Source organism: Haliotis asinina, chromosome 6 (assembly GCF_037392515.1).
Source record: "Haliotis asinina isolate JCU_RB_2024 chromosome 6, JCU_Hal_asi_v2, whole genome shotgun sequence".
Lineage (NCBI taxonomy): Eukaryota > Metazoa > Mollusca > Gastropoda > Lepetellida > Haliotidae > Haliotis > Haliotis asinina.
In genome coordinates this window covers 58,425,556-58,484,651 of record NC_090285.1, presented here as the reverse complement: position 1 = coordinate 58,484,651, position 59,096 = coordinate 58,425,556, and the positions used below count along the sequence as shown (strand labels likewise).

Below are 59,096 nucleotides of genomic sequence, written 5' to 3'. Positions count from 1 at the left end.
TCGTCACTCATTGTGTTTCATATTTATAGATATTGTATCCACCAAGCCATGCAGTCTGGAATGTTATGGATGGTTATTTGCTAAAAGTGAAATTTTCTCATTTAGATGGTTATATTGATCCCATTCAAACATTGATTTTTTTATTGTGTACGTTGAAAATTCAGTAATACACAGAAATATATTAATGAAGAAGAAAAACCTAAATCCACAAGCCAAAATGAGCCAATTGTTATAACATTATATGAGAAAAATGCCCCGTTAATTCTGATCAGGGAACAATGTCTACTGATAATAAACACCTTTCTAAAACAGTTTCAAATAAATATTTTTGATTATTTAACCCAGATAGAACATATCGATTCTTCAGGGAATAGTGGCATGATGTGTTTACTTTTGTACGGTTTTTTGTCATATAAATGTAAAGTATTAAATTGTTTTCTACCACAGAAGAGAAATCCTACTATGGCGAAGATCCGATACACCTCATCGTAGTGTCAACGCGTTCATCTATGGTTTGTTCGTCGACTGGGGATTGGCTCATGGATAGGATGACTGGAGAATTAGCTCATGATTTTGATGAACATTACGTTGACGAAGACAAATGAATACGTTTATGAAGACGAAGGCATAGTTTAGCTGTTCAAACTTCTTTAGTTGGTTTCACAAGACATGGCAAACAAGTATACATAAATGAGATGAGCGGACTTCCAGTTTAACCCCAGGGCCTTTCCTGCGAGCGGCATAATCCTGCTCGCGGTCGCCCCTATAAAGACAATCTCCACACTCACATCTCACGTACAGTATAGATGTGAGCATACATATATATAGTTTTTAACAACAATAGACAGGCAAAGATTCAACAATGGACAGATAGAGAAACATAGCACTTCCTTCTACAGTTGATGTGATGACAGACACAGCCAAGGAGGATGACCAATAAAGGCCATAAATGTCATTTACAGTAATTGATGGAAGTGACAAAGAGGAACAAGGTAGTTGACAAAACAATGTACTTTGCGGTAGTGACAAAGACCAAGATTGCAGATTGAATAATAATAACTAAATATCATATAGTCTGGCTACATAGTTTTTGGTCTGTAGAAATATTTGGACATGGCTGTCCTGAAGTAGACACTATAACAGTAGTAACAGAACCCTTTATGCTTGGTATGGATGGCATATGGTGAATACATGAAGTGGTTTCTTACAATGCCCTTTTAATAATGATTTTGTGCCTTGACTGAATACTCTTTCATGTTGGTTTGTGCGGACTGGTGATTTTCAGAACTCGCAACAAAAGTGGAATTGATATACACTATTGAAATATGGTAGCTTTGCATTATTTGATGTTAGGCCATCTTTAATGCAAAAGGATAATAATATCATTTCTGTTGTTTTATCTTAATCGCTGTTTAACTGGTGACAGGATAATTTCGAAATCGCTATGATTTGACACGATTCATTGTGACACTCCCTTGAAGAGATGTGGTGTCAAAAGTAAGTTCACATAATCTGTATCATGTGTGTGCACCATTGCCGTTGATGCAGGCTTGACAACGACGACGCATGGACGACCCTAAGCTACTGAAGAAGGCTTCGGTGATGTTGTTTCATGTCTGAAAGAAGCTTGTCCACCTAACGTCAATGGCCGATTCTGGGCTTGACGTAAACGTCGCTTCCATTACATCCCAAGCGAGTTCGATAGGGTTCGGAGAAACAGTTCCCAGGGGCGTAGAGGTACGTTCTTCTGCCGAAGACAGTTTGTCACACCACATGCAACCAATGGGCGAGCATTATCTTGCGGAAGTGTGCAGTCACGTGTCCTTGAAGAAAACGACTGCACATGACCCCCCAACCCCAACCCTAACCCCAACCCCAACCCTCAGTCGGTTACGTACAGTCATGAAACACATTGGACGTAAGCGAGTGATGGTCCGAGCAGTCAAACTGGCAGAGTGGAATCGATTCCTTAGATGGGTCAGCCAAATGTGGTTGTTTTGCTGACGTGATGTCACGCGTGGACAGCCGGTACGAGGCAAAATGTCTTCATTCTAGGCCCCAGCGTACCAGCGGCTTAATCAACGTGTACCTGATGTTTTGTAAGCTGTAGTATGGCGTACACGCAGTTGAAATTAACGTGTTTTCCACAGCATTCATAGCCAAGAGAATAATCGACCGTTCTTCAATTTTCGACATCAGGTGTGTGAACCTCGGGTGTCAGAAAGCATGTAAAACAAAACGTTAGTTCATTGTACACAAAGTGCAAGTGGAAAGCGCAATACATGACATCAAATGCAATGCATAGTGCTTTGCAACATGCGTGCTTAGGGTTATTTTAACTTTTCAAATAACTATCATTTTCTGCAACTGTATGTTAAGCATATTAACTAGTACTTTAACCACTCTAATACTGCACTTGTATGTGGCTTTCAAGGACATCACACCAAAACAAACTATTTAGTGATGGCCACAAATAATGCGTGTTATGTGAGATATGTGAGACGACCACAAACGTTTCACGTAAACCACCCAAACTTTGAATGTCTGGCCATGTGGAATCCCCAGTCGTCGAATATATTGACGATTTGATTTTACTGACAGTGGTCTTATTAGGATCCTCTAGGAATTTTCATTGTCTAATCGTGAATGGGTGTATGAGATGAACAAAATTTTCCCATTACAAAAGAGTTTTCCTTTTCCATATTTAACAGAGACCATGAGATTACACAGTCATAGAAGATACGCTTTTGAGTACGGAAGTTCTGTGACTATGTCTAATCCTAGGCTTAGTTACACGCAGTGAAACAGGAGTTGACAATTCCATTTTCGATTATCACTATGGGCATCCCATACTCGGGCGAATCTCGTAATAATAGTCGTCAGTCCTTAAAGTCTCGTATAACTTTACAGATAAAATGTAAACGGGAAACAAACACCGAGTTTCAAGAAACGTCTTGCTCCGCTGGCTTAAAAACACAATGAAGTACTGATTGACTCTGAAAACTGTACTTAATCGTGATGGAAACGATTACATGGAAACTAAATATATATGAAATGTCTAGGACATTATTTGCTTGGGGTTAAGCATACATAACGATACCGCCGCAAATGGGGAGGAAAATGCTAGTCATCACCCACTCTAAGTGTCTACCAAACACAGAAATAAGACGAAAAGTTTGGATCAATTTAGCGAAACGACATAAAGATTGGTGACCCCCTGCTCGACGCGACTCAGGTCATATAAGTAAACAGTGCCGCCATCAGTCCATCTTTGGCGTTTTAGTCGCTGCTATATTTAGAAGAGATGTGCGATGAAATTGATAATCAATATTCTGGATGGTTTGCAAACTTGTGGCCCTTTTTATAATTACAGAAGAGATACTATCAGACCCTGCTGTTCGACTTGGGTCAATTTGGGTCCCTCTTTCAAAGACATTGATTCGATTATATCTGATTTGTTTACGAGACTTGATTCTATTCCGAGCTAGATAATCATCGTGCGGTACCGCTGTCACAACATATAGATACGCACTTGGGAAAACTTGGTGTATTTCTTATATGTCAAATGGTGATCTTGAGCTAACGGATTACACATGAAGGATGGAAAAGTAAAGATTCTGGCTGTAATATGGATTCTGTCAGTTATGAAACTTACTGAACAAACAAAAGATTGCACGAGAGTGAAGGAAACAAATATTGGATGTACGTGTTATGTAACAACCCTACGTATACCCGACGTTGTTGTATGAGCGTTTCAGTATTCTTAGGCTGATGATGATGATGATGATGATGATGGTGGTGATGATAATGATGGTGGTGATGATGATGATGATGATGATGATGATGATGATGATGATGATGATGATGACGATGACGATGGTGATGATGATGGTGGTGATGATGATGATGATGGTGGTGATGATGATGACGACGACTATGCTGATTATGATGATGATGAAAAAAATACAATTAAAATAAACAAATACGTAAATAAACGAATATAAGGTGATGTCCGAGAGCTGCATTGCTAAAGAAATTATCAGAAATCTTTGATTATGGGTTTGAATTTGTATGTGCTTGAAGGCTCCAGAGGTAAGCAGTCTCAGATCTGCATCATTCGTTCTGTCATCTCACATTAATAAGATACATTGTGTAACTGATCTATCCTTCAAAGGCACGTTAATTTGAACTCCCAGAGTGTTGAAATGGAAGACTGATATTTGTGTCGCGGTTTCAAACAAGTAAACAACCCAACCCAATTTGATTGTTGAAGGTTGTGGAGGCAAATATGTACAGAACGTCACCGCCAGAAAGAAACTACCTCAGATTATCTGTCGAAACAGATACCACTTGTATGTAAAAGAGCCGTGAACATGGCATAAACCACTGTCAGTTGACGACAGGTGTTCCCGAGATGCATAATCATATCTTGGTCTCCAGTGTTACGAGTGTGTATTTTCTGTATATTTTGTTATTAATTCAGTATTATTATTACTTGGTCACAATGTTTTGTGTTTTGAATAATAATTATGATGAGTCGCATTTCGTTTTAATAGCTGGTCAACACTTTTGGGATTCTGGTTTTCCGGAATTTATCTGCTCCTAGTTTTCTACGTGTTTACTTCCGGAAGACGTATTCGACGGCATTCTAGAGTGTTCACGATGTTCGTAAGTGCCCGAACTTTCGGGAAATGGCTTAGTTATATAAAAAAAAGCCGGTTGCCGTGTTGAGGGCGACACTCATTCATATTAACTGGAGGATTTTATTACTGCCAACGCTGGATCATCAAAACCCGTCAACGCCTGACCTATATTGTCTGCTGTCACACCGATCGCTGTGTTTACATTCTGCATAGCTATTCTCCCTCACACAAAGACCTTGGTGAGTTTGCTACTATATATATCCTGTGACCCATTGCCTTAGATTTTGTGTCTCTTGAATTGTATTTGTAATCAGCATTGTTATATTGACTTGTGACTTTGTATACCTTGCTCTCGTTGCATAATAATACAGAATTTGAACGTTAACGACTTGTCTTTGTTTCTGTGTTGCTGGTTCACAAGGGGATTCCTTACATCGTTTGTAACGGTAAATTCTTAACCTTAACACCAGGTAGCAACTCACACTCTACAATCTGCATGCAAAAGATTTGTGCCTTGAGCCACACAGCAGGACTTCTGTCATGCAACATTTGAACCTAACAGACTTTTTCGCGCATGCATGTACTCTTGTATGAATTACGCCCACCGCTTACGAATATAGAGATTTTCCGATCGGCAAGTAAAGAAAAACGCTCAAGAAATGTGTCTGGAAACACATGTATATCTCCCTTTCTCCTTTTCAGTACGTTACAACAAATCAGTGTGTGCCTGTATGGCAAAAGGCAATAGTATATAAGTGTTACAACGTCTTGCAAAGTTGGGTCAGACGAACAAGTGATTTCGGACAAGACTGACAACTCAAGCCATCAGGACAATGGCCAACCGATCCACATGGGCGATGTTTATAAGAAGCAATAAATCCCGGGGGCTAGTGGTACCCAGGATCACCCAAGAGGTACTGGTACACTGGTCTGCTACAGATGTAGTGAGGTATGTCTTGTGTATGAGGCAGATGACTCTAATGATTGTCATCAAACAATGTACACATGCATCATTATCTGAAGACGTTCGAATGAAAGCAGGGGCGGTGGGGTCACGCTGATGACTCGGGTTTGATTCCCCACATGGGTAAACCCATTTCCGGTGTCCCCGCCTTGATTATATAAATAGTGTCATAATAACACAGAGTTCATCTACTGTATATCCGTAGAACACTTGAAAGGGAACATTCAAGAAAAGAGCATGATTGTGACAAAGTTGTATTGGTGTGATACTGTATCACTGCACATCTTAGATACCGTCGTTCATAACCCAAACACTGAAACATCCTACTAGCCTTATTGAGCATGTCAAGTTCATTACATACAGGGGTCTTGTGCTTAAAGCATTCATCACGCCGAACGCTGAGATTCAAATCCAAACATGGACACAATGTAAGATACCCGTTTCTAATGGCACCCTAATGATAATGCTGGACTATTTTGGAAACGGCGTAATCTCATACTCAATGACTCACTCACTCTCGTTTACTTTAACAGTTTGAACTACAGTTTCCTGTGGCCTGTAAGCATCGTCTTGGGGCTGACAGTCGACCTCACGACGAGTACTACATATTTGAATGGCCTTCTTTTCCTGTATGACCTTTTAATATCCGCACCCTGTCATTCATCTGACATCTTCATTTCACGTTTCAGGTCCTTCATGAGGCACTTAAACTGAAATCATGTGAAATCTTAGATTGTCGTTTTTTCTCCACCGCAGCCCATGCGTATCTATTGGAACTCGAGTTCGAGAAACTGATTCCTTCGTTACTTTCGCTACTTCATTTAATGCCTGACCAATTCTGCGTATAAAATCCCTTCATGAACAAGCTCCTAAACATATTCTTGTTTAACAGCTTTTGCATTAAATTACTCGATTAAAATCTTATTCTCTCCTAACAATCCTTGTGTCAATATCTTTCAACGCTCTAACAAAGCAAAAGTTAATGAAGGGGATTCATATTGCCTATATATATTATTTATATATTCATTATTTGACTGACTTATAACAAAACCAACCATCGTTGTTATTCATGATTACGGTCCAACGAAGTCAATTTGATAGTCAAAATTGAAGGTTAAATAATGTTTTTCGCAACGCATTTCCTTAAGCGAGCAGAAACATTTTGAAGACAAAGATAGCTCCCAGTATATTTCCTCCTTAAAACACATACCTGTCTTTACACTTTGACAAAGCTTTCTCTTGTGGGAAATCTCTAAAATATGAGGACTTAGTCTTTGTGGTCTGTGTTTATACCGTGCTCTTTGCCCTTCTGTGATGCGTGAGAAATGTTTTGCCTGGATTAATATTTACAATACATTGTGCAAGAATCTCCACACTTCCGAATGGCCTAGATTTTCGAAGCTCTCTTAGTGCTAAGATAGTCGTAAGCGCTGTACATTAACATTAATTTAGGACTATCATAGAGCTAAAAGAGCTTCGAAAGCTGAACTTTGGAAGCTCTCTGTGCTTAGATGGTCATAAGTGCCATACACTAGTTAACATTAACTTACGACTTTCTTAGCTTTGAAGCTCTTGGCCCTGCGCTGGTAGTAATGCCGTGGTTTGAAGTTTGTAAATACATGCCACCTGGGGATTTAACAAATCTAAACACCAGAACAAAGATGAGCATGCCTGCGTGCGTGTATACGTGTGTGTGATTTTCTCTTGTTACGTCTTTCAAATACAGTAGACACGAATGACCTTCGTAGAACAATAAATATGTTTACATCAGAACAAGGAAGTGCATTCGTGCGTTTATGTGATAATTGTATCTTCAATGATTTTCCAAATGCATCAAGAATGCAAAATGTTGGTAAACTACACAACATCGTTTGCATATTATTTCATGAGCGTTCATGGATTATGTATTTATTTGGAAATGTTGATAGTTACGGACCAGACCTCTGTATGTTGGTGTATTTCAAGAGGAGAAATAGGTTCTCAAAAAGACGATGTGAGTACGAACCCGGCTATTGACTCATATTTCCTTGCAAAATCATAAATAGACACTCGTCAAAATATTACCTAGTCAGTTCCAAGTACAAATTGAATACAGCGTTGGTTTAAAATAATATGTAAAAGTAAAACAACTGACCATTGATGGATATTATAATGACGCCAATACAATATAACAGAATGACGTCAAAGATCCTTTTCATGTGTGAATTAGCCGTGCATGAGTATACATTGTTCATAATTAACGCGTAGCTCAGTGTTACTCAACAGTGTCCAGATTACGATTCTCCGCAAAATTACTCTCTTGATAAATAGTATTCATTTGTCCACGAAAAGCAACTTTTATGGATGTCAAGTTCTGTTGTGAATAGCACGACGGGCGAATGGTAGGGGGTATCGGGGAATATATGTACATACTCTATACATATATTTGTACATACTTTGAGGCACTACAAAGTAACACAAAAAGGCTAGTGATACACTGAAACAACAAGGTAGAAGATGTGATAGGATACAGAAAACAACGTCTTGTCACTCACAGTATGAAGTTGACATCCATAAATCTTGCTTTTCTGTGTATTGCACTTCTAAATGCCCATCAAAGATTTGATTCAGTTATTATCAGATAACGTGACATGTACATATTCCCCATTTAGAATTCTTTCACAAGTTAGACGCACGACACCCACACCGTTTCAAAGGCTTGTTCCACACAAAGCCAAAATAGCCCAAGGTCGTGACAATTTCACAACCGTCTGAATTATGTTGAAGCTGATCCGTACATATATATGCACTACCAAAACAACACAGAGTGATTTTGTATCTCCACAAACACCAACCCAGCATAAAACTAAATAATCATATCCGTTTTAGCTTGAAAATAGCATTCGCTAACTGATGAACGTGATGTTGTTTTCATCGGTGAATGTTCTAGGCAGCAGATATCCAAAGGGGGAAATGTCATTCGGACATTATCTTTACACAGACAGATTTAACTTCGCAAAGGCTGAAGACCGAAAGTTCATACAATCTTCAATACGTAATTCTTATGAGTCATAATCATTAAATTCCTCCCGCATTTGCACACAGAAAATAGGACCGAATATCGTTGTATGTTTATGTCTCTGAGTCACTGAGGTGACTGTCTCTGAGAAATGAATACATGTTCTGCACGGAAAGAAAGAACATTTCTACCATACTGCTTTACAGGAGACGTCTGGATTCAGCTGTGTCTGTATTCAGCTGTGTCTGGATTCAGCTGTGTCTGGATTCAGCTGTGAACAAGATGTTCCCTAACCATAGCCAATAAGGTGGACATTGTGACTACGCCAACAGACGACCCCATGGGCGTCTTTACGACTTTGGGTTTGGCTGTCTGAACCCAGTAGCTGCTCTCCAAGCTGACCTGTGGGTGTAGTGGGATGGGTCTCCGATGATATAGGATGGATAGTGGAATGGTTTGATCATTGATCGTCCTGTCAGTCACCCGTATCTGGGACTGTTGATCTTGGACGTTCGAAATTAAACTGTCGATGTCAAAGGGTAAGAGCAGAGACGCGGTTTGGAGTAAAGTTAAAGTGCCTTGTAGGAATTTAAATAACTGCCATTGGAAAGTGGTACACCTTTATTTGTGTTGGCTTTGAGTGTCTTTGCTCTGGTCTCACATTACTCAGATGAGTCCCAAACATTCAAAGTCACAAAAATGTTTGCACAGTTTCTTTTTAATGTCTAGATATATCAACACATGCACTCACTATCCTTTCCACTATCGTTATTGACCGCCGCCATATAGCTGGAATATTGATGAGTCAGGCGTAAAACAACACTAACTCACTTTACAGTGTCGTTCAGTTTGAACAATGGTGCTTCGTATATGTTAAAGAAAATGACAATAAAACTACTTTATTATTATCGTGTCAATACACAGTAATGGTAGTTAATCATGTAGGCTTCAGTCACATAGGAACGATGAAGTTTAACAATAACAATTATCTGAAGGTCTTCGGGGTGACACGATACTGGCCCTGGAGTAACCATCTAATTTCCGTAGTCGTGTGTACATCTAATACTAGTGCTGCTCATTTGGGTGACAGACATTAAACAGAGAGGTATCCCATCAGGCTCGGTCTGTGAGCGACCGGAAGTAAGGAAATGACACTTGTGTGATCGCAGTAGATCTGCACGCTGACACAGGCTCTTGTTCAGATTCGGTTAGTGAGTTCTTGAGAACAGTATAAGAAACAAAATTTATTGACAATTTGATTTTCTCAAGACTTGGCAAAAGTTTTCCAAGGATGATTTCTAGAAGAAATAGACGGACGGATAGTCAGATAGACATGTTAATAGTAATAAGACCAATAGATAGATGGACAATTTCCAATAGACTGGTAGCGTGGTAGATCGGGATATAGAGTAAACAGAAGTGTGGCTGATAGACGGACAGACAGACAGTAGGTCGATAGTCATGACTGCAGGTAGATAGGTGTCAATAAAGACTACATCAGAGACAAATACATATTTTTGAGAAAGAGGAATGCACAGTTCAGAAGGGGGTGAGAGTGTACAATTCATTTGCACCCGTCATTTAAAAGGCTTTCAGGTCAAAAGAGGGAGCGCACCCTTGCACACGCACACGCACACGCACACGCACACGCACCCACACGCACGCACGAACACACTCTCACGCACACACACGCACACACAAACACACACATACACACACATACACACAAACACACACACACACAACCCCTCTTCATCTGCCTGAGTGGAGGCAGATCAACGGTCAAAAAGGAATACGAAGATTCACCATAGCACACCTCTGAATATCTTCTTTTGATTGATTGCACTGTTTTTGTCTTTCCCGTATTTGGATATGTATCTGTTCAGCTACGTATATAATATGTGTCTATTTCTCTGCACGTGAATATGTTCATGAAGATGTGTTGATATGCATGTTGACACATTGATCTAAATCCTTACATCTATATGACATATATCACATATCAAATCACGTTTTCTGTAAAAATACTCCAACCTTAATCCACCCATTCACTAATCCCTTGTCCCCTTCCTGAACCACCATTTTCCTGCTTCCCCACGCAACCATTACTCAACCCACTCGGCCAGCCTTCACTCCTCTTCTCACCAATCCCAAGCTGTCCATTCACTCCATTTTACTTGCCCGTGACCACCCTTTGTCTTTCCCCTCACACAACCCGTGTCCTCTCCCTCTCCCACTCATAGTCCTTCTCCTCAGTCACCCCTTGCGCCCCAATACTCACCCACCCACTCCGAGCCCGAGCCCTGCCGTTCACTGTTCTCGCAGTCAACCACCCCTTGTATTCCCCCCATAAAACCTGTGTCCCCTTCCTCTCCCACCCACATTACTTCTCCTCAGCCACCCCTTGCCTCCACCCAGTCTTCAACCCACTGCCAACCCTACGTCACCCCTCACCCCCTGAGCTCGTCCCTTGTCCTTACCCCTACGCTACCTATTTAACATTTCCTGTTTATCAACCAACCCTAGTGCTCTCCCCTACCCAGCATTGCACATGAAAGAGGGTAGGGCAAGGGTACCGTTGGGTAATGTTATATATAGGCGGGATACTTTTCTGAACATACATTGTCAAGAAGGGCTGTACAATGCATCCCATTAATGTGTATCCAGGAGCAAACGAACTAGGATCGGTGCCGCGAGGTTATGATTATAGGATGGGCTAGGTTGAAAAAAAACTGGCTGAAATGCGTAACACAGAATCTGAGCACACATGGTATATTTCATAAAACAAGACACTGTGATGTAATCACTAGTGGTTGTCTACAAGATGTATGAGTCATCTTTCATACAGGCCATTTTCCAAGAATTGCTTACTGTAGAAAAAAAATGTTTCATAACATATGGTGGGTTAGTTTACATTATGCCTGGCAACTGTTTATTGAAAATAGATTTATTGTTTTACAAAGGTGATCCGTTTCTAATGCTGAGAAATGACTATCAGACTATCAGACTATCAGACCATGGAGTTGAAGGCTGAAATAACACACGCGCGCGCACGCATGCACACACACTTAAATCATGTGTTTTACAAGTATTAAGACTAACATCATACCCACAGAGCAGTAACATGCTATTAGTCGGATACAGACTAATGGTAGAACATATATGGTATTAATAATGAACTGGTAATAAGTCCTATATCCTACAAATACATATTCCACAAGGTACGTAACAAGGTATTTTAGACTAAATCACGTACTGACCTAGGACAAGACATATATCATGCATATAGACGGTGTTGGTTACGCATTTGTCATACAAAAACACCACGAATAAAACTTTTTAGCATACACACACTAACGATAAAATATATATCATAATAATCACTGGCGGTGAGACATACACCATACATACAGATTCTAGATAACACCTATATCACAATGAGAATGAGGATAAGACATTTGTTGACCAACGAAATGACATGTTTCTTACTTTTTGACTCGTGATGGGATAGTATAAGCATTATGATTGATGATAAGGCATAACTAAAAATGACGATAAGACGATATATATAAAAATGGCGATAAAAATATCATGCATTAAGACTGGTGATAACACACATAGACAGCGGATACAAAATATATCACACATGTAGACAGCGCTTAATAGATACATCACACATATACACAGCGGATAATAGATATATCGCACACATAGACAGCGGATAATAGATATATCACACATATAGACAGCGGATAATAGTCTTTAAGATATGTCACACATATAGACAGCGGATAATAGTCTTTAAGATATGTCACACATATAGACAGCGGATAATAGTCTTTAAGATATGTCACACATATAGACAGCGGATAATAGTCTTTAAGATATGTCACACATATAGACAGCGGATAATAGTCTTTAAGATATGTCACACATATAGACAGCGGATAATAGTCTTTAAGATATGTCACACATATAGACAGCTGAGAGGACAGATATACATACTGAGAGGCATGATTAGATGCACCACTTCTCGTGATGCGGTGAACAGATTAACATTTCTATTCAGCCTTTATATAGAAATGAAAAAATCATATTCCATCTATTGTATTAATGACAATAAATCTAAACGCCAGATGTAATACTGGATCCGTTCAGAATGAGTACTATAGGAACCACGCTTTCTGGGGAACACTTTATATTAGTCGGTTATGTCTTTACACTATCAATTTTCCAATTTTTGTCAAGCGATTAACACTTTGATAATAGCCTATATCCGTGATAGCCGTGACGATTTGCTAAGATAGCTGGTTACAGACTCCTAATAGCAACAGTGATGAATGCTAGTCTGTCGTGCGCTAAGTCTGTCACAGGCCCTATATCTGCAATGGGGTTATTAAGTACTGTTTAATCTGCGCTTTATGAATAGAAATGTTGTCTCTTGGAGCGTTTCAAAACAGTCCAACCCCCAAAATGTGTCTGAAAATAAAACTTCCATTAAGCAAAGGTACCAATGTTTATATAGGAAACGTGGCAAGTGTGGACCAAATTGAAAATATGTGCCATCAAAATAGACAAATGCAAGGCAACATGGTGCGGTGAGTTCCATTCATTGTCCAGAGGCATAAGCGTTTTTCAACCGGCTTGAACAACACGAAAGCTGAAACTGTATACGCCTCTTTATGGGTGCACAGGGAGATGAATACAGCGCCGGAAATACAGGACTTTGGGCGTCCCTACGGACACACTTGCAATTAGTACAACAGACACTTCGATTGACTTTGATGAACTAGTGGAGGGTCACCAGTAGGCCAGCGACGAAAGGCTTCATTAAGGAACACTGCTTGGCAAAATCGCGTGGTACGGTTAAAAGAAGAGAAGATGATGTATTGTTAATTGCTGAACAGCAAGGGCATGCTATTGAGTATTCCTGTCGTTTGCATTAACAGTAGTAAAATGAAAATAAATGAATTTAGCCGCGAAGTTAACATGAAGGTTTAGCTGCATTGACGATCTGATATCGTTCAATAACCATCAAACAAGTCAACGTGCCCTCTGTGTCGAACGATGTTACAGCTAGTAGAAGTCTTAGGTCTCTACATCTTGCATTTTGGTACGGTATGACTGAGCATGCTTTTGCTTAAAAGAATTCAAAGAAATCATACGAAGTCTATTCCCAAGTTTTCTGATCAGGATGACAGTAAACTGGTTCCCTTGACACTTTCTTCATGTTTTTAGTGGACAATCCATTTCGATATTTGATATGTCGTAAATAAAACATATGTCTTCAATTCCTTATTTTCACTTTTGCAATATGTTCCAATGTACGCTTTTTTAAAAGAATTGAGTTGACATTTTATGTGTTTGTGTCTACAAAGATGGGTTTTAAATTTATAGTCTTATCTTTTCATTACTGACGTCACTATTTGTTAGTGACTCAGAACCACACGTCAGTCGGAATCGTCGAAAGGAAGACTGCTTATTCACAGATTTCATAAAACAGGATCATGGAACGGGATCCGCGCCTTCATTATTATGACGATGACATGATTCAGTGTTTACTTTGCGAAAACGTTAGGTGGAAGATAAGAAATAAGGGAGATACTGAAAATATCACTTATATATGAAACGCATTACAGTGTATTGTGTATTGTGATGTTTCGACGCAGATGTGAAAGTACAGTTGTCCACATTTACTGGTACAGTGTAAATGCGTGAAGTGTTTTAGGACTTGGTTGAGTAGCAATTTCCGAGGGTACAAGTATATAATGACATAACGTGACAATGGAACTTGACAATGCCAGCATACTCATCACACGTTCAGTTTTCATATATATCTATTCCTTTCTCACACTCTATGAACTATACAATCATTACATACGGCTCTGTGAACCACTCTGTTATAACACCAGATTCTGTGAACTACAAGTTATTACATATGGTTCTATTAACTACACAGTTATTACACTGGTCTCTGTGAACTACACAGTTATTACATTGGTCTCTGAGAACTACAAAGGTATTACATGTGTGTGAACTACACAGTTATTGCATGCAGTTATTGCATACAAACAAACCATTTATTACACTGATCTCAATGATGTACGCACTTCTACGGTGAACTACGCAGTTATTACATTGGTCTCAGTGAACCACACAGTTATTACACTGGTCTCTGTGAACTACGCACTTATGAAACTGGTCTCTGTGAACTACACAGTTATTACACTGGTCTCTGTGAACTACGCACTTATGAAACTGGTCTCTGTGAACTACACAGTTATTACACTGGTCTCTGTGAACTACACAGTTATTACACTGGTCTCTGTGAACTACGCACTTATGAAACTGGTCTCTGTGAACTACACAGTTATTACACTGGTCTCTGTGAACAACACAGTTATTACATTGGTCTCTGAGAACAACGCACTTATGAAACTGGTCTCTGTGAACTACACAGTTATTACACTGGTCTCTGTGAACTACGCACTTATGAAACTGGTCTCTGTGAACTACACAGTTATTACACTGGTCTCTGTGAACTACACAGTTATTACATTGGTCTCTGAGAACTACAAAGGTATTACATGTGTGTGAACTACATAGTTATTGCATGCAGTTATTGCATACAAACAAACCATTTATTACACTGGTCTCAATGATGTACGCACTTCTACGGTGAACTACGCAGTTATTACATTGGTCTCAGTGAACCACACAGTTATTACACTGGTCTCTGTGAACTACGCACTTATGAAACTGGTCTCTGTGAATTACACAGTTATTACACTGGTCTCTGTGAACTACGCACTTATGAAACTGGTCTCTGTGAACTACACAGTTATTACACTGGTCTCTGAGAACTACACAGTTATTACACTGGTCTCTGTGAACTACACACTTATGAAACTGGTCTCTGTAAACTACACAGTTATTACACTGGTCTCTGTGAACTACGCACTTATGAAACTGGTCTCTGTGAACTACACAGTTATTACACTGGTCTCTGTGAACTACACAGTTATTACACTGGTCTCTGTGAACTACGCACTTATGAAACTGGTCTCTGTGAACTACACAGTTATTACACTGGTCTCTGTGAACTACGCACTTATGAAACTGGTCTCTGTGAACTACACAGTTATTACACTGGTCTCTGTGAACTACGCACTTATGAAACTGGTCTCTGTGAACTACACAGTTATTACACTGGTCTCTGTGAACTACACAGTTATTACACTGGTCTCTGTGAACTACGCACTTATGAAACTGGTCTCTGTGAACTACACAGTTATTACACTGGTCTCTGTGAACTACACAGTTATTACACTGGTCTCTGTGAACTACGCACTTATGAAACTGGTCTCTGTGAACTACACAGTTATTACACTGGTCTCTGTGAACTACACAGTTATTACACTGGTCTCTGTGAACTACACAGTTATTACACTGGTCTCTGTGAACTACACAGTTATTACATTGGTCTCTGAGAACTACAAAGGTATTACATGTGTGTGAACTACACAGTTATTGCATGCAGTTATTGCATACAAACAAACCATTTATTACACTGATCTCAATGATGTACGCACTTCTACGGTGAACTACGCAGTTATTACATTGGTCTCAGTGAACCACACAGTTATTACACTGGTCTCTGTGAACTACGCACTTATGAAACTGGTCTCTGTGAACTACACAGTTATTACACTGGTCTCTGTGAACTACACAGTTATTACACTGGTCTCTGTGAACTACACAGTTATTACACTGGTCTCTGTGAACTACACAGTTATTACACAGTTCTCAGAGAACTACACAGTAACTACATGGGCTCTGTGAAATACACACGAATTACACTCGTCTCTGTGAACTTCTGTGTCATTACCTACGGCTCTGTGAGTAACTTAGTTATTACACGTCTATGTAAGCTGAAGCTATAACTACTCGCTTACTGCATAAAGATCTGTTAACTACTCAGGAGTTACTACCATGTGGCATTGTGATTAGCACTACTCGTTTCTTGCCTAGGACATTATGTGCGACTCAGGGATGTATCACAGTTTTAAACAAAATTTTATGTTTTCAAGTACAATTAGCGATTCTTTTATTTTTCCCCTGTTAGTAAGACTCCATGTGCAAGATAGCTCTGGTTAGATTTTCTGTCTAATTAAAAACCAAGAACACAAAACAGATGTACCGGACTTTTTTAACAAAAGATGAGCAATTTTGTCAAGAGTATTCCTTATTCTTTACAAGCAGACATTTCTTCGAAAAAAAAGAAGACACATTTTGCAGAGCAAAAACCTTCTCGCATGACACACTTTGTAAAGCATGTTTTTTAACAATGTGAATCCTTGCGACGGAAAATATGTTTACACTTTGGAATCACAAAATTATCCAAAGCCGTTAAACAAACGCTCATTTTGTTTCTCAATATGTTCTGATGGTGGTTCTCAGCATGAGGCGTGTTATCTCAACAGCCCTCCTAATCGGCCCCAGTGATAGCGGCCCTTTATCACGGCTATCCACACATATAAAGCGTCGCTTCTAACTGCGACTTTATTCCCTGCGCCAGGCCTCAAGGGACTCTGTTGTAATCAACTCAAAAGAGATGTTCTGTTGAGCCTATAACGTGAGGTATTGACGCTTTCGATCTATGGTTTGGCTAAATTGATTTTTTTTACCTTATTGGTAGGGAGGACATTCAAATTTCCGGGCTTTGGATTTTTTAGATTGGCTATGCAGTTTTAAGAGTATTATATCATCCGCCGATATGCCATAAAACGTGTATTTCATTAAATTAATCACAATATTCATAGCATAGGATATATTTTCAGGACAATGTATTCAAAATGACAATAGGTTTTATTCCGGAGTTTGTTTGAAAGTTTGGACCACCACTCGATCGATTCCCATGTATGTTTGAGATACAAATATAAGAACCACAACTATTAGTCCCGTAATGACGTCTGAGGATTACGTTGCAATTATACAAACGGGCACTCTACTTTCTACTTGTTTGAGTTGCGTTGGGAATTGTTTGTTTCATCAAACAGGCAACGAAGGAGATGTAACAAAGGCTTACGTCTCTGCTCTGTGTGCCTCCTCTGTGGCATGAGGAAATTAGACGCCGGCATGTGAATGATAAATGTAGTTGACATTTGATAGATGAAGAGTAAATACATAATGGAACGTGAGAAATATGTCATAAATGGTGGCTTGTCACATCAGATTAGAGGTGCGTATATTGATTCCATCAGAGATGCGTATACATGAGTTTTGTCAGCTTGGGTCAAGAAGTTTGAGGCGCTTCTGATAGTTCTGATAATGAGTTGAAGCGATTCTGATAGTTCTGATAGTTTGAGGCGGTTCTGATAGTTCTGATAATCAGTTGAAGCGATTCTGATAGTTCTGATAGTTTCAGGCGGTTCTGATAGTTTTGATAGTTTGAGGCGGTTCTGATAGTTCTGATAGGTTGAGGCGCTTTCTGATAGTTCTGACAGTTTGGGGCGGTTCTGATAATTCTGATGGGTTGAAGCGATTCTGATAGTTCTGATAGTTTGAGGAGGTTCTGATAGTACCGATAGTTTTAGGAGGTTCTGTTTATTGCTGACATAAACTTCGTAGGCCTCATATTATAATAGAACACGAGCATTGTTGTTGATAGAGGAGTGACATTGTTGCTTAAACATTGAGTTAAAGTGACAGCATAATATAATTGGTGTTTTGCATATACTAGAAAAAGTCAGGGAAATCGGTGTTTGCATACAGCTATTTGACAATAAAACCGTTACTCTCAACTGGTACATATATGATGGTTATGAAGTCAAAGGGTTAAACCTTTTAAGACCAGAGTTCGATTGCCCTCACACATACATATGTGACGCCCATTTCTGGTGTCTTCCGGAATATTGCTAAAAAGGGCGTAACACTACACTCACTCACTCACACGTATCGTGGCAGCTCGTTTGTTCTACGTATATAATACACAAACAATGTTTGCATTACTTATTCGTATAACTGTTTTTCGTTTTGCACGTGCATAAAAGTTACCCCATTTACGTTAAAAATATAAGCGACACAGCTGTTCGTAATTTTAGGGAATATCCCAACTTCATAATGAATGCGTGTGCATCGCTACCAGTTAGTTATGATAATAGCTATTTATTATACAGCTGTCTTCACACGACAAACTAAAGTTTGACAACAAATGTTATCAAACTCGAGTTTGAGGGTGTGAACATTCCAGCAACTCGCCACATCTGCACATAGAGACCGATTAATGATGTACGTATCACACAAGTACAATATAAGTTATCACATCGTGTCAAGGGAAATACGGGGTTTTATCAGTCCCGAGTAAGGTTGTATTCCACGAGCCTGAGGCTCCGGATCCATTACGCGCCTTCTGATTGGCTTGATAACGCATTTATCTAACTGAATGTTTTCACTAAATCAAAACAGAACAACACGCATCGAATCGACTTGTGTTTACATACGTGAGATGCCACTGTTTGATCTCAATGCACCGCACGTTACTAAAGGCTTGTCTATGCACGCTTTTCTCACTTCGCGTCGTCACCGGGGCGTAGCGGGGTGATATGACTTTCGTAGCGGGATTACACGACTTTTATACTCCCGCTCGCGGATCGTGATGGATGTACATGGTATTTTATCACAGTCACCTGGACCAATCAAAACTTGGCATTCTTACATGGGGCTAGGTAATCCCTCTTGCTCTACATGAACATAAGCTTCCTTTGGCAACGTGTGGATATAAACCTCGTTATGATGCTTCTTCGATAAACCTCTTCCTGCTGCTTGTGGGTTAAATCTTTTCATGTTATCTGCGCATAGAAACCCATCGGCGATGCGTATCCATATAACCCTCCTTATGCTACGTGTGCATTAAACCTCTTAATGATATACGAATCACACAAGTACAATCCTTCTTGCTCTACATGAACATAAGCTTCCTTTGCCAACGTGTGGATATAAACCTCGTTATGATGCTTGTGCATTACACTTCTTTACGAGGGTTGGCTGAAAAGTTCTCAACCTGAGTGGTTTTTCCCCACCAGGTAGAGACAAGTGTTTGCCACCAATGAGGACAATCCTTTAGTGAATCATAGACACAATAACTACAAACGTACTAATAGTTTTATCTCAACTACAGCTCTTTTGGTAAACCTACCCTCTGAAATCATCAGAAATGGACAAAACTGAATACAGGGCAGTCACCAAGTACTTGCAAAAGAAAGGGATGTCCCCAACACAGATACATGCTGACATGGTCTCCACTCTAGGGGATGATGCTCCTTCATTTTCCACAGTAAAGAAGTGGGCTGCAGAATTTAAGCGTGGCAGACAAAGCCTTGATGATGACCCACGCTCAGGAAGGCCTTCAACAGCAACCACTCCAGAAAACATCACGCGAGTGCTCGATATGTTGATGGATGATCGACGATTGACTACTCGACATATTGCTAGTGTAGTGGGCATCTCTCATGAGAGGGTTGAGCATATTATCACCAACGAATTAGGAATGACTAAAGTTTCTGCAAGATGGGTGCCAAAGCTCTTGACAGCAGAACAGAAACGTGTCAGGTTCCCTTGACTATTTGTGTCGTTTTGAAGTAGATCCCGATGATTTTGTGGCACGATTTGTAACCATGGATGAGACCTGGATACATCACTTTCAACCAGAAACAAAACTACAGTCAAAACAGTGGAAGCATCCTGATTCACCAGCTCCAAAAGAAAGCCAAGTCTGTTCCTTCAGCTGGAAAGGTGATGGCATCACTCTTTTGGGATTCCAGGGGTATTCTGCTCATTGATTATCTTGAAAAAGGTCAAACTATCAACAACAGATACTATGCTGATCTACTGAACCAGTTGCGAGAAGCAATCAAAGCCAAACGACGAGGGATGATCGCTAAAGGTGTCCTCTTCCACCAAGACAATGCGCCTGTTCACAAATCGGTGGTGGCCATGTCAACAATCCGCGATTGTGGCTTTGAAATCATTGACCATCCTCCTTATTCACCTGATTTGGCTCCCTCTGACTTCCACCTGTTCCCAAAAATGAAAAAGGAACTCGCCGGTCGCCATTTTGCAAGTAATGATGACGTCATTTCCGCTGTGACTGATTTTTTTAGGGTAGCTGAAGAAGATTTCTTCCTGACCGGGATTCGGGCCTGTGTATCCATATAAAATTCTTTATGCTATATGTCTTTATGTGTTTGTATAATTATGCATATACACTAATCTTACCGCACACATAAATGTTTGATTGACTGAGCGCTCCTCTGTCATTTTCAATGTACGCTGCTTACAAGCGAGGTACATTGCAGTGTACCCAACTGCCAATGGCAATTCATTCGGTACACGTACTTCATGGTAGTACTTCTTTATCTCGAATAACATTGAATCACGCAATATGCACGGAAACTATCGATGTCTTGCAAAATCGGTGGAGGGGTGATAACTCTAAATTTGTTTTTCTTGTATCGTCTGCAAAATATAGCGATGGCTACGAAAAGATTTACCTCGCATTCCAATGGATAACTTTTGACAAAACTTTCAAATGTAGTCCCAGTGAATATTAAGAATGGGAATTACACCGTGGCGATTTTACCAAGACAATGCCTGCGGGAAAAATACCAAGATGCAAGATTCGAATCGTTCGATTCACTCAGGCTGGCTGAAGTGTACGATCCGATACCATACTTCAAACAGTTCCAAATAAAACATTGAGATACGGACTCAAATAACATGAACAAACGTCGAGGGTATCTCAACCCATGACCCACTCGTGACCAGTGAACAACTTATAATATACCTCTTTAAACACAGTTGGATTCCCTGTCACCACATGAAAATGGTTTCAGTTGGAAATCTTCCGGTCACTGAGTGCATACTGTGTAGCACATTGTCTGTGTTTGTTAGGCAAGCAGGGATGTCTGAACGTTCCAGGCGCTTAAGTTACACTGGTAATTGTGAGATGTTAGAGAAAGTAGCTGAACATGCCTAAAGTCACAAGCTCACAAATGTGACCAGCTCTTCATATAACAACCAACGCTGGTAGGGGTGAGGACGTTTATTTCTCGGTAGACTTTAAGTTATGAATCCACATGGATTCCACCAACAAAACCCTATTGTAACATTTGACAATATCAATATAAACATCAGAATATATCATTCTTGAAAATGTTGTATAACATTGGTTAACATGCAGGTTATATACATTGAATTGAAATAGTCATGTACTACAATACATTCGGTCACAACATTCACACAGTGCACTGAGAAAAATAAATTGTATATTTAAGAAAATAAAGACATAAACCTTACCCATCTGTGGAAAGAAATGACAGTTCAGATTCTACCCTGTTTGGCACCTGCAAATAACATTTGCCAAATTCATACAACTGCAAGGCATACACTAATGCAAATGCATCAGGTACTTGTTATGTTTAAAATAATTTGCTAATTTTTTTTAATGGTTCCTAAATTCTATTTAAACAGTGTAAATGACAATGTCTATCTTAAGTGTATTTGAATAAAAGACTATCAAACTGAAACTAACCTGTGGCAAGTAACAATGTTGTTGCTGTGCTTTTCTGTCCTGTTCAAGGGCTGGATGCTAAGTGCCATGTGCTTGGACACTCAGTGTATTAATATTCCAAAAAGAACTTGTACCCAATCAGAGACTTCATCTCTAGTCACATTACACACGATATGAAACTGAGGCCAGAATGAACCACCTCACTTCCTTAGTGATGTAAATATTCCACAAAGGGGCATAATTTTGATGCACCCCAACCACATAGAATTTTCTACCAAACCTTCAACAAAACCTCTTATGAACTTTGTACATCTGATGAAATTTCAGATAACTACGATGTTTATTAAATAACCCTTCACCAAAGAACTTTTAAAAATATTTTTGAAATTTAGCAGTTTATGCTTTTTATTTGCATGACTTTATAACTACATAAAACACCTTCACCTGACAACAATAAAATCTGCTATGTCTCAATTAACATCACTTCCTGTTACTCAAACAATATGTCTTCTCTGATATCGCTCCTGGTGACCCATTGTCATATTTACCTCCTAAAAATCCAAAATTGTGAATAAGATATTTACAAGGCTTGCATTTTTTGTAAATTTAGGGGGGATTTATCCCCACTTCCTCCAATTTCTCTTTTTTCCAAAGGACACCCATGAGTGTATATAGACGTAACTATTTGACGCATCTTTTGTTCTGTTAGAGTAATATTATCCATTCATGCGTGATGTCAATGCAGCTGCATCTGACGCGAGAAGAGATTCATATTTTTACAGTTGGGATCATGCGTAGAGTTTTCTGTTCACCGTCCTATTCTATATATTAATATACCGTGTTGTTCTAACAGTCAAAAATTGATATTGACTGTCGTTAAAGTAGGACCATGTCATCTTCCTCCATGTGCTATCCTTTAATGTGACCTTTCACGGGTCATTAAGAAACTTGTCACTGTTTTCAGTGGCAGAGAAAATACCGTACTGAATGTCCATCGATATTGCCTTCCCCAACGCAGGTCATGTAGTCATTATGAAAAACTGTTCTTTGATCCCGATGTTGAACATTGTCTTAAGTTCTTCACTTATTAGTTCTAAACTTCTTATCGTGAAAGAAGATTCATCCATTATGATGTGTCAATTTTCGATTTAAGAACGATTTCTATGAATCACCATGCTGGTTGTTCGAGATTGAGGTTCAGCCAGATGATTTCAGCCTTGTAAGACATGGATGCCACTAAATTGAACATTCTGTACCTTTCATTGCTGATTATATTTCCTACGTGTATATCCTTTACGAAATGTGTATATTTGATTTATTTGACCACTTTCTAAATGGTGTATTCATAGCTTTTGGTCATGGGGCCGTGTCAGTTTACGCTAGTCGGAGAGGTATAAATATACACAACACGTGGACAGACAGTTACCAGCTTTCATTCAACTGAACACCCGGTGGCCAAGTGCGTTCTTTCGTGGCATGAGTGAGTTCTATCACGATTTAGTACCTACTTTCTGTGGGTTAGACTCAAGTTCTACTGGTAATAAAGTTAACTTTATGCAGCATTCATTACATACCACTTTCTGGGAGGTATTATGTATCTGTATATATGTTTTGTGTCAAATATGCAACATGCGAATATAAGCATGACATTTCACATGAAAGTAACAGATAAACTAAATAGCAATTTTACTGAAGGGGCAAAACCACAAATCGCACAAAGGCGAACTCGTTGAATGATCAATTAGCTTCAAGCTCGTACAATGCAGGCTTATTTCAAGTTTCATGTATCACGTCCGATGGGGCTCCTCTTGACTATCTACACCAAATGACCACAGTAGTTTCATGCTAAAGTGTTGCTCTTCTATACGAGTGACCAAGGGACAGTAAATGTAATAGATAATTTCAACTCTCCGCTGTCCTCAGTGCCCTGCATCAGGGAACCTATGTCGTAGTTAATCTAATTCATAACGAAACTTCCAGAATCAAAGATGGCGTGATTGACATTTCTTTCATTTATCAAATCAGGAGAGTTCTGTGCCCAGGGGGAATAACCCTCCACTTGATATCGTCGATTTATTGCATCAATATCCTCCGGTAGTTTTGTAATGATCCGCCAGGGGCACACAACCTCTGCCAGCGACGATAACCTTTGCCTGTTTGTGTTGGTATTATTGCATTGGTTTGTCTGTGTGTCTTTCGGAGTGGGAAAGGAAGATTGATAAGTTTGGAGCTGATATATATTTCAAATTACAGTCTCTCCTGAAATATAACGTTACTGTTGCTAGCGGAGTTATCAGAGTTTCATATGATAGGAGTAGCTTCGTTTTTCATGGTATTATTGCTTGCAGAAGCCGAAGGCTTGTCATGAACTGCCCGAAAAGGAGAGTATTTGAACTGACCGTAGGTCTCTGAAAATAATGATATCCTTAAATACGTTTTTCATGACATAAAATGGTTATACCTGCATATCCACAAAAGATTTACTGTCTACATTTAAAAAAAACATCGGATGTCACTAGTTTACAAATAACAACGAATGTAAGACGGTTAGAACTAGGTTAGAATGACGTCACAAACATGGAATGTGACGCACATGACGTCACTCGACAATAAACAACTTTTAACAACCAAATTTTATAGTATAGAATGTTCACGTCTTCAGATTAATATAGGTAGTGAAATTATTTTCTTAAAAATACGAAACCCCCGGGAAAGTGGATTTACGGGAGTAACTGTTCTCTATAGATAGATCTCTATTGTCCAGAACCAGTGGTCCACAGGTGACTAGACACAGCAATACAATACTCTTCCTTTGTGTGTTTAAAGATGCAATCTGAGCCCTGTCTGGTTAACGTGATATTGAGAGTTTGCATGATGCTTTGGTGTTAGAGTAGTTATTTTTTAAGAATCATAGGAAGCCATCGAGAGTTTTTTTTAAAGACTGGGAGACAAAAAGCAATACGTCTGAATCGATCTGAATGGAATTGTATTGCTTCACTCTTATAAGTTCCACTTTGGCGAAGCTAAATGTACTACGATAAGGACAGATATGAAATTAAGAAACACAAAACACTAAATACCGTTAACGTTAATGACTTGATTGTGCTGATGGTGAAAGAATGGGCGATAGAACCCTTCCTCAAAAACTACTCTAAATATGAACACCGTGTCCGGTTTTATTTAGATCTACATAATTCACAATCACATTTTGTGACTTTACATTTTGACAACACCTTTGTCGTTGCCATGTGTGGACGTTTAGATGCACTCACATGAAATATATGTCCTTTTGAATAATATAACAGGCATAACAGGGACGCTCCAAAAGCGTGCTTCAAGTCAGACAGTCGGTGATAAATCAACAAAATAGATCAAGGCCTAACTTAAGTATCTCTCACTAATATATACCTGTCATAGATAGCTCAGTATTCTTTTCAAAAACAAGTGTCCGTGTATTAATGTAACGTAAGGTGGTAATCCCCCTAGCCTTTGTAAGAGTTCTGATAGGTGATTTTACTCCTTATAAATGCTGTTTTGTAACAGACTTGTGTATTTCACAATCACAGTTTCACAGTTAACATCGCACTCAGCAATATTGCAGCTATATGGTGTCGGTTTGTAAAATATACGAAACTGGGCCAGAAAGCCCAGTGATCAACAGCATGACCACCCGATCCATTCAGTCGCCTCTCTCGACAAACGTAGATTCCACGTGGTAAAATACCCAACACAGCTGGCAACATAGAGGGTGCATTTAAGCAAGATCAGTACATCATTTAGATAACATGCACTACAAAATGAACATTCCGTGGATCTATGTCCAATGTCTGTGTCCTAAGGGTACGCTGTCATCAAGAACAGCAAGCATCACCATTACTAATTACTCTTTCAATCCACCAACTTTAATTGTTCCATCAATGCGCCCAATCTCCCAATATCCAATCATTGTACATCTGGCGTGCATGTATTGAAAGTAATTACCAATATGAAGTGACATTTACTACAGCTGGAAAGGGGACGTATCGTTTGACATTACCCGTTGTTTGGAACTAACCCAATTGTATCTGTGACAATTGTTTTTGCCATCAATAGTTAAGGCAGAATTGCAGCGGCAACGGACTGCCGTACGCTGTAAGGCTGTGGGTGACCCCATACCGCTGGCGTTCTCGCGAGAAGCACGTCGACGGCACTATCTGCACCGCCCTGTGGCAGCTACGTGAGCCTTCCATCTAAACCAGCTTAGTTGTTTGTGTATAAAAAGTAAGGGTATTTAGGACAGCGTGTATGTTTCCGAAGGGAAAACCTCTGAAGCCCATCACTTGGTGAATCCGCATCAGAACGCCCTCGTCATTTAAAACACCTATGTCGGAGCTGTACATCGGGTGAGTAACCTTCTATATACAGACTAATGTGGAATGCAAGTACCTGTAAATGAAACTGTCTGATCTATATTTGAGATTTATTTTTGAAAGACGTTGAAGCAATTGTATATTTTATATGATATGCGAATTCGTGAATTCGTTTTCTTTTCGAACTTCTTGTGTGTGGTTAGTTTTCCTTTGGGAATTTGAAATATTGTCTGAAATGAGTTTAACCTGAAACAAACAAAAAGGTCAAATCAATTGGTCATTGATTGAAATGATCATGCCCAAAAGTGGTACTTCTTTAGAGTACGACGCTATCTCATACTATTAATGGTTCGAGGTTGTCTGAAAAAAATATACTTCCATGTGTCACCGAATATCATTAAGACTGTATAATGTGTATTGATTCCATCTATCATACAACAAAGTTTTATCATCTGTTTTCAACAAATCAAATTGAGCATAATGCTAATGCGGCGCTAAGCAATGTTCGCTCACTCTTGTAGAAGACAGTGCGTGGTTGTGGCACTTGCATGACAATTGTATTCGTAGTCACGTGTACATAGTGCGTTCAAACCGCGCAAATTAGAAATGTTTCTTTTATTTTAGTTTTATGAGTTTTCGCAAAATATGCCTGCAACATATCTACATATAAATGTCTCATATTCGACATTTATGACACTATTCATCATTTTTATTTTCCTTTCTCAAGAGTACCATACATATTTGTCTGTATTAACTATTGTTGAATTTTACATTTACGGTTAACACTGCTATGTCTGTGTTCCTAGACTGAGGATCACACATGAAAATATCAAGGTACTGACGCTTTTATATGTGTAAAGACAATAACTTTCACTATGAAGTAGCAGCACAGTCAGGATAAATTCATGATGCAGTCACCTGAAATATGCATGTAATTGAATTGGACGATTCATATGGTAGATACTAGACTGAATCATTGATTGTTCATAAATACATAGACAGGAAAATAATAATCTGGATGTATTGATCAATGTTTGACACAGAGTATGTGCATATAAAGATGTATAGCTAGAAACAAGTTTACTGCCACACATCATCACAGCTAACCATGATTTTCTTTAGATGAATCTGAGATACCACCCGTGCGGAAAATCGCTGAAACCTGGGGTGGGTTGGGGAATTTTCTAATATTCACACTTAAAAATATATAGGGATGCTGACATCATAATCTATAAAATAACAAGGTTCCATTTTATACAGCTAATATTCTATCGCTTCCATTGTTTCAGTTGCACTGACTGTAGGTATGACATTTTTCTGGATTTTATATATATTTGTAATAGGGGTCGAGGTGAATCTTTTAGGTGTTGATGTAGGTTGTGATATTTTTTTTGTTTGATGGTACTTGTTTTTGTTGGTGTTTATTCAGTTGTGCACTATATAGCACTAAGAATAGTACTATTTTGGACACTGGGACGGGACGAAACTGTATCCCTCAGATTTTAGCAAAGTTGGGAAACGACATCAGCTATTTTGTCAGGAACTTTGTGAAGCAAATTTGCTTTTATCAAATTGAGTTGCCGACAACGTTCCTTATTTGAAGGCAGACATTGTGGCTATTCCCCGCATATGACAAATGTGCTCTTTCTGCATGTAACAATGAAGTCTAGGTTTAGAGGTAAGTCTATTTTTCATCTAATCATTCAGTGTCCTACTTTCTGGAATTAAGAAGCTGACAAGGTCTTACTTTAGCCTTTTTGAAAATGAAAGTTGAGCAAATACTCAATCCCTTGTCACAAAGTGTTTCCAACCTGGCGTAAGGTCTCCAAAGTTGAACTGAAAGCGTTATAATACGTTATTAACCTGTTTCTAGTTTATGAAATGGTCGTTTACTTTTTGTTGGCAGATCTCAAAATGCTCATGGTAGCTATGACATGGATTAGTCAGTCATCACAAAAGAAGATGACGCTTCAGCCAGTCCGAAATTATTGCGTATTTGATTGTTTCTTTTACTGTCACTTTGCTCTGAAAACAGGTTGTCCAAGTCCGACATCTACTTTAGAAACATACAAGATACTTATCACAATGCCAGAAGTAATTTCCCGATGAAAAAGTTTATCTTTATCTGTTAGGACATGTCTGTTAGTGTATCCGACTCATAATGAAGCAAACGTTCCTAGATTTAGAAATTTTAGCCTTTGAGGGTTTGTAGACATTGAAATATGTTATTGGTTGAAATCAATACGACCAGAAGTTTTGATCGACAGACAGAAATTTGCAAAAAGATCAAAGTCAAAGACCTATGTTTGTGTGAGTTAGTCACGAGACAAGCTTCCATAGAGAAACCTAATCAGCTATCTAATCCCGGTTTTTTGTTATTTCTTACATAAATAGCGTTAACACAAAAGAATAGTTATCCAGTCTTGACCATTATCTGAACCTATTTCCATTTCGTGTAAAGTAGGGCAAAATAGCTGCGGAAATTATCACTGATAATAGCGATGATACCGGGTGTTCTTTCCAAGGAAAAGTATGTAACAATCACTCAGTCATTATAAATGTTTGCTAAGGGAAAAAGAGCAGCATACCGCCAGTACAGCATTACCTTTCATACACATTCCAGACAAGCATACTTTCGATGCAACATTACCTTTCACATTCGCTCTAGACCAGCATGCCTTCAGTACAACATTAAGTTTTACATACGTTCAAGACCAGCATACCATCAGTACAACATGACCTTTGACATACGTTCGAGACAAGCATGTCTTCACAACAACATTACGTTTCACATGCGTTGCAGATTCGAATACCTTCAGTACAACGTTACCTTTTACATACTCTCAAGACTAGATTATCATCAGTGCAACACTACCTCCCACACACCGCCACACCAGCATGCATTCAGTACAACATTATATTTCATGTACGTTCAAGGCCAGCATACCTTCCGTACAGCATTACCAATACCTTCAGTGCAACATTACCTTTTGCATACACTCTAGACCAGCATACCTTCAGTATACCATTACCGTTGACATACGTTCAAGACCAGCGTAGCATCAATACAACACTACCTTTCTCATACATTATAGACCAGCATAACTTCAGGACAACAACATCTTTCATATACGTTCCAGACAACCGTGTTTTAGACTCGCATACCTTCAGTGCAACCTAATCTTTCACATACGCTCTATACCAGCAAACCACCGGTAAATGATTACCCTCACACAACCTCCAGGGCATCATACCATCAGTGCAGCATAACCTTTGACATACACTCCAGACCAGCATATCTTCAGTACAGCATTACCTTTCACATACGCTCTAGACCAGCATACCTTCAGTACATTGCATTTCACATACACTCTAGGCCAACATACCATCAGTACAACATTAGAATTCACGTGCGTTTTAGACTCGCATACCATAAGTTCGCTACGCTCATATTATTCGTATAGAAAGAGTATGCATGCGTGCACCCAAATGTGTGCATTGTGGGCACCAAAGGTTGCAAATGGTAGTATATAACCCGACATAAAAGAAAAGATGAAAGTTGAAAATCAATCCTCGTGTCATGGAGTGTTGTGGAGAATTGTTTGATCGTCATTACAGAAGTTGGTGAGTCAGAAATCAAGTATAAAAGAAGTTGTCATCAATAAAGTTGTATGTTTCAGTCTTATGGAGTTTGTAGGGAGTTTGTGTGGCTGAATACTAATGCAAAATTGGAAACAGAAACACACCCACTATGCAAGTCTCAGATGCAGGAGTCTACCTCTGTCTAAACACACACACAAACACATACACATACGCACGCACGCACACACACTATGCAGGAGACGACCTCTATAGGCACACACACAGATACTGTGAAAGAATCATGCAGATGACAACATCACCACACACATACACACACTATATAAGCCTCACACCAAGGAGACTTTCTCTGTCAACACACACACTATGCAAGTTTGAGATGCAGAAATTTACTTCTGTCTTCACACACACACATACACACGCTATGTAAGCTTCACAAGCATGAGACTACCTCTCTCTACACACACATACATACACGCGCGCACTATGTAAGCAGCACAAGCATCAGATTACATCTTTGTACACACATATACACACTACGTAAGCCTCACAAGCAGGAGATTAAATCTGTGTGTACACACACATACACACAGTGTGTAAGCCTCACATGCAAAATACTACCCGAGTCTACACACACATACACACACACACACACACACACACACACACACACACACACACACACACTATGCCCCCACATGCCCATCCTGACCACAATCCCCCAACCCTCTCCCTCACACGCATCCTCCGCAATCAAACTCATACTGAACCTCACGTCTGTCCAGCACCTGTCTTTTCCTCACCACCCCTTTTCACCCCACCCTCATACTCACCCCTTGAGCAGTTCAGCTCTAAAGACGTCTTTGGTCGACTTCAGTAACGTCTTAGCCTCTTGCAAAACAGCCTACTTACAATCTTGACAGTGGTGTTAAAGACGAAATGTGAAATCACATAAAACTACCCTAAGATAATCTGACAGTAATTTGAAAAGCATTTCCCGTGAGTGGCTGAGTAGCCATCTGTTTGCATCAGTTACAATCAAACAGCCTGCCTTTGATCCAATTATAGTTCTGAGTTACTGATAGCAGGTGACTTTACATCATGTCTTCTGCAATTGGGTTTTTGTCGCCATGAACCAAGAACTGATGCGTTTTACTGTTCAGATTCTGGATTTCCTTGAAGTCTTAAACACGAATGAAAGGATACGTAACAAATCCCATCGACTTCTGTATGTGATCCCATTTGGATCGGGAATATTTTCTGCCGGTAAATTAAGTAAGAATGAGACGTTTTCCGTCAGGTCAATCCTTCTCCTTTTTTGTGATAGATGAATTAACAGCACAGTCCCACATACATACCTCAGACGCTACAACCGAACACTCCTAACCGTGAAAGCGCCATAACACCAGACACTATTCCACCAATACCCACACGATATCATGAAGTTTATGCCCAGCAAACAGAATCCCATTTAACAATGTGCTTAAAACCAACGACTGCAGAACATACCTCCATTCGATTTACAAATATTCCAAACACACCATACAGTAACTCGGATATTTTCACAATGGGCTCACCTTCCCTTAATTTAAAAGCCTTTAGTGATTGATTTTTAAGCGAGCATAACTTCCGGCCAGAGCAAGTTTTAGTCGGTTCAAAATGAGGCGTTACATACTGTGAGTTTGAAATTGCGGATGTCAAGCATCGTTATCCTTCCCCAAGTCATCCTCCTAAAACATTGACAACTTCACTTCTTGCATTTTTAGTTTTACAACTCCGTCCTTTTAAGCGATTACAGTTACACGACTTCTGATGTGAAGTAAAAGTTTAAACAATCTATCATTTTATCTCTCCCCTTCTTAACGCATTAGTAACAGACATGTATGTATTTTGTGAATTCAATACGTGAATACTTTAAACATATATTTTTATAGTTAGGGGGTACTTGTATTCAGCCGGAACAGAAAACAATACAATGGTTAAATCTATGGAAGCAACAAAACATCAAGAAACGTCTGCCGGAAGTAGAGTCGACTGTACTGTTTCGACTACCCAGTAACATGTTCTGGAATCAGTATGAAATAGTTATGAAACATAGTGTTCACGAAAGGAATGGATGTGAACGTACATGCATACATTATGCCTTATCATAATACACTTAACTAGTAACTATGAAAGCTGATTTTTTGTTTAGATGTGCTAAAGTTGAGTGTTGTGGGATAACGAATTCTGCCATGTTTCTGTTGCATTGCTTAAATCCGTGATGCTCATCATGACAGACCTTTAGTCATTTGGTTGCAGTCGGGTTAAGGGACGGTTAAATACAACAATTTGCGCAACTGGTCAACAGTGCTTTCATTTCATATGCATGAGGTTTTGGTTTTTTTTGTTTTGTTTTGTTGTTGTTGTTGTTGTTGTTGTTTTTGTATGTGTATTTGTATTGTCTCGGGGTTTTTGTTTTGCCTTTTTATTTGTGGGTGTTCTTTGGGTTTGCTTCGTTTTACGTTTTTTTTTCTTTTATTGTATTAGGGGGAGGCGGCACGGACGGGCTGGTCTCTGAAAATCGCATTGTTTTGAGTTGTGTCCCTAATCGCCGAGACACCCTCTTCACTCTCGTTATAAACTCGATATTTTGTCTTTCTGTCGGGTGGCGAGGGCTTTATTTTAAAATCTGGTAATGGTAGATTTACTGTCTAATTTGCGCTTCGTCTTCATCGAATGCCCATATGTAAAGATTCAAGATACTGGTTCAGTAAAAGTACACTTTGTGGACGAACCGTCGTGTTCTGTGTCAGCATTTCGGTTAGAGACACAAATGATGAACACGCTTCCACTGAGTGAGTAGGCTTTCTGCATCATTGCTTGCATTCAGGTTTCACTGGCCGCGATACCAAAACGATTCGGTTACTCGTGTTAGATTTCTGCTTCATTACACGAGTCAGCGGCTCAGAGAATTTCGGCAATAATTCATCATTGGATAGGACACATTGTGTCCACCCATACCGGAAATCGAGCCTAGTCCTTCAGCGCGACGAACAAACGCCGGAACCATTTAGCCACCCAACATCACCGTAACAGGAAGAGAAAGGTTTTAGAACTGATGTAGGTTTAGATATAAGATATGTGAGCGTGCTTTGTCATAAAACATAGCAATCGATAATCTATTTTCGCAGGCACAAAATAAAGTTAATATATACTCTGATGTTCTGATCATATTACTCTGAAACTTTACTAACTTTAAGTTTACTGGAATGTAAACAGCTGTCGATCGTATAAATGTCTAAGAAAGTATACCATTAAACTCTCTCTCTATATATATATCTCTCTCTCACACACACACACACACACAAACAAACACACGTACACACATACATACACATACACACACACTCACACACACGTACACATTCAACACTAAGCCTCTCATTCTCTCTCTCTCTCTCCCTCACACACACACACACACACACACACACACACAGGGGTGGGGGGAGAAGAGAGACGGATCTTCTCGAATTCCAAAAGCAAAGTGGATATTGAAATGCTCGGTTAAGCTGAGCGAGTACAATATCGCAGAAAGACAATTGCTGATGTTTGGCAAAACGTCCGAAGCTGTTTATTTGCCACTCATTTAACATATAAGACCATATTAATGATACAGTAACTGAAGTTAGAATATCAGTAAGGCTGGATCTGAAATTGTCAGGCACACCAAGAGTTGTTCAACTCTTCTATCCTTATAGTATTGTTCATCGATCAGTGAAGGTGTAATGCCGTTCAATATTTCAGGGTGTGCTAACAAGGCTGATCACTGGGATGGATGAAGACGTAGGTGAAGATTGCAACAAGACTCTTAGCAACATGAACTGTTCCAACTCGGATCATCACGAACTCCGACCAGAGGCTGTTGCAGTTCCACTTGTCTTTACTCTTATTTTTATCGTCGGTGTCTTTGGTAACATTCTGCTCCTGTGTTCGTTCATAAAACATAAGACCTTCGGAACCCCTCACAATATATTTGTAATCAACCTTGCAGTTGGGGACCTTGTTATTTTATCAGTGTCACTGCCTTTCAATGCGACATGGTACTACCTTCTGTCGTGGCCGTATGGTGAAGCCATTTGTAAAATCAGTCACTTTGCCGAAACACTTGGCACAGCAATATCTGTGTTGACATTGACAGTTCTTAGCATTGAAAGGTACATCATCATTTCCGGGCGCCATCGGTCTTCAAGGCGACGTTTCTCGCCTGCAGTCATTCTGGCGTTCGTGTGGATGACGTCGCTGTACATCTCCATTCCTGACCTAATTTCTGCTGTTGTGGAATCGTCCCCGTCTCGCAAGCTTAGCTATTGTCTCGCGTACACCACTTCGTGGGGACAAATGTACCCAAAGGTCAATACTGCAGTGAGATTTGTTTTGTTGTTTGTTATTCCACTCGCTGTCATACTTACTTTCTATGTTCTCATATTCTTTAATGTAATCTCAAAAGCAGCCCCAAACCAACCTACGTCATCAACACCGTTAAAGGGAGATAATTTTCAGTTCCCAAATGACGAAAAAGAGGACAAAAAATACCGTAAAAGAAAATCATTTGCCATTACTGTCTTTTGCCTCGTTTTGGTGTTCATCCTCTGTTGGCTACCTCGACATACCTTCCTAATATGGTACCATTTTGATCCTGGCCTTTTCAACGAATTTTGGCATAATTTCAAAATCGTTGGATTCTGTCTTGTGTTTGCCAATTCTGCCATCAACCCTCTGATATTCCTCATACTTGACAGTCGCTATAAAAGATTTGTAAGACGCATTATCACCTGCAAAGGTTCGACATCTCGTATTCTACGTCACGACCGAACCTCCATGGATGAGCAGCAGACAGTTGTGATGGCTGATTTAGGCGGCAATGTGTCGCAGACTGACAATGTGTAGGCACACGTTTCAAAGAGTTTCAGTTGCGTTCTTGCAGAACTCTTACCATTTTGAAGGAATGTTTATATTCGAACAAGGAGACAAATAATTACTCTTGTTTCTGTGCCATTTGTTGTTCGGCTTACGAAACAATGCCCTTTAGATCCGTCATAATGTCGATGGGGTACATGCCAGTTCTGATAGAAACTGAGTGGCAAAAGAAAATATTCACTTATAAATTGGGCTTGACCAAAATATACTTGGCGAAGATCTTTTGTCTATTGTCGAAAAAAGACTTTCTCGGTCATATACACTACCATTGAATAACAAAGTCCTGTTTGTGTCATATGTAACTATCGCGTAGCCAGGCTTCGTTTAAGACTGATGGGTTGCAAAGCTTTTATGTTAAGGTAGTACTGACAGCTTGCCTAATCTTTTTAGAAACAGTCATGTGTATGCCCGGGCTTTTCATTTTGGTAGCTACGCCCCTGTTTCGACGCCATCAAACATTTACTTCCTCTCCCCAACATGTATACATGATTATATCCTCGCCGTCTATTGTTTGGTCGTTTACACAGGTTCACACCGAACGTAAAGTCATATTGTTATTCATCTAGAAAGTAACTTGGTAAGGTTGATTTCATTGCAAAGGCTCTGATCAGTGTTAATGCTGGTTTCACCTATGTAAGCTCATATACGTATGTACACTGTAAATAATTTATTCCAAGTTTTCGGGGGGTGAGGGGTGGGGTTGTCTTGTATTGTTTTTGTTATAGTTTTACGTATGTTCGTGTTGGTTGGTTGTTATTTACATGTCTGTAGGCTTTGTTGGTATTGTTATCATATTTTAGGAGGGAAGTTAGTTTCTGTTTTTGCGGTCATGTGTGTTGGATTGTTGCTTTGTTTTCATTGTAGAGTATTTTTACAGCAATAGATATGATTTAAAAAAGCAACTACAGGTATATCCCCGCTGGACATCCAGAGTATTTTTCTTTAAATAGTCTTCCATCCAAAGTCAATGATGGGTGTCTTTGAAGGATAACAGTGTCCAACGTAGATGCTCGATTTCTGTGAAATCAACAATATAAAAAGGTGCATTTTCTTGAACGTAATCATGTTTGTCCAGTTGGTTGCATGTTTGTGTGAAGCTATGTTTTTGTACAGTATATTACAGGAAACTGATTTGAGCTTGGATGTGCTGATAATTGATTGCCTAAAGATCGTGTGTGATTCCTAAGGGTATTGTTTTCTGTACGCATGATATAAATATAACAGCTGATGGTTTCTTCAGTTAGGCCAGCTAACTGTCAACACTCATAAAAGTTCATGTAAACAGATAACGTGCTTAATGTCTTGTGATGAAGCAGCTGTACTGGCCCTTTTATTGCCTGAAATAAATGTTTCTAAAGATCGGAAATGGTATGTCGTCAACCTATGCATTATGTTAATTCAATATACTCTTCAAAACAAAATAAATGTCCCGAACTTTCAATTTGGATAGGATGTAAGCGTCAAAAACCTCTTCGAAGACAAAAACATTAAGAGAGCACCACCATTTCACTTCATCACACCACTAAACACAACGCATGTTGTGCACGTGCACAACGTAGTAGCAACATCCACGTGCACAATGTGTTATTATTGATTTTGACGGGTTTTAAGGTCGATAAATCACTGTAGACCATTAATTTTGACAATTGTTTTTGCATCACGCAGTTGTTTGTGATTGTTTCCAGAATGTTTGGTTTGCTTGAAAAGTAAACGTGGACACATGCAAATTTCGCGTCATATACCTATCAACTTTCAAGAGCTGTGACAAATAAGTATGGTCATAAGGAAGTGCAAGTAATGATGATTTTTATCATCATGTCAACATTAATTGACCTCGACATATCTCGACAGGGTTTTTCCAATCGTGAATTAAAAGTGAAGTGCCATAATTTTTAAGGGCATACGTGTATATCAAGGGGTAAGTAATCAGATGTCACAGGTTTTGGTTTTATGAATCTGTAAACAAAGACCACAGATGCCTTTTATGTCTGTACCTAATGAGTAACTCAGTGGAAGACATTTGAATAATTTGACATGAATGAAACTGCATTTGAACTTCCATGACAGATTAGATTTTGGCACTATCACGTTTACCTGTGGTTGTGTTGTACATATTTAAGCGCAACCAGCCACCCGGTACATACTTCTCGCCAGGTGAAATCGATAGGGTATGCAGTTATCTCAATATCTGGTTCTGACTTCTTGTTTGCTGTTGTGTTTACAGATGAGATACTAGAGAGATGGTATTGACCGTGTCTACAAAGGTCTCTATGCTAAATGTTAAAATATGTAATGCTTAAACGTGCAGAGTATTGTCAAAGATAGAACTAGATTGACAAGCACTGACTTCCACTTATGTTCTTTTATCCACATGTTGCATTGATTTTCACTTTCCGGAGTTGCGTCTGTTGGCTCTTCTCCAAGAGAGAATAGTGTTTGTTCTGTTTTGTTGTCCTTTTTATTATTAGTGGCTTATGTCATCCTTTAAATAAGTTCACTATAATGACCAGACTTCAAATATGACGTTTAGGCCATTTTTGTCCATTTTGGCCATACAGGTTCATTTCAGAAACATTTCAATAAAACGCTGTACTCTACAAATGTCTCACCATTAGGTTGGCCTACATTAAAGTAATAATGATGTGTGATGCCGCTGATACCCTCAAGACTTCTCTGCCTTGTTTTACTAAAATGTCCTTATTAAATTTGTTTTCCTCACAAACATACAATAATGGTAATTTCTAAATTATTTTGGTTGGTATTACGTGAACATTGTGTTATTGCACAACGCAATCCACAAATTCAGGACAACATCAAAACAAATAATCGCGCGTCATAAAATTATAGAGTGATGGAACTTCGTCATACATCAGAACTACAGAAAACAGTACATCACATATCTGCACATTACATCATAACTCACTCACAGGAGTTCACTACTAATAACAACACACGGTCATAGCACAACAATACCAAACACCACAATTGCGAAGTTATAACATACTCACATACGACTAACAACAGCACACAGCCATAGCATAACATCAAACATCAGAACAGCACACATTCATAGCTCTATACCACGCTCCACAACAGCAAACAGTCATAACGTTATAGTCACAAGATTACACAGTCATAGCTCTATACCATTCATCATAACAGCATACAGTCATAACTTTATGGAACACATCACGACAGCACACAGTCATAGCTTTATGTCACGCATCAAAACAGTATGCATTCACAGCACATCAAAACGTTTCACAACAGCTCAGTCATAGCTTTTCACCTCGCATCAGAACACCACATATGCAAACCAAGCGATCATGCACTACAATACCATACAGTCAAAATGTTTGGCATATCAGTAAGACATCAGTACGTTCCACATGTCAATAGAAAACAAACGAATAACTGAAGTAAATTAAAAACTACTGAATTAAAATTTAAAATTATGCTACCAGCAGTGGCAGCATTAGGTATTTCTTTCACAAAATACGAATCACCTGGTGCAAACTGAGGTCAAGAACACATATCTTTTGTCTGGAAGATGTTCGGCAGCAATGTGAAGTCTCTAGAAACAAATAACACTTGCAGAAACGGTATAAGAGGCCATTGATCGTCTCCCAAGCATCTCAGACAAAGAAAAGCATACATTTTTGCCTCCTTTACTACGCAACATCTTGTTGGTTGACGGCGCAATCAGCAATATTCCATCTGTGTGGCGGCAGTTGTGCCATACTTGAGTCTGCACGAGCAATTCTGGTTATAACTAGCATCGATTTACACAACTGGGACACGATGACATCTACCAAAGGGTTGTAGGGAAAAAGGTCATAGATTTGGGTAGGAAAACAGTCAGGGAAAAAAGTCAGAAATGGTAAACATTGATAATGATTTATTTGTCAGGTCATAATGATATTATCATCAAAAGCACTATATAAGATTTTCTAGAACACGCTTGGGCCTAACTTATAATATCAATGTAATTATTCGAGTAAAATGCACAGATCCAATAGTCCATTAACGACTAAATAACTAACATTTTCTTCCTTTCTTTGATAGGATCCATTTACTTAGAGCATCACACTGAATAATTAACTTGAAAGTGAAATGTACTATAAACAAAGTAAACGGAGAAGAGAACGTTTTTCATAACAGTTGTTACTGAAATAGGCATTTTTCCATGACATTTTTCCTATGATTTTTCCCGATCACCGATCATAGAGGTTGCTTAATTATGAACACAGCTATGTGGTAATGAGACAAATGGGTGTCAACCGCAATTAAATTGCAAGCACCCATTGTGAAAACGTGCATCCATTGTACAGACTGTTTGTCAAAGGAGTGGACAAAGCTGTGCTGGAGACGCTATAATATGATCACTGCACCAGGCTTATGTCTGGTATAAGTGAACCACCCGAGGCGGTGGGGTAGCCTCGTGGTTGAATCGTTCGCTCGTCACGTGGAAGACCCGGGTCCCCACGTGGACACGGTGCGTGAAGCCCAATTCTGGTGTAACCCACTTAGCCAACGAGCTTCCAACGTTTGGTAACTGATGGTCTGTATCACGCACTTTGTGTTCCCCCTCTGACAAGTGTAAATTGGTATTTTACGCATTGTCGAAAGCTTTTTAGAAAATGTTCAACTGTAACAATTGTTACATTTGGAATAACACTTTCTTAGCCAAGTACATTATTCTGATACTTTTGGGGAGTGATTCCCATTCGGAGTTCGAGGCCACACCCTCAGAATGCACCCTCCAGTATCCAACATATCATATTACATCCATGTAAGATATATTACAGTGGAAGCTGACTAAACCAGCACTCATCGGGACTGAAGAAACAATCCACTTTAGACAACGTGCCGGATTGGAGAGCTGATGATAAACGTAAACGCTACAAATGGAACTGATATTTCATATCGGTGTTAACAGCTTACCGGAATGGACAGGTGCCGGTTTGGAGAGCTTCCACTGTATATGAAACTAACAAACAATGAACAAATTTTCACAACATAAGAACTTCAAGTGCGCAGGTGTTGATGCACCTAAAACCATTAACAACACTTATTCACCATTCTTCATACTAGAGTATGTGTTTCAGGATTCGGTAGATCAATTTCAGAATCTTACTTTCTTAATTTCAGGATTTTACTTACCTAAGTGAAAATCTGTTAAGACAAAAAACATTTGCTCTTAGCGTTATTTGACAACGCATGCTTCAGATCTCCTGTCGACGAAACGATCGCCCTAACTGACTGAAACTAGATACAGTGGTCTAGAAACAATGGCGTCTTTTTGTAACACGTTGAAATGTCTGAAACAAATATGAGCCAACTCATTATTTGCTCAAGAAAACAAATCTACAGCATCTCAGGTTACTCGGTTTGGGTTCCTATATAGGTCCAGAAGGCAACGATTTTGAAGCAACAATTCAAATGTGAAAATAAAAATTTAGATAAAATTAAACAAGATTTTAGAAATTTACCCCGATTTAATCAGTCAACACACCCCAAAAATATACATATAATAAATAATAAATATTCATTTGTTAGCATTTCCTTCTAAAACCCTTCACAAATTTCAAAACGGAATTTACTGATAAAAGCATGGAGTGGATTATGTATTGTCCCTTTTGTGAAAGCATCGTCACAGCCTGATATGTAGAAATAGTCATGATAAGCAAGCGTAGGTCATGTCTTGATAAAATCTACTGACTACCATGAAATCATAGCTACTATCATAAGTGGCTTGTCTATATAACACCAACATCTTATCATCTGGCCCCGTAAAGATCCGGCTTAAAATTGATCTACATGTATAGTAATCCACGCTTGTCGTAAGAGATGGGATCGGATGGTATGGTTCGCTGACATGGTTGACACATGAGATTGTATCCTACCTGTGTAAATGGATGCTCGTTCTGTTGATCACCGGGCCGTCTGATCCAGACTCGATTATTTACAGACCACCGCCACATAGCTGCAATATTGCTGAATGCGGCTTAAAACTAAATTCACTCTGGTGCCTCACTTAACATCATTTCAGAAAGTCAGGTGTATAATCATAATGATGGAGGGGGTGGTACCCAAGGTTAAAGTGTTCCCTGGTCACACCGAACATCCCAGTTCGATTCCCCGCATGGATACACTATGTGAAGCCCCGTGACTGATTTCCCCTTCCGTGATATTGTCGGACTATTGCTAAACCTATTCCTAAACCTAAACCCACTCCCTCGTGGTGGAATTCGGGCAGGATCAGAACAGGCTCCCACCAACCTATACGCTCGTAGGAGGATCAACTGAATCTGATGGCGACTAACTCGCCGGCTCAGTTGGTTGTATCGTTACATCCTGGCATTGTGGATCATTGCTCACAACATAGATCGTAAGGTTTCTGGTCCAGGATATCCAAATGCCAATGTCATCATAAAGTTTGAAGCCACAGAAACTCAGAGGAGTCAAGCTGCCAAACACGGTCACCCATCCATGAGCTCTCCGCGCCCAATGTTGTTTGACTTTACCTGACACACGACCACACACCACCACGTGTTACTACTTTGGGGGCAGTAGGGTAAAAAGGGGACTTTGTTTCATGAAAAGCCTTCATGCCTTCAAGTAATCAAGAGTTTGATTTAGAACATTGTCTGTTGCCCTTTGTTTGATTGGACTTTTTTTTCATTTTCTCCACATTTACGTTTAGTAAATGATTTTCCCGAGAAATGGAATTTTAAGAAAACCCCTTGCAAGTTTTCTCTATCCTCGATAATTAAGTTGGTTTGAAACAAGTTTCACCTATTGTTTAATTCATATATTGATGTTCTACAGGCTTTGTACTTTGATATGTTAGAGAAGCAGTATGCAAAGAACAGTTCGAGTCGAGAGTGACTGAGATGGTGTATTTAGGAGATAAACATCACGTGTTGACCAACTTCAGGGTGTTATTGAGTATTTGAAGCCCGAGGAATACATTTGGAACCGACGGCGTCATCCGGAGGTTTAATATGAAATATTCCCGGGCTTCAAATACTCAATAGCACCCGGAAATTGGCCAACACATGATGTTTATCGACATTGCAAACAAAAAGGTAAACCAAAGGGTTTTACTGTCTGCACTCCTTTACATCGAGTATGGGTACAGCGGTGAAGTGTCATAAGCTGGTCGTTTCATCTGATTCCCATTGTAGCATCTGGAGCTGCACATTTGTGACGTCATTCTGACGTTACGTCACAATGTGATTTGAATGACGTCACCACTGTGAATGACGCAACAAAACAATTGTTTGCGATGTTTCTACGTGTCAATACGCAACCATGATCTTTGAAAGCGTGTGATCTTAGAACGGGTGTGATATTTCGCAGTGTAACGATCTTGAACTGTTATATGTTTGAAGATGCGGAGAAACTTTGTTACGGTATACAATGGCAAGCGTGCGCCGCATTGAAGCTTAGCCATGCATTTGAAATTGCATGATCAATTTCACGCCGTTTGGAAGGATCGTGTTAGGTTATTAAGTGGGCGGTGTGGGTTGGAGGTAAAACTGCCACGGTATCATTAAGATTCAGGTTGCAGAGAAAAGTTCAGCATGATCAGATCGCTTACCTTACTTTGGATGAACGGATGGATGAATGAGGGTTTAAGTGAGTATAAATTTGTATAAATTCTAATTCTATTCACTTAATGACATTAATTTGATACCAAAAAGACTTGTTGGTCACGCAAGTTTGGATTGTGCCGTTACAGGAATTCTAATTAATAAGAGTTTGAAGGCGTTGTCCAATCAGGTGAATCTCTGAGTGTCTCTTTCATGCAATGTGTACAGTGAAGTTCTCCAGTTATGGGAAGCGGGTGAGTTTATTGTTTTAGCAATAGTCCAGCAATGTCATGGCGGGGCACACCATATATCACTTGGTGTCAGTGAGTTTCCCATTTGCGTAGATAGATGCTCATGCTGTTGATCACTGCACTCTCTGGCTCAGACTCGATTATTTACAACCTGCCGCCATATAGTTGGGAATATTGCTGAGAATATTGCTTACTCACTCACTCACTCACTCACTCATTACTATGCTGTTTCGCAGTGCCCTTTACCCAGAAACCTAGTACGATCGTGTGTTTGAATCCCATACTCCGGTTCCTCAGCACCACACCAATGGGTTACATCAAACTGATAAATGTTTAAGACCTGCATCACTTGCCTCCCACATCAAGAAGATTTGTGACATGTCTGTAGTAATATTCAAAATGGCGTTAAGCGCAGCTCAGGACTGAGAGGCTTCTTTAACTCCATGTGAGTGTGATCGATCTGAACATGAACCGCCTTCAGACCTTGGTTATTATGATTGAATATCTTTGCTTCTTCTGTTAATGCTGCTGATGGGCGACTCTATTTATTATTGTTTGTTTGTCAATAGTTAATTTTTCAAAACGTTTATCGTGTTGTGTAACCTGGCTACAGCTGATTGTAGGCATATTGGTTGGTGGTGAGGCATTGTTATAAAAGACATATCTTCCTGTGGCTGTATCCAGAACTTAACACCATTCGTCTGTCACTGACAAAAACCAGTTATTCGTTGCAGCAACTGCTTGTGCCCATTAAACTGAAATGACATCGACAACCACTGGCGCTTTGTCCCTATCGACGTCATAACTGCTTTGCAGCACTGTCCATACCCCTGGCAAAAGACTCAACTCAGTTTATCATTATCATTGAAAAATACACCGAATCTGTCTTTTTGTAAAGATTCGCTTTACACGGAAGCTCCACTATTCATTAATTAACAGTCTTTGCCACAGACAGAGCACGTTTTGCATTGTAACATCAGTTTGGACTTCTCAATGACGCCATAAAACTCTCTAGTTTGTAAACCATTGGTGGAAAGAAACGCTTGTTGTCAGTGATCATCCAGTTTCTAACGATCCTATTTATGTTGTGGAATATGCGAGTGGAGTGTTATGTTTCCGTACTCGGGGGCGCTCAAGGAACATTATTTGTCAGTTTCTATTAATTTCATCATGAACATGACTTTCTCATTTTGGTCACTGAGCGCATGTAGTCGTTCACCTCGTGTTGAAGCAGGGACAACGTTGGTGGTTTCATCATCAGGACTGAATCATGTTTAGCAGGACGCCACTACACGTTTACCTTATGTGACCTCTTCATAACAATAATAAAATCAGTCGCATGCCGAGATTAAAAAGTATTTAAGATTTATTTTTCTTTGCTTGATGTGGACATTTCCAGTTTGTCAATAGTGATTTTGATATTGATGGAACGCACACTCAGTATTATTAATTGATAATTTGTGGCTGATGGGAAAAAACTTACAATCTGTGCTGTTTTCACATCTAATGGTACGTCTCTCTCATTCATTTTGTGGTTCCGCAATCCATGCTTCAAGTAAACCAGAATTCTGATTTCAGGTGTGAACCTGTAAACAGTTTTGATAAACCGTGCCACGTACGGATGTCAATATTTGCTGTTGACTTCTGTTGATCATAACATATTTAATGCAACACCATTAGTGGGTAGAAATTACATGCACACCAGCATATGACTAGAGCATTGCTAAAGATGCTTAATGTATTACTCACAGTCACCCCTTTGCAGCCCGGTTCGCACAGTTGCGAGAAGCCGCAATATTAACTGTCCAAAGAGGGAAATTATGTTTCTGCGTTTCACAACACCACCAGAGTGGTCAGCGTCGCATTACTTCGGGTTTCTCTCCCACATTACGCATACATGTTGTGGTATGACTGAAATCTATAAGCCGGTGTTAGTCCTAACCTTTACACACTCACCTGTTCTCGAGCAATAAGTGCTCGTCGATTCTGTTGCATAGGAGCCACCTACACTTTTATGTCATACTCATGAAATTAGAATAGTGCAAACATAGTGGAACCTCACACTGATCAACACAGACTTTGTTTGCATTGTTAGTGAAAAATGTGAAATAATGCGTATAAATCACCTATACATTTACTCATATTGTACGTTCGAATTCATCATATTAATCATTGAAGTTATGATATGTAATTTTACAACATACATTTAAGTGATGCCTATGTTTCTTAAAAATACATGATTATATATACGCGTCCAAAGAGCATCAATTATTAAAGGGTTCTACGCTCTGTATTATCACCTGCGCCCATAGCTTTGATGTTGTGTTGCTATACACGGACTTCATACGATATAGCAGGTGTTTTCATATATCACTCAGCTTGTTCTTTCAAATTAAAACATATACATTGGCAGACCATTCACATTTCAAACAATGATTTCTTTGATGTGTGTTTTCCTGCATAAAATTGAAAATAACCTGTCATGAATCTGATCGCATATTTTCATTAACACAGATTGAAAGTCACCTAAATGGAATAACACTTAAAGCCATCAACTACAGAGGGACACTGGTGTTTATGCTCAGTCATCAATATACTATACCGCAAAAGGAAGCTAAAAGTATTTAACTAGAGAAAGTTAAAAGAAATAGTTTCCTTAATCTTTTTCCTCGTTCGTCCTTTATAAAATACCCTAGGAAGACAAGCTGAATGACGTATTCTCGCCCTCTCGTTTTTATTAACTTAGGTTGTCATCTATATCGAAAAAATAAGTGAACGTGTTAGGGAACTTCTGTGTGTTAATGGAAATTGACCCAATGTTATGCTGTTGGGTGTTGGTTAGAATTCGTCCACCACAACCCTTCTTCCTCTCAAGAAGCGATTTATAGGATCGCCTCATCATTTCTCCTCAGCTTTATTTATGTCGACAATTGCAGCAATTTAACTGATGCTCCTTTTCATCACTGGATTTCGAGTCGTAAGAGGCGACTAAACGATCTCGCTTACTGATGCTTCTCATTGCATAGATCGACATTTAATATCTCATTGGATTTTCTGTTCCAAACCCATTTACGTAGCAACAGATGTCATTTAGCTGGGTCAGTGCTGAATGTACAGCTAGACAACAAAGGGTTCAGTGAATTCGAAAAGAAAATGACTGATTTAAAATGAGATACTTTCTCTTATTCCCATCCTCGTTAATCTCCAGGACATACGTTCCGATAAATCTCCACAAGTACCCTGGATGTAACCCTGGCCCAGTAATTGTATTACTTCAATTTGCTGGCTTTTTATCCAATCAGGTGTCTACGCTAAGAAGGTTTGATTATTAATGAACGACACGTGTGTATAAATGTACTGAAAGCTTCACTTTCGGGGGTGGGGTTATGATGTATAATTATTAATCACGCTCACAGTTTTACGAGACTACGTCATCTTGAAAACCACTGTGATGAATCTATATGGGTCAAATTGTTTATCCCACAAAAGCCGCTAGTGTTATGTGTCACTTACAGACCACAAGATCAAGGTTTAGAATTCTGGAGTCGCCTTGATAGTAGTATTGAGAATGTATTAGATATCGCGGGTAAAGCTGCCATTGTTGCCGATCTTAATGCAAACATTTTGCCAAATAACACGTATCTACATGATCTAATTAGCTGGAAACATCTGAAAAATCCCATCATCATATCTGAAGATGTTGATGTTTTACACTGTGGTGTTATAGATTTCTGTCATAGTGTTAGTGATCACAAATGTACATATATCGCCATTGATGCCCATGCAAATACCAAGTTAGCCTATAAAAGAAACGCATTATGTTATGAAAGAGGTGACAATGAGAAATGCAGCGTGATCACGTGACCAGCAGTGTTGACAGCTGGGTGTGTTGTGTCCGAGATAAAATTGGTACAAGTCAAGAAATAGGGAACATACTGCCACATATTTGGCGCTAGGACGTGCCAGATATATGAGTGAGTACCATGGGAGTTTTAACTGATGTTTGGAGGGCCACCATTGGTTTGATTGAAAAAACGTGGCTGGAAGACCCCCGTTATTACGCTAACGCCGGGTATCAAGACGGGTGCAAGAGTGTTTGTGTACTTGTGTATGCTTGTTGTCTTGTCGGGTGACGTTGAAAGCAATCCTGGACCCAGAACTTGTGGTCGGAACTATAATAGTGACTCCAGTAAGAACGGAGCACAAACAAGATTGTCAACAAAAAACGTGGCGGGCGAATGGCACAGTCCGACCTGACTAATATGGCTGCCATTGCAAAGACGTTGAAAACAATTCAGGATGAGATATCAGCTATGAACTCAAAGTTTGACAGATCTTCTAAAGACTTTGGAGATAAATTAGCTGACCTAAAGGCAGAAAATAAGGACTTGAAACAGAAACTGTTTTATTTAGAAATTAAAACTGACATCGAGGAACAGTCACGTAGATCAAATATGATATTTCAGATCGTGGGAGGATAGTGAAGCCAAAGTGAGAAACTTCCTTCGCGATACCCTTAAGCTAGAAAACGCTGATACTGTACCGATAGAGCGGGCACATCAACTAAAAGCCAAAACAGCAAATCGTCCTGTCATTGTAAAGTTTGCCTCTTACAAGGATAAAAGTAACATCCTTAAAGCTGGAAAATCGCTCCTGAAAGGTGATACAAATTTTCGCATCTCAGAAGATTTCATGGAGAGGGTGAGATGGCTTAGATCACAACTCTTCCCTTTCATGGACCATGCACGAAGTGAGGGTTGTTGCCTTCTTGAGCTATGACAAGCTTGTTATCAACGGCAGCGTCTATAATTTTGATGAACTTAAACACGATCTAAAGCAGATCGGTCAGCGCCGTAACTGGATTCAGAGACCCTTATCTACACAACGTAAGGACAAGGCCGACAATCCGACGGGCGGTAACTCCTACAGCGTGACGTCAGTGACGTCCAGTCCAGGGCGACCGGATACTGCATAGGAGCATGGCCGTGGCCCCAGTGATACTCGTACTTGTAATGACCCGTCCCTTGACTCACCTGATGAAACTGTTTGCATCTGTACTTGGAACGTAAATGGGTTGCGATCAGCTTTAATCTTTCAAGATTGTGTATCCTTTGTTAACCTGTTTGAGGTAATAGGCTTTACAGAAACTATGTATAATGATACACAAGCTTTACTTTACACTACATTGCATAATTATTGCTGCTTTACAAGCGTGGCAGATACTCCGGAGGTGTCGCTGTTTGTATTAGAGATCGGATAAAGATGTATTTTCCAGAATTAAACATACATGGGACAACTGTATTGTCCTTCAATTAGTTAATTTTCCCTATCCCGTCTTCTATATATGTATAAACGTACACCCGGCTGGGGCGACGGAGTACCATGGTCTAGACGACAGTGGGATCAACTTGCTGGAGAACAAGCTTCACCAACTGAAAACAGAATTTGGTGTGAATGCTACTTTCATTATATGTGGAGACTTTAATGCGAGAACAGTAGCTGACGATGATTTCATTTTTGACGATAATGCTAATTACATACCTGTAGATAATGACTTGTATACTGAAGACCCCTACGTAAAACCGAGACTTTCCCGTGACACAGTTGTGAATAAGCATGGTCTTGAGATGCTCACTCTTTGTAAAACAATGAACATGCATATCGTCAGTGGACGTACCACCAGTGATATCCATGCTAACTGGACATTTACTTCTAACACTGTCATCAGTACTTGCTTATGTCCTAATATGGAGGATATGTCAGTCCTCACAAGGACAGAATCAGATCACCTACCACTTGTATGTACCTTTACTAATATTTTCCCTACACAGCAATGTACAAACGTCCATAATGACATACCGATGGTACTAGTACCTCGCTTTAGAATGAATGATACTAGCTATGAACACCTACGGGCGGTGGTCTACAATATTATAGATACATGCATGGAGGAATTTGTTTCATCCCTAGACACTGATGTTAATGTCGCTGTTTCCAAATTAACAAATATTTTCCAACTACTCTGCTCCAATATGCGCTATAATGCAAACAATTTTAAGGAAAAAAGTAGTAACCAACCACCATGGTTTGACAATGAGTGCAACTTTCTGAAATCAGAGAAATATAAATATCTCACTAAACTTAGAAAGTATCATTGCAAATTATTTGCAATCTAAAGCAAACTTTAAACGTTACTGCAAGTTGAGGAAAGCCCAATACGATAAAATGCTTGCAGATGAGATCTCAAATGCCGCCTCTCAAAGTGATTGCAGACTCTTCTGGAGAACAGTGAAACGTCGATTGTTATCAGATAAAGGAACGAGTAACATCACATCAGACGCATGGTTCTCCTACTTTTCCGATCTACTGAATCCAAACAAAAAAAACAAAATAACTGGTTCGATGATGCAGCGTATAGTTTTGTTGATAACCACACTTGTGAACTTTGTGAATCCTGTGATAATTTCCCAATATATCTTACTAATGACATACTGAATAGTGTAATCACAGAAAAGGAGTTACTCAACAGAAATCGGGATTTAAAACCAGGTAAAGCCCCTGGTGATGATGGTATACCACCTGAATTTTTAAAGCTGAGTACTTCATATTTCTTACCTTTTCTACTCTTATTGTTCAATAAAGTCTTGGATAGTGGCGTATTTCCAGATAGCTGGAATACTGGTATGATAATCCCGCTATTTAAATCAGGGCCAAGAAATAACCCAAACAACTACAGAGGCATATCTCTCTTGAACTGCTGTGGGAAAGTTTTTACATCAATCATAGAAAAACGTTTAAGAGTTTGTTTAGATATTAATGGACTAATTGCTGAATCTCAAGCGGGGTTTCGCCCAGAGTATTCCACTGCAGACCAAATATTTACTTTACAGGCCTTATGTACTAAATATCTGAGTAAGCACAAAGATAGATTTTATTGTGCATTTATAGATTTTAAAAGGGCCTTTGACCTCGTTGACAGAAGAAAATTGTTATATCTCCTTGTAAAAAATGAATGTCATGGTAAAATCTATAATGTCTTAAGAAACATGTATTCTTCCGTTAAAGCAGCGGTCAAAGTCGGTAATCATAAGACACCATCGTTCAGTACATCAGCTGGAGTTAAACAAGGTTGTATTCTAAGTCCTGTATTATTTATATTATTCTTTATCAATGAACTTGTGCACAAAATGTATGAAGCCTGCAATTATGGTATATTTGTTAACCAGAGTATTGACGACCTAATGGTATTGTTATTTGCAGATGACGTTGTTATATTCTCTTTCTCCACTGTTGGTCTGCAAAGGCAATTAGATGTTTTATTTGAGTATTGTTCGAAATGGAGACTAAGTGTAAACATAAACAAATCAAAAATCATTGTCTTCAGAAATGGAGGTATACTTTCCAAGCATGAAAAATGGACTTATAATAATATAAATCTTGAAACTGTGACTTATGACAAGTACCTGGGTATTGTGTTTTCCTCAAGACTGATATGGACAAATGCATGTGAAACTTTGGCAATGCAAGGACGGAAAGCAATGGAACCAGTGTTATCATTGTTAACTAGCAACGAACATACTGATTTTCAAACTGCCTGCAAAATATTTGATTCCAAAATATCTCCTATTCTCACATATGGGTCAGAAATCTGGGGTGTAAAATACCACGAAGTTATAGAAAAAGTGCAAACAAGCTTCTTCAAAAGATTTCTAGGAGTGGGCAAATATGCAGCAAACAAAGCTATTCTTGGAGAAACCGGACGATACTGTTTATTCATAACAACACAGATAAAAGTCATAAAATATTGGATTAAGTTATTAAGAATGAATGTTTCACGTTACCCTTTACATTGTTATGAAATGCTTAAATTACATGACGAACATGGTAAAATTAACTGGGTTTCTCATGTTCTTAAGATGTTGTTCACCAGTGGTTTTAGCTATGCATGGATTATGCAAGATGTTGGGGATGCCACTGTTTTTATATCAATATTTAAAAGACGCCTGATTGATATGTACATCCAGTCCTGGCAGCAGAATATTGAATCATCATCATATTTATCACACTATTCTAGTATTAAGAATCTATTCCAATGTGAAACTATATACATAAACTTGAAAATAGAAATTTAATTAGATCTATGTGTAAATTTGGTATATCTCTCCACGACTTCATTGTTAACCAACAACGTAAAAAGAAAGGCTGTGATAAATCCGACACAGAATCGAATTGCTTGCACTGTGATATGAACGTTGTGGAAAACGAATACCACGTTTTCTTTATCTGTGATAGGTATGTTCTGCTCCGTAATGAATACTTTTTGTCCATCAAAAAATATTGCAAAGCTACATTAACATTGCAACAAATATTCAACACACCTGATGTAGATGTATTACGTCTAACAGCTATATATATATGTTAAAAATATTTAACTTAAGATGTTCTTAATGCAACGTTGGTCACGTGAACATAACTGTATACCTTATGATACAATTGTACTATGGGCCATGAGGCCTGAAATACGGAATAAAGTCGATGATGACGTTGATGATGACAATGAGAAACCAAGTGCTATGATTAATGACACGAATTGGTATTGTTACGGTTAAGAATTTACCGTGACAAACGATGTAAGAAATCCCCTTGTGAACCAGCAAAACAGGACAAAGACAAGTCATACACGTTCAAGTTGTATTATTATGCAACGAGAGCAATTTATACAAAGTCACAAGTAAATTTCACAATGCTGATTACAAATACAATTCAAGAGAGACAAAATCTAAGTCAATGGGTGACATAAATACAATATATCAAACTCTACAGTACGAGAGGTAATCAAATATGCAGAATGTCAACACAGCAATAGGTGTGACAGCAGATAATGCAGGTGAGGCTTTGACGGGTTTTCAAGCGTTGGCAGTGATGTAACTCCAGGAAATGTGAATGAATGTCACCCTCAACACGGCAACAAGCCTTTTTATATATACTAAGTAACTTCCCGAAAGTTCGGGCACTTAAGAAAACATCGTCAAGACTGTAGAATGTCCTCGAATAAGTCTCCCAGAAAAGTAAACACGTAGAAAACTAGGAGCAGATAAATTCCGGAAAACCAGAATCCTAAAAGTGTAGACCATCTATGAAAACAAAATGTAACCCATCATAATTGTTATTCAAAACACTAAATGTTGTGACCCAATAATATTATTACTTAATTAATAACAAAAATATACAGAAAATACATACTCGTAACAGTATAACATACTTAGAAGTTGCAGGAATGTTAATGAAGTCAGAGCAGAATTTTATGAGCATCTCAACCGTTTTATATCAGGGCGTATTCCATCTAAAACAGTCACCATTCGACCACCTGATAAACCTTGATTCACTTCAGAACTTCGGAGGGAATGTAGAAAAAGAAATAGAATGAGAAAAAAGGTACCTTAAGGCTAACCGTCCAGTAGATATTTTGGCTTAAGGTAATAAAGAAGGTAAATAATATTAAATGTTATTCAGAAGATTCTTCTTCTATCAGTCTCACAATTGAATTTTTACTTGATTTGTATTCCAATGACAACAGTTCTTATTGGAAATAACTTCGGGTCTTCATTAAAGATTCAGGATCAGTCACTTGTATTCCGTCCTTGAGACAATATGATGCAGATGAAAATCCAACATTATTCACTGAAAGCAGAGAAATTTAATCAATAGTTTCAGTCTACAGAGAGTATTGATGAAGAAAACACAGATATTCCACTCTTTGCCAAATACACTGATTCTACTTTGGATCGTATAACAATTGTTGTAAATGAAGTGTCCCATATAATCAAATGTTGACATCTCAAAAAAAGCTTCTGGACCTGACAGAATTAGTCATAAATGTCTTTAAAATGTAGCACATTCAATAAGTGTCCCATTATACATGTTATGTAATCAGTCATTAAACAGTAGTATATATCCAAGTATGTGGAAAGAAGCAAATATAACGCCCTTATTAAAAAAGGGTGACCATTCAATGTCTTCTAATTATAGACCTATATCCTTGATCAGTTGTGTGGGCAAGGTATTTGAGAAAGTGATGTTTAAACATCTGTACAACTATTTTCCTTCACATCAATTAGTATAATTACCAGTCAGGATTTCAATGTGGTCATTCAACTGGAATCATATGACCAAATCTGTAAGACTTTGGACAATAAAAAACACTATTGTATGGTTTTCTGTGATGTCTCTAAAGCGTTTGACCATCTGTGCCATAAGGGTTTATTGCTGAAACCAGAAAAATAAGGAATTCACGAGTCATTGTTAAATTGGCTTGCTGATTACATAAATAATCTTTCAAAAGCGTCTTTGTAAATGGAGCTCTATCCAAGCCAAGGTATTTACAAGCTGGTGTCTGTCAAGGGTCATTCCTCAGTCCTTTTTTATTCCTCGTTTATGTCAACAAAATCGCTGACGATTTAGATTGCTTGACACGATTATTTGCTGATGATTTTCCCCTAGGTTTATCTTCTTATGATCGTCTTTTCATTGAAAGTGAATTGAATTCAAATTTGGAAAGTTTGCACTGCAAAGCAGTGGCTTACAACATATAATCCTGATAAAACTGAGGCAGTCATTTTCTCCTTACATAAGAATGGTGATGCACTTGATCACTTCAATGGGGTTCATGTCAAAATAGTTAATAATCATAAACATTTGGGATTAACATTTTCAAAAGATTGTATATGGACTGGCCACATTGATACTATTGTAAAAGCAACTTCAAGATGATGTCTTCTCTACGTAAACTCAAACTTTTATTACCGTGCTCTGTATTGAATAGAATTTATGTAATGTTCACAAAACCCCATTTCGAATATGCGTGTGAAGTATGGGATGAATGTGCTCAGTATCAAGCAAATAATTTAGAACAACTGCAATTAGAAGCAGCAAGAATTGTAACAGGGTTACCCACATATACTCATCATGAACATCTGTACTATGAAACAGGTTGAGATCTTTAGCTGAACATAGGAGAAAGCGGAAACTTTGTCTTTTTTACAAAATACAGAATAATATGGCACCATCCTACCTTAATGATCTTGTTCCTGGGAAGGTAGCATCTAAAAGTAACTGTAAACTTCATAATTCTGATGACGTCTCACTTTATATCCCATGATTAAATTTTTGCATAATTTGTAATTTCCGTTCACAATTGGAATGTGGAATAAACTTACAGTTGAAGTGAGAAAAGGTCTAAGTATATTGATGTAACACATAAAACTGCCCCTAAATACTTTGACTTTGGACCGAGGATCACTAAAATTATCCTTACAAAACTATGTTACATGTGTAGTCAAGTCTGATCTCTCCGTGCTGGTATAAGAGATAACCCAAGTTGTACTTGTGGAAATGTTTTTGCAAATTCTTATCATTACCTATTTGAATGTTAATTATATACTCAAAAGAGAACTACCATGAGGACTAATTTACACAGCACTACCAAAGTGAATATAAAGTAACTCTAAGTTACTATGACATGGCAATGCAGATCTGGCTGTTCATATAAATTAAAACATATCTAAAATTGTTCAAACATATATTTGTCAAAAAGAGTTTCCTAATCATTGGAACTGTTCCATTCTTTACCATGTTCGGTTCTTGTCTGCCCAAGTAGTATAGACAATGAGGGTACGGGACTATTCTTCCCTCACCCATATTAATTTATAAACTCCATAAAACGATTACTTTCATCTCCCCTGTAAAACCATGATATGAAAAGACTGTTTTGCAGGGGAGATGAAAGAAGTCGTGTTATGTGGTTTATAAATGAAGATGAGTGAGGAAAGAATAGTCCCGTACCCCCATTGTCTATACTACATGACTACTTTCATCTCCCCTGTAGTCTTCTCATTGAGGTTGGGGTTCTGGCTCACCCCATATGTTGTAAAAACTAGTGAGATGAAGACTGTGGAGTATTTATATAAGACAGGGAACTTTTTCATCATTTATTAATTCATCTAAAGTATCTTTATATTTATCTTCACTTTTTTCTACAATCGCAGTTTTGAATTTAACACCAAGTGAAGTATAAAGACTACCAAGATATAGAGAACTAACATCAACCACCCCTGAATATTTTGACCTTCTAACAAGAAGTCTGTGAATTTTATTCTGATCAGGTTCTTTACCATTTTCCATTAATGGATGATAACCAGATATTTTTCCATTTATTATAATTGGTTTAGTTTTATCATATAATTTCACCCAATCAACAAATTGAGAAGAATTAGTATAGGTAATTCATGTATTTTAATTCGGAGAATAGGATTATGTTATGTACCATTTTTCACAGTTGTTGGAATTTGTGTGAAAGTTGGAGATTACAAAACTTCAATTCCATTCCCTGACATATATTTTTTTGCAAATTCTTTTTCAACTGCTTGAGAATGATATGAAATAGCTTTAAATAATGAAGACTCCCAGGGGCTTTCATCTGAATCTGGAATTGTATATGTTTTTGTTATTGAAATAGTTAACCTGTAAGGTCTGTCTGCTTTCGGCATACTTCTATTTGCTTGAATTTCATCTGTGAATCTAAGTCTAAATAGTTGCTTTTTTAAATATTTTTTTACATAACTTGCTTCATGTTTTGTTGTTATTGCTTTATCCCAAATGAATGTTAGCAAATCAGGAAAAGTTGTATTTACGATTGCTTTTTCATAAATGGTAACAAAATCTTCCACGTGGGTTGTCATTGTATACTAATTGAAACATAAAAGTTTAAATGTGAGAAGTCATATTGCTTATACTACGCATTGTAAAGGCAAGAAATATTAAGAAAGAGTAAAAGCGGGTCCGTTTTGTAACCATCATCCTCCAATGATCTTAGAAAGATTTGTTTGTGCATTTCTCTCAAGGCGGACTGGGTGGGTGCCTCCTCTTGCCATGAGAGTGCCCCACTCAGGCCCTTTTCAGAGACCCAACTGATGTGATCGTGTACCTTGCCTCAAAATGATAAACAAGGACCGTCTGTCCCTTGCGTCATGAGATTGGACAAGGACGTCAAACTGAGACCCCGCGGGATATGAACTCAAAATGCACAGCTGCGCAACTGTACATGATAAGCCCACACCATAACCGATTGAGCCACTCAGGATCGAGAGCAATAATCTTGGTTTATTGGGTCTATCATGATATTAACACAGTGATCACATGATAGCTCTATGGCAGTGTCGGTCAACAATGCATATCACTTCCTTGATGTACATTCAGCCAATTGTTTCACATATAATATTAACGCTGTAACATGATTACAGTGAACATGAGGAAACATGAGTTACTAGATTTATTAGGTTTAAAGTATCAACGAAAGTCACCTACTGTGAAAGAGCTTATAAAGCAAGCTCGTGAACGAGGAATGTGAGGGTACCTCTGATCAAGGATAAGTGCATCGTTGCATATCAGTGCTCGCCATACTTCTTCCCCAATGTGACAAGGAGTAACTTACCATGACAGAAAGTGTGTGTCTAAATTGGAAACATTCAAGCACAATGTTTGCTTTACTACTTTGACAGTTCATATCATGGCATCCACTTGCAGGTTGTTTGGATCTAACATAAGACCTCTTTGATTTCATTACGAATTATGGCTTATTACTAAAACAAGAAGCATGCATACAAGCACTATACTAAACACTGTAATGCTTTTATAGCGCTTTGAAGTACTGTGGAAAAGTGGAATGAACAAGTCCTCAAGACCTGTGTCGGTAATGGCAAATTGAAACAAGCAAATGAGTTAGTAAACTAACCCAACCAATCCAAATCATGCATCTTGCCTTATCTATGTGTTATTTGACGTCTGTCTTCAACCACAAAAGTTTTACCAACCGAATTGTACATGACAGCTGACAAGAACATCTTAAGTGAAACTTACATTTTAAATTGTGAATATGCTTAAAGACGTTGATATTTTCTGTTTGTCAATTATCGAGCGACAGGCCATCTCTTTAGTGTTAGCGGTGAACAAGTCGACCACTGGTATGGATAACTTCATGGGCAGTGGTGTTACTAACAGAACTGAATTTATACATCATACTAGATCTCTGTCAAACTATGAAACATAGAGTTAGGGCTTAGCAAACATTGTCCATTTGACATATTTCATTTTTGGGAATCCCTGGGTAAGTCATCATATCATTTCACAAGCGTATTATCTCATGTTGCACAATTGTACATAGTTTCTGTTGACTGAAAGGGCACTGGAGGCTGTTTTGTTACTATAGTTTAACACGTATCTGAACGTACTCACGGCAGACTGAGTGAGTGTGGTTTTCCCCGCTTTTAGCAATATTCCACCAATCATAAAACAGTGTAATCTTAGGAGTTAGTGCTTTAAAGCATTGTGTATTTGACATATCTAGTTTTCTGGAATGCCTGGGTAAGGCATTCATATCATTTCACAATATTATCTCATGATGTACAGTTTTACATGGTTTCTGTTGATTGAAAGGGAACTGGAGGCTTGCTTTCTAAATTTAACACTTCTTTGAGTGAACGTACTCACACCAGATTGAATCACAGTGGGCAACGCCATGTACACCTGGAAATATCGTTGGCATACACTGACAGTTTGTCCAATCAGTAGCCAACTACATTAATGAACAACGCCACAATTAGCAACATTGCCTTAAGTCTGCATCATTGATAAATAAGCAACATCGCCAGAAGCATCAATGTATCCACTAGAAACATCGTTAGCAGTTACGACGTGTACAATCAGCAACGTCTTCTGCAATCAACAGCGTCGTCTAATTACGTTTGTGGGTCCATCGTGTCTGCATCCGGAAGCTGTGATATAATATGGAAGACATATACACATACATTTTGCATTGATATCGTTGGAACAGTAAAAATAGTTACTTTACTTTTCAGAAACTGAATAATGATGCAGTGAGCTACATGATGAAGATATTTAGTACTCATGTAATGCAGGGGGATATGGCCTAATCTCATGTTAAGTCCATCCGTCGAGAAGTATAATACTTTGTGGATAACAAATTCTCCATTTCTATGATTCGACGTTTTTATACCGTTTTCAAGCAAGAGAAATACAGCACAGAACCAGTTTTTTTATACACATAACAGGGATTAAGTACGACAACATAAGTGAATGCATCAAAGGGCTTAACAATAACAGCAATGGGATAGGTAATAATACAATAACAATGTGAGGAGACCAATGTTGAGGAGGCAGAACAAGGTATACACATCAGATGGAGTAGGTAATACTGCAATAACACACACGGAAGCCAAAGTAGAACAAGGTATGCATAGCAGATGGATTAGGTAATAATGCAATAACAATTAAGAAGAAGCCGGAGTAGAACAAGGTATACACAGCAGATGGAGTAGGTAATAATGCAATAACAATTGAGAGGAAGCCGGAGTAGAACAAGGTATACACAGCAGATGGGGTGGGCAGTAATACAACGATAATAGGAGGAAGCCAGGAGTAATAGGAGCATAGCATGTAGGGTGAAGCCAAGGTATGCATAGCAGATGGGATTAATTGGCAATGATGGCTGGAGTACTCTGTTCTGTTGTTTTTGTTAGTTCATTGTAGGTGGATGGAATGAGGTAACCTTGGTCTCGGTTGATGGCAGGCTTGTGTCGGCGGATTTGGACTGCTTCTGTCAGTTTTCTTTTGGTAAAGTCTTGGAGGGTTTAATGTCATAGAAATAAAGAAGTTGTTATCCATAAAGTACTACACTTCTCTAAGCTCCATCAACTTCTAAAATGCCAATCAAGCAGATCGTCCATCCGTCCGTAATCATTTTCTTTCCGGAGCATTTCTCAAAACCCGTTCCGTATTTTTAGACCAAAATTAGTAGATATAATACACTGAACCTATGGTTGTGCCATTTACAGGTTTTTGTGTTCATTATTTTCTTGGTTTCCATGGAAACGTTTAGGACTAAAGGAAGAGGTGTATTTCGTTCCCGGAGCACAACTCGAAAACTTCCGAATATCTTTCAGCAATGCTTGTCAGATATGTGAGGTAGACCTCAAAGTGGTGCCTTTTGATATTTGCAGATGTTTATCATTTTTATTTTTCCCTTTTCTATGGGAACGATTCGGACTTAGTCTCAAAAGGGAGAGATAGCCTTCGTTTCCGGAGCACAAT

General features: G+C 38.8%; 1 protein-coding gene across 1 annotated transcript; it reads left to right on the top strand.

Moving 5' to 3' along the window:
* The first annotated feature begins 26,472 nt into the window (after positions 1–26,472).
* LOC137287135 (neuropeptide CCHamide-1 receptor-like) lies at positions 26,473–35,724 on the top strand. The gene is made up of 2 exons (XM_067819293.1): positions 26,473–26,557; positions 33,911–35,724. Exon 2 carries the CDS (start codon positions 33,938–33,940, stop codon positions 35,051–35,053), a length of 1,116 nt encoding a protein of 371 aa, XP_067675394.1. The 5' UTR covers positions 26,473–26,557; positions 33,911–33,937; the 3' UTR covers positions 35,054–35,724.
* The last annotated feature ends 23,372 nt before the right edge of the window (positions 35,725–59,096 follow it).

Coding starts and splice junctions, on each gene's coding strand:
- LOC137287135 (XM_067819293.1), top strand. CDS start 33,938: ATGGATGAAGACGTAGGTGAAGATTGCAACAAGACTCTTAGCAACATG.